The following is a 72089-nucleotide window of genomic DNA, read 5'->3' as shown; positions in this document are numbered from 1 at the left end:
CAAAAAGAAACTGATACATTTCAGTAATCAGTGAGTACATTTAAGTTTTAAGGCTAGCCGATGCTCTCAGTAAATAGATTTAGTGTTCAGGCTAGCAGTTTCTTTTTCACCATCCAGCTATCACTTGATATAGATCGTTTACTTGAGTGACCTTCTTGGCTGTTTCTCTGAGTGCAATACGGGCAACTGTGGGTTATATGTATAGCCTCGAGATGACCAAAACAGAGTGGGGTTAAAGCAGCCTTGAAGTTGTACGCTATAGTTTTGTTTTGCACATTTAAAAAGCTGTTATAACAGAAATGATTTGGCAATATATATATATATATATATATATATATATATATATATATATATATATATATATATATATATATATATATATATATATATTTTAAAGTGAACATGAAGAAACAGTTTTAACAAAATATGGAGTTAATGCATCTGGTCTTTGGACACCAGAGTTTCTGTCAGTCAACCAGAAAAAGAAAATGAACACGAATCCATACCATCCATATTTTCAAAGCCAAATCAGATAAAAAATGAGAGTATGCGAATGTGCATGAGATTACATGGAGAAAGTCAGTCACTGGGCATAATACAGGGGAGAAAGTCCAGCAGCACTTGTGTCCCAGGGAGTTAATCACCTTGGTTAGGTGCAGAGAGGCCGGATTGGATTACAAAAAAGCAGCATATCTGTGGAAGTAAGCCATGCGTGACATGCCTGCACTCTCTTTAAACATGCAATGCCAGCAGGGGCCTCTGCATTTTAAAATCATTGAAAAGAATCAATTACTGTAAATGCAACAGGGGCAGCCAAGCATGTAACCCATGACATATCTACACATTGCAGTTTGGGGAGCCTAAAGCTGCATTTGGACTATCTATTGTGAGATTCTGTAGGGTAGCCAACATTATTATAAACTAATACCCATAATACATAGCACATACATCCCCTTCAACGATGCTGGACACATTTCTAATGCATCTTTTGTGAAAGGCTAATATCAGCGAAAAAAGAGTGCCAGATTTGATATATCAGATGGGCCACATGGTGATGTATTCAGCATGATGTTGTTCAATCATAGCAAGTAAAATGTTTTCCAATTTTAATGAAAAAAATATAGATAATGCCATTGCAGTTTGTAACACTTACACAGCTTACTTTGAAGGCAGTATTTATTTTATACTCAATTGATGGCACTGTGTAGCATGTCTTCAAACAACCTCGTGGGAAAGCAAAGGTTTTGGGATTGCTGTCCTCAACTAAGCCTTTCAAAATAACCCCAATATTGCCCAAATATTCTCATTATGTACACAACATAACCTGCTTTGCTTCCAATCAGCCCAGAAGCCTTACTTCAGCTTTATATCAGCAGAAACACGCCTAATCCCATGTTAAACGGAATAACACGTAATAAAAGGAAAAAAATAAACATCATCTCGTGGTCAAGGCCTAAATCTCTTTTCCATGTCCGTCCTGAGTGGACAAGCAATGTTATTCATTGTGAAACAAGGCGGGGACAAGGATCAGAGCTCCTCTCTGGGCACCATCTGAGGACTGAACCACTGTTTTCACATCATATCCCAGTGTATACAAGCTGTAAACCCGCGTTGGTATGGCCTAGGCCCTTTGTTAACACTTGTATATTGGTCTTCCTCTTGATCAGACATACTCACAAATATTGATCGCTACAAATTAGTTGACATCGTCCCCATTGCCAGAAGAACAACCATGACAAAATAAGGGGTAATGCAGAAGAGGATTGACTGTCTACTGTAGCCTTTGTCTGTGCTGTGGAATGACACCCTCCATACCTACCTTAGTGCCTATGTATGCTTATGCTGGCTATTCTTGTTTGAGGGACATTGCTTGATCATTCATTATTAGCTCACGTCTGTCAAACCAAACAATGAATAGACTGCTCAAAATTGATGACTATATAGAAGTGCATATGAGCAAAAAGGCTTTCATTTAGTGCCCTACTCTCCATGTAGGAGGTGACAGCCATGATGGATATGACACTATACACCAGATTTATCTTGGAAATGGAATAATTATGCACTTAATGCATGACTGGTGGTCTGCATTTATACTGATAACTAACAGGGTAGGCAGCAGGATAAGCAGAGGGGGTTGGAAAGTAAAATCCCTACGGCTTCATAGCCTTGGGCCCCATTGGAAATCTTTAACTACAGGAAAACACATTTTCTTTGGTCAAGGTTAAGATACAAGTCTACATACGCCAAGTGACACTCTGACAGTGTCACCTCCACAGGGACGGTCCGCTCATTGCAAGGTGACCTTAGAACAGCTAATGGTGACTAATACCCCTGTAGAGGGAAGCTAAGGGTCATAACACGCCACACCACTTACAGGAGAACGATACAGAGACACCAGCTAACACCGATCAATATGCTGCATTACAAATTCCACCATCTTTCTTTGTTCCTCTCTACAAGATCAGACATGGAGACACATAATGTGGAAATAATGTAGATTTCCATCCAATCTCCTGTGTGAAGGCAGAACACAAACACCTGGCATGTAAATGCTCACTGTTTCAAGAGACCGACTTTCCATTACAAGTTCTCAGTTTGGCTGTTGCTCAGGGAACTGAACAAACAGCTTTACATGCAGCGCTGCCTTTATAATTGAATGTGTATTTCCCAGACATCAAAATGATCTGAATGTTGCAGCGAAGGCCTCTCTCCTCATTTTACCTCAGCCCAACTTCAAACAGGGTTTCTTCTTATACCATGGGGGGGGGGGGGGGGGGGGGGGAATCCCCCAGTAGTGTCGCTGAGTGTTTTGTGTAACACTAGACAAATAATCCTTCCCTTCTCAGAGGGGTGAATGTATTTTACAGGTATCCGTCATCCAAGTGTCAATCCTGCCGACAGATTTCACACGCCACTGGCACCACTGCACACCTGCCTGCTCGCTTCCTGATTGCATAAATACTCCCAGTGACACAGTGGACTGCATCCAATTCCACACCCGCTCAGACATCTCAGGCAAGTACATGCACAAGTCATGAGGCCGAGGGGGAAAAAAAAAAACATTAACTAATAAATACAGAGCGCCAGTTAAGGACAGGGCGAGGCTTTTATCTGCAAGACTGGCTTCTTAACCCCTGAACTCGAGTAGGTCTTGTGTGATGCTGTATATCATCAGCATAAAAATGACTAAAGCTGAGAAATTTGTCAATTGGGAAAAGGGTCATCAGAGGGCCTAATAGCTCATATTAGCTAAATACTTTGTGTCTCCACACCTCAAAGACAGCTACTCTATAATTAAAATAATTGTGGTCATTAGCCTTGCATTATTTTAATAATAAATTCCCAGAGGCTTAGTATGATTACACTGTTGTACTTAGACCCTTTGAAAAGCCACAAATCCACCCTGGCGCTAAGCTGTGTACGACAAATGTTACAATGCCAAATTTCAGGTACAGGATGATGAACAGCGGCTGAATGGGAAAAGAGTTCAAATCCATCTGGCGGGTTCCTTTTAATTTCTATGTATTGGTTTGAGAAGTGTGCGGTGGCGGTGCGCTGCCGTGCCTTTGATCAGCAGATGCAGACAATGCTGCTCTCCTCAGCCCTGTGGCACGGGGGTTTACCTGCTGCTAAGTCAGGTATCACAGCCAGGGACCGAGCACCTTAAAGAGGCTTTAACCCTCCTCTGGATCAGGCTGACATGATTCATGTGGGCTGGGTGTGGATTTGAGTCCCTGCTGTGGCACAGCGTCTTTCATGTCAGGCTGTTTATGAGAATATGGAGATGGGTTTTGCGTGCTTGCGGGTGTTCCTTAAAGCAGCGATACGACCTCAGGCTGGGCTTGATCCCTGACGAGTCAGAATCTACCTCTCGATGAATCTCTTGTAGCACACTTAATACCCATAAGAACATGGTGCACGAGGGCCCTCATCTTGGTAACAGAAAGGAATTTGAGAGCAGATTAATATTATGAACAGTAATATTCCCCCGGCGGCATCTGCATGCGCCAGGGATTACAGGGCTCTGGGGTGATTACCGGCAGGGGAAGAGGGGTTACAAGTCCAAAAAACTTTTCATCTTCACCAAGGACACAAGAGCACACACATAGAAAGACATAGAAACACATAATAATAGAGCATGTGTATGTGTATGCATGTCTGTTGAAATCTGTGCCTTGTTATGTTCATCACACAATGTCATGAAGCATGGATCACATTTTATATATATATATATATATATATATATATATATATATATATATATATATATATATATATATAAATAAATAAACTTACCTTTTGACCCATATCTTTTATGTATCAATTCAAGATGAAAGCCAAAATTCTGCATTCCTGCAAGTAGACACATATTAATGAAAATGTCAGAGGGACTGTATTATTTGGGGCCTATTTACCTGTACAGCTATACATAATATATTTTAACAGTATCTTACAGTATATTAAATTAAAGTGAGTAGAATAACAGGGTTTTACAGTACAAAATCTGCTACTTTTGCATTTGATACCCCCAAAACAACAAAAAAGTTGAAAACACAATAATTCATATAGAATACAATATTGCTGGAGTTTATTACTTGTCCTCAATCATTTATACAGCTCACTTTGTGAGACAAATAATATGTTGACGTTTGTATTCCAAAACTGAAGAGGTACTGTATATTTAGAATAAATAAATAAATAATTACACACATTTTATGTAAATGTGAACTGCATGAACTACATGACAGTGTCAAGTAGAAAGAGAAGAGACGGAGGAAGAGAGCACAGACAGTTAGAGAACTGCCTCCCTTCATTATCTTAGAGACATACTCCAGTTCTCGAGTCCTAAACACAATTGGTATCTAACGTTACATCGTCACACTGTAATTGGCAAATAACTTTGCTGAATATGCAGTTAGCTGGCTAACGTTACTACAGCGCTTGCTTCGCCAATTTTAGCAACTGGATGTAATGAAATCAAATCAAACATTATCTGAGATTTACAATAATCATAAAGCCAATATAATTCTGGACACTGTAAATTTCTGGTGGTAAATGTAACTTTACTGTACAATGTGGATGGATAGTGAAAGTTCAACCACTTAACAGAAAATACTGTATTATGCAGTTATCTGCCGCTACGGTTAAATGATGGCATTAAGTGTTAATTTACATGTGAAGGATAATTATTTACCTTTATGTTACAGTTATGTTGAACTACTGTAAGATACTGTTGTAAATACACGGTAAATTCACAGCAATTCATTACAGTGTATGTTTAATTCTATCACCAGGCCTGTGATGGGTTTTTTGTACACATTATCAATCAAATGAATTACCCCACTCCATCCAATTTTACAAGAAGCCACTTTCTTTGATTATTTAATCTTTTTTTCTCTCCTTGATGTGTGTGAGTACACTATTAGTTTAGTGAATTAAGAAAGGAAGCATACAAGGCGAAGAGTAGCAAAGCTAATCTCCCATAGGGCGGCATCAGAGATCCCTCAGGGCACCATGTCCGGTCCACTCTAGATATCAGTTTTCTGTGAGGCATGAGGAGCTGCCAGGTTTAGGGCCCCGCTCACTCTAAGCCTCATTATTCCCCTTGCCACCGGGCTGACGCCAGGCCACGCGTGCAAAGCACGCCAAGGAAATCGCCTTCAGGACTTGTCTTATGACAGAAGACTCAGCAATTTCCTCAGCACCTTTCGCGTGAGGATAACACACAGTCCACTTTGACCATGTGCAACCAATAAGTCGGCCTAATTAAGGCCAGGCCGTGCGGGCAAAGGGGGGCTAAAGAAGGCTGAAACGGGCCTCTTATGTCTGAAATTATCCAGAGGAAAGTGGTCTGACACGCTGTTCTGCTGCGAGGTGGTGGCGTGAAAGAAAAGAAACAACACTGTTTCCATTTAGAGTTAAGTCGGAATCACAGTGCGCCAAAGATTGCACACACTTGTGAGGGAAAAACAGCAGGATATTTCCCTTCTTCAGACTCTTATGTTGACTTTGTAAATTCCACAAGGTCTCAGGGATCGAGTAGAGGAAGGAAGGCAAGGGGCACTGCAGTACGCCGCCATGCAGAGTCTGAGTTTGTCAGCAGCTCATAAGCTTGAAGTTCAAAGAGCAATCTGACAGATAAGCTGTCTTGGCAGTGGTTTCCTCCCGTGTGTTTGCCAGCAGACTGCTTCCGTCGGACAGCACCCAGTAGTCATCAATTAGAAAACTGAAGGGTGCCATCCACACACAAGCACAGCCACTATTTGCGTGTGAGTTGAGCAGACAGCATTGCTGAGAAGGCCAATAATCATACGGGACCAATAAACAGCAATGTCACATGATATGTGCTTTTAGTCAGCAACATTCTTTGCTGTTTTTGTTTTAACCGACTCTACAAGTAGAATATGATCAACCTGCAGCTAAAATAGGTTAAACAAAAATATTTTGATAGTTTGCAAATATAATACAATAAATCAGCACATTACTGCATTTCACAGATACTCTGTTGTTGAAATGAAGATTGCTGGTATAAAAGGGACATCTACCATGTTAGAATAGTACTTTACGTTTGTATCCATGTATTCTTTGGAGATGATGCATTATCAAAGTGATAACAGTCAAAACGTAAGACATTTTAGTGCATACCTCTATTTAAGTGTGATGAAAAGGATGAACAACTGGATCAATGTATGCTGCATTCTCTTTCTTACCTTACTTTGCTGCATACAAAAATAATCTATTGATTAGCTTTTTCTGTATCAGTAGAAATGTGCTAAAGGCAAGATTCAGTCTGACACATTTTCTATGATAATATTTTTCCAAGGTTATAGCTATAGTAATGCTTTTGAAAATGCCAAGCTTTTATGTTGCTATAGTAAGTGTAACATATGACTTTTGACTTAGTTTGAAGACTTGGATGATGTCAAATTAAAGCAGCTAAAATCAATACTTTTGGAGGACCTCCTCAAAGTGAAGAAACCACAGATAATCATTACTCAACTCTGCATAATATTCAGCTGCATGACAGTTTGCTTTAAGCAATAAACCTCTAAAAGCCTACTATACGCTACCTGTCCAGCACAGTAGACAGACAAATGTATCCACTAGCTGGTGAACATAGTGGAGCATACATTTAGCAGCTAAAGAACACTATATCAATTGGTTGAAACCAAACAAAAAACTCTTAAAAAGAGCGAACATTTGAATAACTTTGGCCAACTTGACGAAAACAAGAGATCCAAAAGAATCTGCTCGATGTGTAAATAAGCAACTCTTTGCCGTATCAATTTAAAAGGTGATTTTAATATGTCAAGGTGTTCACAGTTACATTCTGCTGCCCCCGAGTGGCCCAAAAAGAGAAAAAAACAAAACTGTTATAGCAGGCTGAAAGAGTTCAGCATTACTATACATTTGTATTGTCATTTTAACTATATACAAATAAAGAAATACATGAAAATGGTAAAAGAAAATAAATTGAAAGTGATATTAAGATGTTTGGGTGTTCACAGCTAGAGTCTGCTGCCCCCGAGTGGCACACAAATTAAAACATCTGTTATAGCAAGCGGAAGGAGTGCATGAAGCACGACTATTCATTTTTAATGTAATTTAAACTATCGTTAAAAATAGAAAGAAATGAAAAATGGTTAAAGAAAACAAATATGGTAACTGTTTAAATTATGCATAATTTATAAGAAAAAAGGTCTTCCAATATTTCACTCAGTCTATGTCACAAATTGCTTTTGGAGATTAAACAGAATCCCAAGTCTGCAACAGCAGCATGTGAGGAATATAACAAAAGGCTAATGATACTTGGACCTTTTACCTAAATATCATTTAAAGTCTTGTGTGAGGAAACATCCCAATTGATAATGCTTGAAATTTATCATTATTGGGATAATGCATTGGATGAATTACTTTGCAAGAGCCAGACGCCTGAAGGGTGACCTGTGACAATTCCATACAACACCTCTTCAGAGCTGAGGGAATTCATTTTCATCTCCCACTGGCTGTCTTAATCACCATGTTTCATTGTGACAGAGAGTTCACTGTGGCTGCTCACATTTCAAGAATGGGACGTTAAATTGGTTTCACCGCTGTCCAGTCACATTCCTCATGAGCAGCAACAAGAGTTTAACCAAATTCGGACAGACTTCTTGATCAAAACAGCATCAATTACTGTTCACTCTCTATAATGTCCTGTTTTTTTGGGGACAGCCGATCATTTGTAAGGACATGGTTTCAGAGAGTACGGAGATGACACTCAACATCACGCAGAATATAACTTTCACAATATGTCATAGTGTAAAAGGTTGACAGGATTAGCATTTAGGACACATCATAGAGAACCATCTGTTTCAGCTGTATCCTCTTTAATCCCCTGATCTTCAATTGACATGTTTCATATTTGCAATGGGATATACGGATTTAAATACTTGATTTTGCAAAGCATACTAAAGACATTCTTAGCTGAAGGTATACTTACAGAATAACATAACATAATATACCATTACTTACATTTTACAAAAACACCATGGAAAAACATCTTTCAACGTGAACTAAAACATTTAAAAAAACCAGCTTGGTTGTTCCAGGTTGTTCAAGTGACAGTAGTTATAGGGTTAGATAGGTGGATGGAAAATGTGGGTAGCTGTACTTTAAGTGCAAGAGCGGAGATGCTGTAGAAATCAATACCCCACAGCATTTGCATTGCTTTGATCATGTACAGCAGGACCGGGAGATTAAGTATTACAGATTCAGCCTGACAGGTCGATCATTAACACTAGTTTGTAATCTGCCTGTGCATCCACATGTCCTGTCTAACGCCTTGGGAAACACAAGTGTTGTACATAAGTGAATTTAGGAGGGCACATGTAAGACAGTGGTTGTAACAGGCCGAACAGCGTGCTCGGTGAGTGTTGTCTTTGTAAATCATCGTCTGACTTCAATCACACCTCACCCAGGGCCACTTAAGTAAAAAAAGGAGGTGTAGGTGAGATCAAATGCTGCAATTCCCTGGAAAAATAACCAACGGATCTTTGTAGCTGAGGATAGATAGAATATGGGTCAACAGTGACCATGTCGGAGGGCAACCTTTGCCCTGTGTCTCTCCCCCCGGTTCACCCTCCTCTCTCTAATCCAGTCAAGGGTCATTCTGCTTAAATGATTTAAAACACTGATCCAAGGACACAAAGTCATATTTCATATGTCAATGATATTCACGGTGCTCCACATATGGCTTCTCTGGCTGCGTACTGTCCCTATTTGCGTAGTCTTAACACACACACACACACACACACACACACACACACAAATGAAATAATAATACAGAATAAATCAGGTCTCAATATGGCCCAGTTGTGGAAATCACTGTCCCTGATACATTACAAAGATCTAAAATATGATGGGGTGGATTATCCTTTGATATCAGCTCCTACTTACTACTGTGTGTGAGGGGGAAATACCTGCCCTCTTTCCCAATAGGATCAGCGGATTAATCTTGGTAAGACGTAACACACACAGATGGTCGGACAGGAAAAATTAGAAAAATATGCAGTATGAATACATTTGTCTTGCACAATATAAAATATGATTCATCTATCATAGAGATAATGGCTTGATGCATTGGTGTACTTAGCAAAGAGACAAAGTTAATTTCTTTATAGGCCAAATATTCCTACCAAGATCCCCCGTAATAAAAATGATTCTACGGGGAATATTATATAAATTAAATGTAAGCCATCTATCTTGCTTGCATAGCAATAGCAACAGCGCAACCTTGTGCATTGATTCATTTCTCGTCACATTGCAATGCTGCAAACACAATGCACTCGGGAAGATATGTAAATAAGACAATAAATAAATAAATACACTCCTTTTTTAACGCGTTAAATCAAAAGAGGCCGTTGCATGAGTGTGACCCATCAGACGTCTGACTTTGTTTACCAGGATGAATAGAGAAAGGTGATATGGTAATTTGGAGCAGCACGATCACAGCTCCCCAATGACCAGTGGGCCTCAGCTTCCTGAAAAAGGTCTTTTTCAATTTCCTGCAAACATGCACCATGGAGACGTGCATGCTATCCGGCACTTAAAACACAGGAGGCCTATGGGCTGCAGACACGGCCCGACAAGACTCAGATCACAGGTAGCAGCAATAGGAGGAGGCACAGCTTCCAGGGCCAGAACACTGGCTCATTACACAACAAAGCTGTTTTCATGCATATGGTCTAGACACTGGACTCATGGTTAGATAAGCCATACGGAAGCATACAAATGTTTGAAAATCAACAGCAGCACATTTGTTACGGTTATTGTGTGCTATGTGGAAGTAAGATCTGCATTTATTGGCCTTTTTAAGAGGTGCGTGAATCTAAAATATATCTTTCAACAGTGGAAAAAGCTCCATCCTTGGTTGAGCTGTGTTATCAGAGGTTGATACAAGATAGTCTGGTGTGTTCTAGAAAAGCCTGTAGGGCACTGCAACTCAACTCTCTCTTACTAACAAGGTGACCAGGGGTCAAAGGGAGAAAAAAAAGAGAACACTTTATTGAATCATGCTCCCTCACCTTCAGAGGTGACATCGAGCTTGTTATTGACAGGGAATAGGAAATTCACTTTTGTCTGGAATTTGTGACGGTTGGCCCAAACCATAATAATGAATGGCCTATTGAGCTTTCAAGGCATTACTGTATTATCTTCCAGGAAGCAGGTTCGGGAAGGTGACTGTGGGGATTTGTTTGAGCCACTTCACATGTGACTGATGTTTGAATTTAGGAGGAAAAAAGTCAAAGCAAGTCATAATTAAATCCAGCCGTTGAAATGTGCTGTTGTTATGTAGGAATGCAGAAAGATACACATCAAATCAAGTTAGTCTGTTTGCACGCTCACATCAGATTAAAGCTGTTTACCTGGGTGTGTTTCCCGTTCCCTGAATGAAAGCCTGCTCACCCCGAGGGACAAGTTGCTCTAGACCTCGCCAGACTGTGCACCATCTTCCCCAAAAACTAGGCTTGGCAGTTCTAAAGCTGAAGGAAATGGAAAGGAGTTGCCAGGCCTGGTCGTCTTCTTCTTCTTTTAATGAGTGAAAGGAAATGATCGTGAATCTGATTTCCCGCAGGGTCTCAACACTATTCTCATTCTCTTTTAATAGACGATTATTTATCTTCTGATTGTTTTCTCATTCCTAATTACACTCCAAGGGAGAGAAATCAGCATTAGCATAAAAAGCTGGTGTAAATGTATGAACTCTGGCTGAGGTGGGACCCTCAGATTATGAAACAAATTCATATCAGATACATTTTCCCAGTGAATCATGAACCTTGGGGTGAAGTAATAATTATTGTCGAGATTTCTAATTAATATGCTAAAAGTGACTAGTCAGACAGGAGCTTCTGAAGCCGACATGTGCAAACAACATAATAGCTCATCGGGGGCAGAGCTCTCTGAACTGTCAAGCGCATCATACAAACGGCAGCATTTCAACACTCCTTTCACTCACTTGCATCATGCAGTATTTCATTTTCATCCAACAATCCAGGTACCAATGTCCCCGACTTATCAAAGCTATCCATTTACTGTGACGGCCAAATCAAATCCCTTCTGAAAAATGTATCTCACAAGTGTCACCATGCGAAAACCAAGCAAGAGCCTCTGCACTCCAAAATTACCTCTTTGAATATTTCAGAATTACTAAAAGCAATCCATGGTAGACATTCATATTTCATCTGTGTGTCCTCGTACCTCAAGATATCTTTGAGAGTAATTTGTTTTTGATGTGAGAAAGGCATCAATATTTCAATTTCTTGAAAAAAAAGATCACACTAACAGGCTGGTGATGCCTCTGTCGGGAAACATAGCAAACAAGCCGTTTAGTTGTCCTGAGTTTTGACATCAGAGCTCACAGTAGACCTGAGAGTTATGGGGATGTTTGAGAAATATGAAAATGTTATGCACAAGTCGTGAAACTACCACATTAGCATGTTTCATGGGCGAAGGATCTCTGATATTGTGACAGATACCTTCTTCAAACTCCCTGTAATACGTAAACATACTGTAAGTGGACTTGTCAACATACACCAGACAAGGCAGGGAAATTAAGAAATTAACAGTCAAAAAAAGAATCAAACAATGATCTAAAAATGAAACCGAGATATACTGTGAGAGGAAAAAGAAACAGGGTACAAACTGTGAAGAGCTGTAGCGGGGTCAGCCCTCCCCTCTCTTGCTTATTTCCATCTGCTGTTGCCAGCCTCTGCCACAGAGTGGTGCCGACACCGCTGTCTTGGAGTGAGGCAGGGCCAGCCCCGTGTCCTATAAACACACACAAATCATTTACATGCTGTACTCATCAAAGGCAACTCTTCCTCATCTCCGACGAGATTTGCTGCTGATCCGAGCTTCCAATATTGCATCTCAGAGCGCCGCGACTAACCTTTGCAACTGCCAAGAATGTGATGAATTTTTTAAATACAGCTGTTGACCTATTATTGAGATGGAGAGGAGCCACGAGAGACACTCATCTCCTCTCCTCTGTATAATGGTATGCATTATTGCATCAGTGTTTACAAGGCGTGCTAAAAGAGAAACAGAATGTGGGAAAAAGCATTAAATAAAGCAATTGGGCTAATGTCGCTTTGGGCCTTGTGCACACACAAAATGTCAATCAAAACTTGCAATTCTTTGATTCATTGCAGTTTGCTCTGGCAGTTGCATCTGAGGGAAGAGTGGTGACACAATGTGGAACAATAATTACCCTGCAGTGTTAAAGTCCTCCAGTGTCTTGGTGCATTCATAAATAAAATATGTTCAAGATAATGGATTTACGTTCAATAATTCATCATCAGAATGTTTCCTGCCGAGTGATATAATATGTGTCACAGTGTTCTGTAACACAGTGCTTAGCCAAATTAAGTTATCTTGAAACAGATTTATTGACAGGGCTGTTGCTGCATTCATTTACTCAGCAACCATTGCTTAATTACTCCTGCAAAGCACATAAAACAAACAATGCCAATAGACTGATTCTAAACCACTCAGTGTCAGTATTAACTACACACCCAGGCTAACTATGTATTCAAGCCAGGACTGAACAGCACTGAACATTACATACTTTCTGAGTTGGAGTGAGAGGAGAGAAGCGGGTGGGGTTGCAGTGGGACTGTGATATTTGTCATTCATGACCTTGATGCTCGCCAACCAACCATACAGGCAGTTTGGTTTGATGACCCATCAGAGAATCTGTCTGGGTCCTTGCAGGAGCCAGTGGACCGGGGTGAGGGAAGAGGGTGACATCCAGGGCTACGGTCTGTTCAGCTGGACTGGGGTCAATCAGTAGGCCTGAAGATCCACAGCCAGCTGGAAAGCCATGATACGCCTGGCCTTCATGTCCAGAATGTCCCATTCCCAGTCGCAAGTCGAGGCCATGCTGGCATGCTGGAGGAAGCCACTCATCCTCATAATTAATGACATGAGTTTGTGTGGTGTCGGACCGGAGCAGGCACATGTCAGCGTTGCATTAAGTTGCATGCGTATCACATGTAGACATCCCAGAAAAGGCATTCAAACTCAAAATAAATTGTTTGTAATCAAGGTGACATGTGTGATTTATATGCTGTGGTGTAAACGTTGAAGTACAAATCAGCTCTACTGATGTAAAGCATCGCATACAACCATGATTGCGTTTAAATCAGCCATCTCAGCAACACACAAATACAAATGGGAGAGATGCACTTGCAATCAACGGCAACAAGACACTTTCTTTCAAAAGCCAACAGTATTTCATCAACACACACACACACACACACACACACTGTGTGGTACTTCAATCTAGACGAAGTTTAAGCATTCAACGGCGGGGGGGGGGGCAAAAGAAACAAAAAAACAATTTACATGCAAATCAAACCTTATCATCTCAATCTCTTTATGCCACTTTCGCATGCAAAAAATGCATTCATATGCACAAAGGCATTCAATTACTGTAGCTGTGGCTCAACTTTTCACATCTCAGCGTTTTCTATTTGGAGAGGCAGGCCCATGTACATTTAATAGGTAGCCATTCTGTTCCCCGGCTCTGCCAGAGATCACTGGGAGTGTGTCCGTTAGAGGAGATGGCAGCATGTATCAGTGCATGAAATAAAGCTCCTGCTCCAAAGTGACAGGCCCTGGATATTGTTGGAAAATGGATGTTAAATTCACTCTGCAACCACCAACAGCAGCCCCGGCTATGAAAAATTAACTGTACTCTGGCTAAAGGGAAGGGAAATTGCTTTGCTAGATATACCACAAAATCCTGTTTGTGAGCTATCCATCTGTCAGATCTCTTTGCAAAAAAAAAAAAGAGAGAAGAAAAGTCTTTCAGCTTTCTGTAGCCCATTAAAGAGTCCGCTCTCTTATGATGTTCAGCATAATCCAGTAGGAGAACGGAAACAAAGAGATGTCAAAGAGAGTTAAAGTAATTCCTTAATCTATAGCAAAGACTACAAATCAGTAAAGAAGACTGGCTCCGAGGGCTTCAGGCTGAGAGATGCTCGACGTATGTCGGCCACCAGAGGGCAGCGATACTGATGGCTCTTTGCTGAAAACCTCAACCGACCTCCTTTGTGACCACCTGCTTTTTCATCTGAATTCCTGCCAGTGATTGAGATCTTATTTCACGGAACATTCAGACTGTGATGAGTCTGTGATCTGCAACATGGTTTCATGCAGCACATGATAATGACCCCCCCGCACACCCAGTCAGGTAAGAAGTACAGTGGAAAAAACCATTAAAGAAAATGATACAAATAAACAAAACATAAACAATAAATTATTATAAGTGGTTGAAACCGGATTTACATTTAGCTCCTTGCATCTTCAAACGTATCACAGCATAGACAACCTACTACAGAGATACTACAGCTAATGAAATACATGTCAACAAATATATAAAACAAAAAGTTAAGCAAGTCCTATGGGAGCTAATGAGCAAAGATGACAATGCATTCTTGGAAACTATCCAGGGCACTGGACTTTGGTACCATCTGTAAATATTTCCCATCCACATATTTATGCCACGACACTTTTTTTCTCATCTGCAGTGTGGCCTTTAATTTCCCATGCTTATGGGTTAAATGTGCAGCATACGTGATTCAGAGCATTAATATAGCACCGAAACACTACTTTCATATAATATCTACGTGTGCAGAGCATGAAGCCGCTCACCTTCTTTCTGTGTGTGTTCATGAGTTCCTCCTCGAATTTGTTGGCCCAGGCCTGCCGCCATGTTGAGACTCGTTGTTAGGCAACATAAATGCTTCCCAGTCTCGTGTATTGCACCTTTAGGTGTAATAAATTAGTCTAGAAATTACTATATCATAAAACTATATGGTGCAAAATCCCCCCAAAAAATGTAAAAGGACAAATCAGCGCCAGCGGGTTTGTGGTTTTAGTAACTGATACCGAGGTGAACTTTCTCATCCCACCACCAGATGTCAGTGTAACACTTTAAATGATGTTTGGCCTGCCGACAGCTGGCTGTCTGTTTCCCTACAGACCAAGTGAGTGAGCTCATATTTAATTGACATGATGTTGAAAATGCAATCCCAGTGAAAGAAACGAGATGATGGGTCCAGTTCGAAGAGGAGTTCATCTCTTACTTTGCATACGTGTCTGTTGGACCATAGAGTAACTGATGGGGGGGGGGGGGAGGGGGGGGGGGGGGGGGGGGGGGGGGGGGGGAGCACTAAAGAGTGACGCAGCCTCATTAAAATACAGAGATGTGCAGCACATAAGGCAACACCCACTTCTAGACGGTCACGATCCATTAGTTTGCGTGAGACAACATCTTGTGAAGCCATGCGTTGGCCTATTATTATTAATGAATTCATATGAAGTCAATCACAGTGCAACAAAAACAGCCCCCCTCCAGCTGCACATAATCCCATTATTTGACTAACTAACCTGGGTTCTGAAAGCGCATAAACCTAAATGCTCTACCTTCAGCGGTGTGTATGTTGATATTGACACACGTGGCCTACGGGGTGCTGATTGTAGTTCAGCATACAGCATGATGGGGGACATGTAGTCTTCATCTACAGCCCGTTGTGTACGGGCTCTGATTATGGAAATAGATGATTGGCATTAAAAAGGACCGAATCATCACCTCTTAATCCCGAGCTAAGAGAAGTCCCTATGAGTAATCCATAAACTATCCCTGCGTTAGACTGCTCCCATTTCTCAACCTGGAGACTGCGCAGAAAGCCGTCGGGGTAAAAAGTGCGGGTGCAAGCAGAAGTGAGAAAGTTCCTAGAGCCGAGGTGCAGGATGTCCCGTTGAGGAGAACAAAAAAAAAAAAAATCCTGTCGAGGAGGAGAAGCAAAAAAAAAAAAAAAGAAAAAAAAAAAAAAAACCTGACGGGGAAAAAGAAGTGCGCAGCTCCGAGCGAACGGCATTTACCATCCCATAGATATTGGCAAACTTGGGGGAAAATGGCCTTTCCGACGTTATTTAGCTGTAATCGGATTGTTCTCAAAGTGTTTATGATTCAGTTCATCGCCTTTCAAGCAACGTATGCTGCCCCTTCGCCTATTATCAGGTTTCCTGGAGACGATACCAGTCCAACAACAGACAAAGAAGTTGCTCTGGTAAGTTTTTCTTCACACTAAGTGGGTCAGTCTATGTGCAGTAACAGTGTTTACTCCTGAAGTATGCAACTAAACTGTTGGGGAATCGTTATGTACGTTGTTCAATTTGTTTATTTATTTATTGCAATCACTTCGTATACGTACTTAATGCCGGAGAGTTCAACTATTTGCATGTCTGTTTTTCTCCTTAAGCACTATCTGAATAAGTTCTATGGATGCCCACAAGACAGATGTAACCTTATGGTGCTCAAGGACACCCTGAAGAAAATGCAAAAGTTCTTCAATCTGCAAGAAACCGGAGAGATTGATGCCAAAACTGTGGATATCATGAAAAAGCCCCGCTGTGGCGTCCCAGATGTGGCCAATTACAACTTCTTCCACAGGAAACCCTTGTGGCAGAAGAAAGACATCACTTACAGGTCAGGGAATCAACTTTACCTACATATTTACTGGCCATTATCCTGCACATTATATATATATTATATTTTATTCTACCAATTCGTTCTAAACCTGAATAATAGAAAAACTCAAGCCATGACATCATGGAAGTTTTTAAGCAGTTTGGTCCAATAAGAAAAGGTAAAAACATTACAACTGAGCCGAAAGCTTAAGTTATTTGAGATGCTTTGCATGCATTACACCAGGACGTCATATATGACGTTTGCCAAGCAGAGAAAGGTCAAATGACTTGACCCCACCCAGCCGCTGCCCAATAATACAACGAGACATACTTATTGGACTATATCGAAGTCACTCCACAACACTAAGGTTGAAATGTAATTCCCAAAGCAGTTTTTTAACGAGTGCACAAAAGTGTAAATACAAAGCCAGAGTCGGTTTGCTTTGCGAGATGGACCACAGCTTGGCCCCGCCTGACCCCCCCCCTTCCCCTCAACCTCCAGTCCACCCCACCCCCCATCCCACAAAGTGGCTGTGCGCTTGCATCTTGCGTCTCGCTTACACCAGCATTCCTTCACAGTATGTGTCAGGTCTTTTGTTTTCGTTGTGTTTGAGGTTTACAACAATGTGGAATCGGTTTATTTATATCAGCGGTTTGTGCGTGCCCTGATCATTCCAGCCCGTCTGTTCACGAGGGACACTGCGAGCCAAAGACAACGGCAACTCAGAGATCTTAGACTGTGTTTAAGAGGGACTGTGTGGACAGGCATGTGACAGGGTTTGTAGCTGAACCATCATCATCAGATCATTCATTAGTTAGTCCATGATCAGAATGATGATCTTATGATATTTCTGCACATTTTTCTTCTTTCCCAAACATGACACTCACAAAGCCACAGACGTCTTTTGTTTTTATGATATATTTTGTCTTGTTTAAGAATGAAACTGACTCTCTGCTGACTCTGTAGAATCCTCGGATACACTCCCGACCTGGATGAAGAAGTGATAAATGATGCTTTCTTCAGAGCCTTCAAAGTGTGGAGCGACGTCACCCCACTCACAATCACCCGCATCATGGACGGAGAGGCTGACATCATGATTAACTTTGGCCGCAATGGTATGGCATGTATTTAGACAACAGACAGTATATAGACACTGTATTTATAACATGCTGCACTTAAAAGACAACTTTAGTCAGTTGAACTATCATCGGGTCATTTGTACATTGTAGGGCAGTACAGTCAGCGTCTGTGAGCAAGTGAAACTCTGTTGTTTCAGAACCCTGCAACTCAAATTCATTAAATATTCAATACAAAATAGGTTTATTTTATAGTACATGTGCTTGTGTGACCTCAAAAAACCCTGCTGACTGCAACTGTCCCACTCACCGTCTTTGTCTTCATCTCTTGTCTGGGGATATGGGAAACTTGAGTGCATGCTTACAATCTTACTTGCCTTAATTAATGTGGCAAAGAAATGGTATCGCAGGTTACAATTCAAAGATTTAAGCACTCTAGTAACTACGTTGTGATTACGTGAAGTTGCCTTCCACCTCCCAAGAGGATAAATTCAGCTCATGTTAGGTCATAACCCAAGTTAGGAACTGCCTCGTTGACATGTTATTACAGTAACTCTGCGCACCGCCAACCTATATTTTAGGAACACACAGGTCATTCCAACTAAAACAGCCATTTGATACTCACGCACAGGGTCATGATCTCTTCTGTCTAGCCATGGCTGACCCCATCAGGAAGAAATCTAATGATAATAATGGAACAAAAAAAACAAAAACATGGCCACTTCAAAAGGATGGGAAACTCTGGAATATTTTGAGCTTTTAGAAAACAAACAAATGCCACATGTTACTTGTAGTATTTCCTCTTCAAACTAACTTCTCTTGTTGCTTACTGGCTAGCTAATAGCTGCACATTCGTACCAGTTGTTTAAAAAGAAGAACATTGCTTGTGATATTTGTCTGGAAGTGTTCATGTTGAAAGATGCCATCGACAGAGCACGGAGACGGTTACCCCTTCGACGGCAAAGATGGCCTCTTGGCTCATGCCTTTGCTCCAGGGCCAGGAATTGGGGGAGATTCCCACTTTGATGATGATGAGCAGTGGACGCTGGGAGACGGCCAAGGTAATGGGGAGACCCTGTTGATACAGAAAACAAACTGAAGCTTTCTGCAATAGCTCCACTCCAACCGTTTTAGGATTTGTGCTGTAATCTTACACAATTTGTATCAATTTGTCCAAACAATTGGTGCATTTTGCATACCCACATCCAGTCTCTTATTCAAAACAATGTACAGGTACCATATTGAGATGACTGGGAAGAGCGACACAAAAAATCACACCGTTAATATGTTTGACTTTCAACTACTTTGTTCGGATTTTCTTAACTTTGTCTGAACTTTCTGGCACTGGTTATCAGCCATCTGGAAGCTCAATAGAAGAAAAATAAATCTCTGTTGCAGGCATTTGCATTTGGACGCATTGACCCAGATAGTTTAATGTATTTCCCATTATTCAGAATTGTCTTGTCTGAATTCATCATTTGCGCAGAAGTAATCTATAAACCTATTTTCCTTATCTCATGACACAAAGAAGTCACTTAGAATGAGCTGTTTTTGTGTTATATCAGTGCCTTTGAAAGTTTCATCCCATTTACTACAATGCACGTGTAATAGTTTTCTGAGCTCCTTGCTGTTTTTAAGAGTCTACTTTTAAGTAGCCTCTTGTTTCTATTTAGGCCACCACCATTTTTTAGTAAAAGACAAGTATCAATATTCTCCTTTTTTTAACAGTGGTGAAGGTGAAGTACGGCAATGCTGATGGGGAGTTCTGTAAGTTCCCCTTCCTGTTCATGGGCACTGAGTACAACAGCTGTACACCTCAGGGCCGTGACGACGGCTTCCTGTGGTGCTCCACCAGCTACAACTTCGACGATGACGGCAAATATGGCTTCTGCCCCCATGAATGTAAGTTCGACCTGTGGTGACAACACTATTCCGTCATTTTGTGGCCCTGCATGACCTCCGCTGCATTGGTGGCATGCCCTACTTGCATCTGGAATTGAAGCAATGTCTCCTATACTGGCAAAGTAATACTTCATAGCAGCTGCTCTGCTGATTTTTGACAGAAAGAAAGTAGGTTAAACAGTATGCCAGGAAAGTGTTGTTTTCTGTTTGGAGTGGATTATGGAATATTTCTTTTCCAAGTGACTGCCCCACTTTAGAACACTGGGCTTTGTTAAACATTTTGTTTATCTGTGGTGTATTGCTGTCCATGGTACTAACATGATCACATGCCTATTACATCTGAGTGCCAAAGTACACATGTACTAAGTTGTTTTATATAAGAACATGAGAGAGGCCTGTTTGTACTGTGTTGTTAAGCTTTTGTATTGATGGGGGGAAAAATTTCCATTCCACCTTTTTTTTTAGATTCAGATTTCTCCTCTTCTCTGAACTTACATCATCACTCAGCGGTCAAAAGGATCTTTGTTGTTTGCAATGATCATGTAGGAATTGTAGATTGCTCTTTATAAGCATTGGAACAAATGAACTGTGCGCAATGTTATGTTATTATAACGTTCCCTATAACACCTCTTTGTATTTGTTGATTTTTTTCTTCTTCCACAGTACTATTTACCATTGGTGGAAATGCAGAAGGCGCTCCATGTAAATTCCCCTTCACCTTTCAGGGAGAGAAGTATGACGCATGCACCACTCAAGGCAGGGATGATGGTTACCGCTGGTGTGCCACCACTGAGGACTACGACCAGGACAAAACCTTTGCGTTCTGCCCTGAAACTGGTAGGTGGTGTTATTATGTAAAAACACATCCCTTTTCTGTTGCCCAGACATGAAATGTGTGCAAACACTATCTTCTGTCTGTGCATCTTGTTTAGGGTTGCAAAGAAGTTCCGCTTGTGAATTTCAGTATAAAAGTTGTACCCTTTAATTGTGTAATTATTTACCATACCAAGTCTTATGGCATATTTTGTTATGCCCATTTAATTAAATTGTGACATGCACTACATTCAGCAAAAACAAACTCTTCTATCGTAATTTGCAGTATCCATTTTTTTTTAAATGTATTTATTGATGGAAATTGGTGGTATACAGAAAGTAAATTGGGAGGCATTAATGGTGCAATCTCTTTTTTCCAAACAAATAACATCATCCAACAGTACTTTGAACTATAAATATAAAATAAATAAAACACACAAAATAATACTAATAATAAAAAATAAAAATGATAAACCCCCACAGTAATAAGAATCATGAGAAGAAAAGCACACACACTTATATCTTAAGCCCTATCCATTTAAATAGGCATCAACCATCTGCATGCACCGCGCATTCTCCGATCATATGCGTAGGCAACACTACATGCCCATCTCAGCCAAAGGACTAGTGTTACATGCGTTCACGTAACCTTTCATTATATTATATTTTATGATATTTCAGATCTTAGCCTCACGCTAAAGCAAAGTACAGCGTTCATAACTTGTTAACAACGTCTGCTAGTTTATGCTAGCTAGCTGTTACCATGTAGCTCGATTGTGCCTGAATTGGGGAGTTTTATTGAATATATTTCCATTCCTTCTTTATTGTAGTTGTTCACTTTACAAGACTTTACATTTTTTTAAAGTAGGCTACCTTTCCCCATTAGTTAATCCACCACTTGGCACATTTCACATAGTATGTAGCCTATATGAAAAGTGAATTCCTTTATTTAGCAAATTAATGGATTATGTCTGCCTATGATATATTACAATGTTTGTTTCAATCTGCATGGTAAAAACAGCCTCCTTTTAATTCCTATGGAAAATGACCACCCTGAATATTTTCTGAATCTTTCGCAACATTTGTCTTGTTTTAGGGTTATGAGCTTGCGTTTTACTGGCTGTGTCTATTTTGATGTGCAGTGGTGGGTGCTACAGGAATACCAGCTGGGGTTTTCGGTCTTGCTCGTGGTCTGCCGAATGGCTGTGAAAGTATTTTAATGTGCAGTAGCAAGAGTTATTTTCCATTCTGTCAGTGGGACTGGTTATGGTTGCGGTAGTGTAGTAGGGAGGGAGATATACGCCACTGGAGCTTTCATCTGGTTCTAATTGATTAGGAAAGTAGCTTTGTTGTAAGGTTTTTTGCGATAGCTTGTGCTAAATAAGAAATTATATATTTTTTAAAACAAAAACAGAGCTAAACCTGTCTGCCAGATAGAAAATGATCTCTCTTTGAAAGAAAATCAATTTGGGCGGGTGCTTTTTGGTTTTGTGCCCCGTGGATTAGTTATTGATGTCATGCGTGTTGTGCCAGTGCTTTCATGATGCTGTTTTCAATATCATCTGTGCTTGCTTCACAATACAACACAATCTGTTCTGAAGAATAATTCTGGCACATGAATGAACAAAGTTCATTACACATTTCACTACATTACACTTGTGTTACTCCCACTAGCCATGTCGACAGTGGGAGGGAACTCAGAGGGAAGCCCCTGTGTCTTCCCCTTCACCTTCCTGGGTGACACCTACGAGTCCTGCACCTCATCTGGACGCAGCGATGGCAAGATGTGGTGCGCTAGCACCAAGAGCTATGATGATGACCGCAAATGGGGTTTCTGTCCAGACCAAGGTATGAACAGTAGTTGTGGACAGTTCTTGCGTATGCATTGGTCATTTTGTTACTGGCACACAGACAATAAAGGTTAGTTTGGTTGTTATTTAATCATTATGTCTCGTTCATGTGTCATCATACTCCATGATACCTAACCCTAACACCATACAGTAGCTACCAATTCCCATTCCTCCTTTTTGAAGGAGTATTCAGGAGTTTACAGTAGTTTACAAGTTTCTTCATTGTGCTGCATGTTTCCAGGTTACAGTTTGTTCCTGGTGGCAGCCCATGAGTTTGGTCATGCCCTTGGCTTGGAGCACTCTCAGGACCCCGGAGCATTGATGGCCCCCATTTACACTTACACTAAAGACTTCAGACTTCCTGAGGATGACATCAAAGGCATCCAGGAGCTCTACGGTGAGATGAATTGTCATGTGAGGCTAGTTTCCTAACAGGGATCAAGCCTAATACGAGAACAAGCATATTTTCCTATTAGAAGCCAGGAATGACTAATGTACTGTGAGTGTGTAATCACTTTCTCAAAGATGAAATATTCTGGTGAATCTCTTATAAACAGGTGTGCCAACCGACAAACCTTTGCCTCCAACCCAGGGTCCAGTTACTCCAATGGACATCTGTAAAGAGCCAGTTGTGTTTGATGCTGTATCCCAGATCAGAGGAGAGACCTTCTTCTTCAAGGACAGGTAATTAAATCAAAACAAACAAGAAGTCACAATCAGCAAGGGTGTGTGTGCTATATTACCACCAAATGAGGTAAGAACACTGACGATCCCGCCCTCAAATGCAGACTAGCCAATTTTAGCCTAGCTTCGACCTGGTCTGACCAGAGTATGACAGCTCTGCTCCAAAGACTCTCGTGCAATGGTTTTCTTCATTTCCAGGCTAGTTTTGTTAATTTCAAGCTAGTCACGGGTAAACAAAGAGTCAATTTATCATCCAAAATCACAAATGGAAAATAAGGCCCGAATTGGATTTAATAATCATTTCCCCACAAACAAAGAGCAATTTCAGATGAGGTTTCTTGTTATTAAGTATTGCCCTCTAGTTGCAAAACACTTTGTGGTTAAGATGCTTGTTTCATGATGGGACAATTAGCTAGAGGGACAAATACACTATTCCTCTACCCATACAGTGACAACCAAAATACTCAATCCTAAACACAGTTCCCTCTCCACTGGCGCCAGTGACTGCAAAGTCTCGTAAGCTGACTGTCTACTGGCCATGTGGAGAAGTGAGTTTCATGAAGTGTTGTGGTTTTGTCAACAGTCTTTATGAGTCAGAGTATATTCCGATGGGAAGGTGAACATTTTCATTACAACAGCTGAAGTTTGTTAGAGACAAAATTCTCCTGGACGTCACTTAGAACAAAAGTAATAATGTGGTGGAAAAAGACCCGATGAAAAACACAAACAGCGTCCTTGTAAGTTATAATATCTTAATGCCTCTAGCTGTGCTATGACATTGACTCCTTGCAATTTTATAGGTAACAGAGCTGAGTAGCTGTCATGGCCGTAAACGTGTCCAAAGCAAACAGGCCAGCATACCTCCGTACCAAAGGCTCTTTCAGTTAGCCTGGTTTTCCTCTCTGAGAAGCTTGAGTTAAAAATGTTATAAACAAGCCACAATCCTGCTCACAAGTTGCATACACAATTACTTTCCACCTTGCTGTGCCTCCCTACCACACATATGCTTAGACTGTCAGAGCAGAACAGACACACTTAACTATATAAATATAAACATAATATATATTTTTGGTCTTTTTATTTTTCCCTGACCCACTGTTCGTTTACATTAATTCTCTCTGAACCATGAATCGAGGCAAAGTCTGGTGAATCCACTGCAGCCTGATTCAAGTATGTCACATGGTCTCTCGGGGGGAATAAGGAAAATAAATGTATTTCCCCTGATCATAAATTGTAAAACACAAATGTCGAAATGCCATTCGGGTGCATGAAGGGTATTGAAAGCTATGGTATTCTTTATTGTAATCTAATTCAGTCAAGGTACAACACCAATCTTTGGGTATGTGCAGCTGGGACAATTTCAAGACATTTATAAACTATCATAATCCAAAGCAATGGTGTTTAGACAGTAAAGAAAGGCCCATTGGTATGTCATGTATATAGTACCTGGAATATGTCAATAATTACAATGTTACATACAGATGTTTTGCATTTAGCTTCATGGTTGGCCATGTTCAGCAGCTCACAGTGTTTGGTAGCTCTCTTGGAGTAACCACACAAGTCTTTGTGTGATATTTTCAAGCAATTCTTGATTTGATATTTTAATTTCAGTTGCAAGTCCCAACAGACTGAGAACTGAGAGGAAGCGGAGAATTTGAGAACAGAGTGATCTCAAGGCGCGGAAGTGAACGTCGGTAGGATTTATCTTCCTGAAGTCTGAGATAAGTGAAGTTTCAGTAAGGCCTGTTGTTCTGACCTTCACAGAGACTGAGTAAGTTGGCTGAAGGCCATGTCAGGTTTGTGAGCCGCAGAGCTCTGGTACAAGCCACGTTTTATAGCTTCAGAGAAGAAGCGTTGCCTTCTGGGTTCCGGGGGTTAATGCTCATTAGACTCTTCCATTGTAAAAGTATGATCCCCCTTTTTCTCCTGGCTCAGCATATTTCTGATGTAGGACACATCTTAACATGATGCAGTGAGTAATACTTATAGCGCTCACTGAGCTCAGCATAGTGTCTGTCTGGAGGCTTAAGGAGAGGGCAATTATAAAGTCTGTCTCATAGAAACAGTTTCGCCAGCCCACTGACTCTGTTGCAAGGAACTCATGCGCATGTGCTCGTAGCCTAGCATGTAGCCAACAGAAGCTATTTGCAATGTGCAGTATTTACTTTCAATAGTAATCCTTAAGATTTCAGTTGATTTGGTGACACACGTGTGTGGTTTAAGACTCTTTTTAGCAGCGACTTTGTCAGAAACACAACTGATGCATCGCTTTACAGTGCAGCCAAACAAACTAAAATTGTTTTGATAAAGAAGTTAGTCAATAATAATTATGACCGCAGTCTGAAATGATATTGCAGACATACTTTTCTACCCAACAGCAGGGTACAATACTGTAGTTGGTTACCTTGCTGATGAGTTGATGCTGTGAATGATTGTCAGCACTAATCAATTGCGTTTCCTGTGGCTGCTTTATTATAAAAGACCGTGTTTTGCCAGATGAATTATTTTAATGGTAAGCAACAGCAGATTGCAAATTGCACACGCAATATTTCTCGTGAATCCCTCGTGCTTGGTTGGCGATATGAATCCAGCGCGGTAGTGGCCGCCACTACCACTAAAAAATAAACATTGAATGGCTATTGCAGAATGGCCATAATTAGGATCAAAATTGGGCTTGACTTCATGGCAATCTTTTCTTTTTTTAATTTTTTTTTACCATTTTATTTTTATTCAACAATAAGTACTCCAATACAAGTCATCAACAACATCGACAGCCAGAAATAAAAATGAAAAATGGAAAACCTGCTGTCATATCAAGTCTGTGTTAACTGCCATAGAGTCCACTTCCTCCATTTACTGTCCATCCGTGATCCGTACCCCATTTTCTTGTAATGGCCTTTTTACCTGCAACCATGAGTATCTTGAATAGATACAAGTCCCCATCATGTACATCATTCTCTGTGTGCATACACAGATACATCAGTTTATGATTCATTTGAAATTTGTATCCCAGAATATCTTGTGTTATCCTATGGACCATTCCCCAAAACCCTATTATTTTGTGACAATTCCAGAATATATGTGCATGGTTGGCTTCAGATGATGAAATTTCTCCAACATGACTTTCTTGTTTCAGAATAATTATTTGATATTTTAGGTGTGATAAAGAACCGTATTCGATTTTTCCAGGAAAACTCTCTCCAGGCTCGCGAACAGGTTGTTGTCTTGTGTTTTTCCCACATGTTATCCCATTCATCTTCAGATATTTCCATATCAAATTCTCTTTCCCATTTTTCTTTTATATACCCTGTTGCGTTTTTGTCATTCACCAATGCCTTATATAGTGTAGTTATAGTCCTAACCCGGTTCCCTTTATATGCATCAATCATTACTTGTACCACCTTGTTCACTTCTAGAGAGAGCTCCTGTTCAATCCGTTTCCCATAATAATCCCGTACCTGTAAATATTTGTAAAATTCCCGCCAATCCAGGTCATATTTTGTTTTCAAGTCTTGAAAACTCCTTATCCTCCCTTTTTCCACCAGTGTGCACCATGCCGTAATGCCCTTCTCCGCCCACCTTCCGAATCCCCCACCGTGCCCAGCTGGTTTAAAACTGCTATCAAAAGCCACCCATTTCAATAAATTTGCGTTCTTCTCCGCCTTATTATGTCTAAGTAATTTGAACCATAATAATCCATTTGATTTCTAGCCTTCTTAAATGTTTCCCTATCTCCTATTATACTCTGTATCGGACACATTCCAAATGATTTTTCCATTTCTTTCCATTTTGCTTCATAGTCCAGTTCACACCAACTATGCACATATCTCAGCTGGGCCGCGTGGAAGTATTGTTTCAGGTTCGGCAGGCTCAGGCCCCCCTTCTCCCTCTTTAGCTGGAGAGTTCTGAATCTCAAGTCTGGGTAACACATTCATTCTTATTAATTCAATCCTTGAGCTAAAATCCAATGTTAGGGTGGTCGACTTCCTGGCAATCTTAACTTTGAAGTAGAACATTCATAGAGTACTGAGAACGCTCCATTAACTGCCAGTTGGCCTTTCCACTGATTAATTACCCAAACAGGTTTCCACTCGACAGCAGCACAAGGGATATACACACAGGATCTGTCATCAGAGCTTTTAGTCTAATATAGTGTTTTTTGCATTTTTTATACTATTTACGGGAAATGGCTCAAAACTTTATTAACTTAAAACATGTGTGACACACAAAATCCATTAAAGTGAACATCGTGGCTGCTGATATTTCCGTTAGAGTTATATTATTGTTTCATTGAAGTGAAAGTAATCATTCTTCATTACCACAGAGTTATAACAGGGCTTTGAAAACTTCAAATGCAAGACAAATGGATAAACTGCTTGAAGGTTTGAAGTCTGAGCAATGGTTTGGAAAGAGCTCTTGCAGTTATGTGAAGCACAGCACTATATATGCTATATGACTATATCCTGTTAATCTGTCCCGTCAAACAGCCACCAGGCAGATCTCTTTTTTTTTTTATTAAATAGAGACAGGAAGAAAAGACAGAAAAGCCCTCTGGATATTGCTGGTACACTGCATGAACTTGATAAATTGATCCACAAGAACACTGCTAAAATAATGCAATTAGATGGTTAGTTCAGATTGAATATGTTTCCTCTTTCCTCCTGACAATTGTATACAACTTCAGATACGTCTGTCGGTTTGTTAGGTTTTATTCTCTCCACATTTTATCATTATTGCAACTCATTTGAGAGATGTTTTTCTTTTTGAAAAATAGGTCAGTGGAAAAGAGTTTGGGAAGCTGCCGTTGTTGTGCAGCCGTGTATTGGAAATCCGGGCAAGATAGGTCTTGTTCCGCTGGCGTCTGCAGCCTCAGTTCTAACGCGAACCAGATGCTCATGAATCAGGCCATTGTGGCTGGCTCGGCCAGTGAAGCACTTGCACTTAAACCTCCTCTTACACGCACACACACACACACACACTTCCCCCACCTCCTCTTTACCCCTCTCTGCCCTTCGTTCACTCTCATTTCGTCTGACAGCTCATCTACCTTGCAGCCACTCACCCACTCGTTCTCTTCCTGCCAGGTTCCTGTTCAGGTCAGTCAATTTCAGAAGCAAGCCCAGCGGCCCTCTGCTGGTCGCCACCTACTGGCCAGACCTCCCTACCAAGATAGACGCTGCCTATGAAAACCCAGTGGAGGAAAAAACCGTCTTCTTCTCAGGTATGCTGGAGAAAACAAACTGTGGCGAAATGGTTGATTTAGACCTTTCTGAATATTGATGTAATATTGCATGAACTGGTCACCCTGTCCCTCTACGGTGATCAGAGAAACAGACAGCTCCACTTCCACGAGTAATGAAGAGGTGTCTTCATTCATTTACCATTTGGATTCACTTAAGGGTGGCGTTTCTACGAACTGAAAGATTAGGAAAAGAAGGAATGTCGGCTGGGCACTCTTGTGTGTGGTGTGCACTCTTGGTACACTTCAGATATTCCACCATACTTATTAGTGGTTTATTATACGTTCTTTGCATTTTAGCAATATGACAACCTTCCTGAATACTAATGAAAGTTACATAATGTATCCGTCAGCTTCGAGAACCTGAGAAGCAGGACTGGTTTGGCTACGGGGGAGACTTACCCTGATCAGTTAACTGATGATCTCATTCTGCCGATATGATATATTTGATTAATAGATGTGTAGGAATACAAGATAATACCGTGAACAATTTTTTTTTTTTACCCTCATTCTACTTTCCAGGCAACGAGATGTGGGTCTACAAAGCAGATGAGTTGGAGAAAGGCTATCCCAAGAGGCTCTCAAGCCTTGAACTCCCCACTGATCTGCAACAAATCGACGCTGCCTTCAACTTTAGGAAGAACAAGAAGACTTACTTTTTTGCTGGGGACAAATTCTGGAGGTGAGGGGGAGCAACGCTTAAGCAACCATTTGTGAGCCTAAAGCCTTTGGTACACACCGTAGCGAGTGCTGTTGGTGTCATCTCATCTAAGTCTGGATCTAGTTAGTGTTCGTTGTGACCTAAACTGCACCGTAAATTCTGGAAGACTATGAGTGGTTTCTGTTTGTGTGATGGAGTTGCGAAGCACTCATTAAAGAATTATACTGTTTACATGCGCCTTTTATTATGTGTACAGATACAATGAAGATACGAAGAAAATGGACCCTGGCTTCCCCAAACTTATTGCAGATTCCTGGAATGGCATCCCAGATGGCATCGACTCTTCCTTCAATCTCAATGGCATTGGTAAAAAAACATCTCTTTTCACATAATTTGTACATTTAGAGGCCCTGTGTGATTTCAAGAAGGGACATTTGACCAGGCTCCATAGGAGTGCTACATGCTAACATGCTCACATGTACAATGCTAAAATGCTGATATATAGCAGTTAGTAACCATTGGTACCGTCTTAGTGTTCTTAGTCTTAGCATGCATTCATCATTTTCAATTTTAGTTCATTAAAGATATTCTAATAAATGTATGAGGAACATCAAAGTCATTAGTTTAATGCAGTTCATCCCGAGCAGGACATGGAGGGCCATCTAAAACTGTTGAGACATTTTACTCAAACCACAAATTTCAACCTCATGGTGACACTAGAAGAAAAGCAGCAGGGTAACTAAAGTCATTAGGATTTATTACGCGGGCACAATGAATGTCTGTGCTGCGTTTCCTGGCAACCCATCCAATAGTGGATGAGGCATTTCACTAAAAGACCAAAAATGGTACCCCTATAATAGTGCTCGAGGAAAGTCGGTTGATGATGAAAGTCTCAATCTTCTGGGGACCATGGTTTGTTCAACATATCATGGAAATTCATCCAATAGTTAGTAGTAGTGAGATATTTCAGTCAGGACCAAATGGTGGAGCGACAGATATAAAGACATTACCATCCCTAGACCCATCGCTAGCGTTGCTAAAAACTAACCAGTGACCACATCATTTTGTGGCTATATGAATACTACAAACATAAGTTATTTTTTTACAACATTGAATAAATGCCATACTATTGTACCAATCTTTCTTGGGATGGCTATGAACTCAGTGGGTAGAGCTACTTAAAGGCCTTTAACTACAAGGTTGCTTTACAGCAGACCACAAGTCCAATTTCACATATGTACCTGAATGTGTATGCCAATTCTAATAAAGTGTATGCGTTAGTTAACAATCAAAGAATAGAAACAAAATAGCCAAAAGTATCCGAGACCTACAACTTTCTTTGAGTCTTTAAAAAGACATAAGGGGGGAAAAAGGGATTTTATGGTGGTTGTGGCGCTTCGATTATAACTGGATGAGAGCTGGTGCTTTGTGGGCTAGTTTGCAGTGTTCAGGCCGGCATTCCTTGTGGTTAGATTGCAGGAATATCCATATCAGCGAGTCTTGCACGGTGCCTCTGTCAATAAAACCCCTCATATACGACAACCGAGCAAGAAACGACGTCATCGAGCCAGAAATGAACCGTTTCGAGGAACTGACTGAAAATGAGGAAGTACAAAACGGTCAAAGGGAGTAGCTCTGAAGTAAGGGAGTCATCTGTGGCCTGATGTTGATAGAAAACAGCCAGAGGAGGAGCAGTTGCTTTATGTCTCTCATGCTTTTATTTGCTGCGAGTAAATACCTCAGAATGAGTTATGTAAGCTTGCAACTAGAGTGCAAGAAAAGTATGGTGCAGATTTTTTTTGTCTTGACACCGCCGGTAAACTTTGTCTGTCACTGTCAGCCATGTATCCTTGAGGGAGAGAGGTGGTGTGCAGACCAGGGATGTTTCCATCACTGCTCTCCTCACATACACACATTACTGTAAGCATCACCTAGCCCCTTCCCCACACAGTGGACACACATATTATATAAAGAGCGTCTGTGCCGCGCTACAGAGGTGCCTGTATGCTTCCTGATTAGCATGATTCAGAGCGAGAGAGGCTTAACATTGGCTTTAGCAAAGCCCAATTTCATGTTCCCATACTTGTCACTTTGATTGAAACTGATTAGTCTATTTGCTTTTATTGATTTAAAGTACAGTTTTTTCATGGTAGTTTTCCCTTATCTTACACAAGGAATTTATAGTGGACATTGTAACTTCTGTAATTAACTAAGTGTGCATTGTGCCCGTCTTTAACAGATTACAGCTACTTCTTCAAAGGCAACCACTATTTCAAACTGGAAGACAGCAGCTTGAAGATTGTCAAGTTGGGTGAAATCACGAAGGACTGGCTCGGTTGTTGAGCATTTTCCAAAACGTCGCGCAACTGGCTAATTCCCGTAATGATATCTGACCTCACGAGGACTTTGCCATAACACCGCACAGGACTTGAGGTCGCCGCAGTGCACACTGTTGTAACTTTTTATCCTGGCAACTCCTACACAGGCTGAACATATAGGCAACTGGATATTTGCTATATTACGGTGTGATGTTCACTTTTTTGTTGTTGTTGTGCTGATGCAGATATATTTCAACGTGTATTCCCCCCCCCCCCCCCCCCCCCCGGTTTATTGTTTTTATGTATTGTTTTTTGGTTTATTTTATTTTTTAACTCAGACATCAGGTATGTCAACACTGCATTGAACGCAGTGCTATACTGTGCTGTGAGATATTGCCGTTTTATACAAATTAAATTCTGAACGGCTGTTTTACACTATATGAGGTATTCATGTTGGCTTGGAAATACTTATATGTCCAGTGTACAAGTGCAGTTTTATAAATATATCACTTTTAATGTTCATTGTTGTGCAATAGATTTGACAACATTTTAACCGAAAATGGTGCTTTAGAGATTGCTTTTTGCTTATAGTCCTGTTTACATACAGTATATATATATATATACATACACCCACACACATTTACATTATATAGTCTGTGTATCTATGTCTGACTACTTAGTATACTCTGGATGTTGGAAAGTAGATTTTTGGAGGCACACATTATTCTTCATTTGATTAGCACTTTGTATAGGACTATATTAGGGGACTGCTTAATATGGAGACCAAATTGGTGTTATGTGAACTTCGTGTTGCATTCTCTTCACTAATGGTACAGTGAGATTAAAGGCACAGGTTGCCTCCAGAGGCTTTATTGATTTGCTGCATGATGGAATCATGTCAAGAGTACCGCAGTAGTATTGTTTGATTATCTTTTTTATATATTCTCTTTTCTCTCTTTGGTTTTAACAATACAGTCATTTTGTTTTGTGTTGTTTTTAATGCTTGTGCACTTTGTGACTGTCATCAATAAAGATGGTTAATATAATGTGGATCAGTGATACGCAAACAAATGACTGTGCGCTTGCAAAAAGAACTGAAGTGGGTGATTGATGCAATTATGGGCCTTCCCCATTAAGCTTGTGAATTCAGAAACAAATCATCAATTAATTCTGATAATTTATTTGAGCGGAAGTAGCAGTACCACTGTGTAAAACATGATTCAAATATATATATATAAGAAGATAATATAAGACTGATGCTATACATCCCTTTAAGTTGTACTGGTGTGGCTCCAAACAATGCATGGAATTTGAATATATCATTATGATATCATATGTTGAGGTTGAATATTTAAATCTGAGGTGACTAATAAACCGTAAAAATAAATGTAACGTTTGTGGAGTAAAATGTTGGCAACAATATTCCGAGGTAAAATATAGTGAAGTACAAGTATGAAACAGCAGCATGAAACAAAAGTACTCAGTAAAGTAAAGTACACGTAAAGTACCTTCAAATGGCACTTAGCAGGACTACGCGAGTAAATAACCTTCTTCCTCTCCACCACTGCTCAGTGATATCTCTTCCGAGAGAGGTTATGGCTTTCTTTTATGAGCAGCACCGAATGAGAATTGTTTATGAAACTGCGCCATCACGTGGACATGCATGAAAGCTTGTAAACAAATATATGTTTACGTCGCATTTCTCCCTCAAATTCGCTGCTTCTTCGCCTCCTGTGCACTACTTCCCGAGTGTCGTTATGCACAGATTGAAAACAATATCGTTTTTATTCTAATCAGTAATTTGCACAAAGCAACCGCACGCACGACCGCTGACTGCACTCCGCCGTGGCCTCTCGCTTATACATTATGATATGCATTAGAAACACGGAATAATATCATCATCCTGCGAACACGTATGTATGGAGAGGGTTCACCCATTGTAGAAATGGAGAAATAAAATAAAAAATAAATAAATCACACACACAACCGAGGACTCGGACCCCGCTGCGACCACGTTGGAGGCGGAGCTTGAAGACGCTCGCCTTGTTCCGCACTCCCTGCACAGTGGCCGCACGTATGATCGTCTGGTACAGCGGGAGGGGGGGTTGGTAGAGGAGGAGGAGGAGGAGGAGGAGAGGGGGGTGGTGGGGGGGTGAAGAAATGAGAAAGCAGGCTCCCATTTGAGGAAGTGAAACGATAACACAACGGCGTCTCTCGACTCAAACACTTGCCCGTAGTCTCCGCTCACCGGACACCGCGATGCCTCCGCAGCGAGTATTCGCCCTGCCGAGGCAACGGTCTCTGCTGCTGCCTGCGGTCATCAACCCGTTCGTTCAAGACACCACAATGACCAAAGCGACTATAATAAAAGTGAGTATGGTCGTGAGTATGGTCGATCTGTGGTCATCTAAAAAGGCAAGCTTTTAGTCGAATATTGTCATCGCTATTGGCAAGCACGGCTCACACACACACACACACGCGCGCGCGCACACCTACACGCACACACACACCTCAGATGTGTGAGATTACAAACACACGGGCTGCTTTATAACCAGGGCCTATAATCTTCTCCACCGAGGCTCTGACCAATCTGCTTGTAAAGCACAAACAATGAGAGCCGTTGTGTGTGCTTTCTAGAAAGCTGCCTAGTGAGGAGGATTTCCAGACTCGTGCATGTTTGCTCTGAAAACAGCCGGCCTGCAGTTAACCCTGACAGCAGTCTTCCCTTATGGTATATAGGCCTGCAGTTGATGATGTGTGTGTGTGTGTGTGTGTGTGCCCCCCCCTCTCCATGCAGTGTGTCCTCCTGGGAATCTTCCTGGTCCCTATTCGCGCCGTCCTTTTGTCCCTGGTTCTGATGGTGACATGGCCAGTGGCTGTGATAATAACCCTCAACCATCCGCTGAAAGGCACCGTGGAACCAATGACAGGCTGGAGACGGTAACTAGGATGCATAAAAGTGTACATTATTATTAGTAGTTGTATTACACCCCCCCCCCCCCCCCCCCCCCCACCCCCCCCACCACCACCACCACCACACACACACACACACACACACACACACACTGCAGCACAGCGTCCCATGGAGCCACCACACACCTCCCACCCACCATATCCTCCAGTCTCAACAGACTGACATCATATTTCATGTCCTTGTGAATACCAGAATTTCTTACAACACAACCTCAAAACGTTTGCACAGTACAGCTACTTTACTTACACCCCTTTTGTTTACGAACATGCATACTATTACATTTTTTTCCACTCAGGGGCTCAAGTAAATTGAGCTTTGCCAAATGCATGCACAGTTACCCGGGCTATGGTGTTAGTAACACACCGAGGCACTGTTTTGCGCTTCCTCTTCTACCAGTGCAGCGGCATGCATATGCAAAGCAACTGCATCTACAAACACTGTGACTATATCTATATATACATATTACCATTCATTACACTCTAACTTCACTTTATTACCTACAAATAGGGGGGTTGGCCTCTAATACTATTCTTTTTTTTTGCAAGTGAGCCAAGCCATTCGATGCATGTAGACATAGCTATTGTTCAAGGCATACATTGAGATTTTGAAAAAAGAAACTGCACTAAAATAATACATGAAGTATCCTGAAGTAGCAGAAGCAATGTATTTCCTGGGTTCGTAAACTGGACAGGAAATCACAGGGACAGCAGCATATTCTCAAAATAATAGTTTCTGACGGGGCTTGAAGAATGTGCAGCAGCTTGCTCAAGATCATATCTGCACAACCACAAGATTGCTTAAGCTCAGCTCCCCTCAGTTCTCATAGAGGAAAGAATCAGTGGTATTGGAGGGATAATCTAATAGACAGTGTGTAACCACACAGTATGAATACAGAATGTGACTTTGTTTTAATGTACTTATAGATTGACAAACATGTTGTGGTTCTATTATAGTATTTTTCCTCTGAGTGCCAAACAGGGTGCAGCCTTTTACACTGTTGGTTGGTGCAGATAGCGGCTGTTATATACACAGTGAGCAGTGCTACAGTTAACAGGGACATTCTTGTGACCTTAGGCAACACCTTTTTCAACGATTATGACCAAACATGGTAAAGGCGACCATAACAAGGGAGAAGCTTATCTCGCTCACCTACTTATTGCTTAGCTGTGAACAGACTCAGATATTCAGATATTCGCTGAGTCGCAAACTAAAAACACATCTTTTTCGACTATACCTTGAATAGGGAAGGTAGAGCCGGAGTAGCACTCTAGTAGCACTTAAATGTCCCTTACCGATAGCACTTTGTTGTTTAGCACTCTAGTAGCACTTAAATGTCCCTTACCGATAGCACTTTGTTGTTTAGCACTTTAGTAGCACTTAAATGGCACGTACGGATCGTACTCTGTAGTTTAACGTTATTGAAGAAAATGTACTTGCTTGATTCTTGTTGTTCTGAGTTTGGACTCTTGGTTTAATGCACTTATTGTAAGTCGCTTTGGATAAAAGCGTCAGCTAAATGACATGTAATGTAATGTAATGTAATATTCAACAGGGTGGGTGGGGTTAAATAACTGAAGCTTTGGTTTTACAATAAAAACACAAGATTATGAAATAATCAAGTTTCACAATTTTAAGTAATATTTATTAAATTGACAACCTAGAGCTTTGATTAATAGTGTTTTTGATGTTACCAAGCGTGCATTGCATATTTAAGTAGTCAATATCTGAGCCATAATAACGCCATCAGCTGTCTGTTTATGAAGGTGTTGATGATTTGTGTTTGCGTGGAAAGCTCTCTACTCTCAACACTTTGTGACACGATGAATGCAGCTTTAAATAGTCAGAGGTTTGCACACTCCGGACAAATGAAGTTCCTCGTAATTATTCGTAATTTTGTCTCAATCTATACGACGGCTTCTTACTCTTTCTCTAGATTATGAGGAAGTAAGTGGTGATTGTAAAACTCAAGAAGAGGACAAAATGGTGTCATTCTTCCTGTTACTGAAACACTTCTGCTCTGTCTAGAAAAACCCTGACATTTTGCCCTGTCCCTTATGACCCTGATGATGAACAAAGATACATTTTAACACGGGCGATCCCAGTGTGAATCAAATGAGTGCAATTTTGTGTTTCACATTTTTCATAATCTCTTAAACCCGGTCTTCTACATGGTTGTGGTCATTTCCAGGTTCATGTGTCGGAGCGTGATGGCAGCTTTGGGGAGGACGTACTACTTCTGCATGGGCTTCAGAGTGGTGGTCAAGGGCAAGCAGGTCAACAGCAGTGAGGCCCCCATCCTGGCCGTGGCCCCGCACTCCACCTTTTTTGATGGGATCGTGTGCATTGTTGCGGGCCTGCCCTCCACCGTCTCGCGTGTTGAGAACCTGGCGACACCCATCTTTGGCAGTGAGATACTCATCATTTGTGTGTGTGCACGTGTGACAATATACAAAAGTATTTTTTGTGTGTTTTTGTATTGACTGCAAACACCTTTTAAGTACATTGATCTTAATTGCATGTGGCCTATGAAATGCATGGTTCTTATCTTCTAGCATTCAATCTTAAAATCCCATTGACACATTTATCATAAATAACATGAACAAATGTGCTTTTTGAAGTTAGAGTGTGCTGTGGACTTGATGAATAAGACCTTTTGCCATCCATTTTCATCCTATTTTGACAATAGTGACACCACAGAGCTTGTTTAATTGAATCAACTGTCACATAACAGTGATATCATTAGAAAGTTACCATTTACTGAATTGGCATGAACCGAGACCTGCCCATTAAAGTGAAAGTAAACAATATGACAAAACATTCGTATTTTCCTCTTCTAAGAGTGTGCGTAGTTAACGTCTGTGTGTTGCCCCTTCCGTAGGGTTTGTGCGCTGTCTTCAGCCAGTGCTGGTGTCCAGAAAGGACCCGGACTCCAGAAAGAATACAATCCAGGAGATTGATAGCAGAGCCAAGTCAGGAGGCCGCTGGCCACAGGTCTGTCCCAACGCACAAAACAAATCTCCCCCAGCAACAGTTCCCCTAATATCTGCTTTGTATTTGCACTGATTATAACTGCAGAGAGAATTTTCATCAACCTTGTCAATTTAGAAAACGTCAGAGCCGTAACTTTGCATGTTTTTTGTTTTTTGTTTTTTTAATCACTATTACGCACACACAATGTTGACTCGAATCCAAGAACCATTTTTTTCAAAAGCAGACTTTGCATGTTGCAGCACAACATTGCATACTTGATAAGTATGCTTTGTTTCCTCAGGTTCTGATATTTCCAGAGGGAACATGTACAAATCGCTCCTGTCTCATCACTTTCAAACAAGGTAAACAATAAAAAAAATAAAAAAACATGTACCAGTAAATGTGCAAAGAGAACATTTTTGACAGAAAAAAATATTCTATCTGCTTATACTACATGAAGTATTTCAGTTAATATACTTACTTTTCGTCCAGTTAAGAAGAAACAAGTGAATAGTTCATAATATGTCCCCTTTAACTTAAATGGAATCAACTGAGTGGAATGGTTAAACAATAGGAAGAACACCTGACTCTACACTGCTCCATTCATTCATCACATGGTGTGCTTGTGCATTGGCACGTTGTTAACTGATGAGACGACACACTGTGCTCCCCACCTCTAGGAGCTTTTATTCCCGGGGTCCCTGTGCAGCCTGTGGTTATGAGATATCCCAACAAACTGGTGAGCGATTATGATTTTAATACGCCGTTCATGTATTTCTCCTCACGCGCTGAGAGCCACATTCATGACATTCAAGATAATTGTATTGTAGGCCAATATGAAATGCATCTAGTTGGGTTACTGTACAAACAGTGTATTACAGTATTGATAATTAGTTTATCCATCCAAGAAAAAGCACATGGATGTATCAGTGAGCTAAATCTGCACATCTTTTCGGTGACATTGCTGGTATCCTCTCAAGTTGTTTGCCATTTCACTTTTTATGAATTTGACGGGGCTGATCTGTCCATCTTCAAAGTCCCATTGTTGCTCAGTGTTAATGTTCTCTGCATGTCTTCCAGGATACAGTGTCTTGGACTTGGCAGGGTTTCAGCTCGTAAGTAGGCTTTCTACATGCACTTCGGTTTCACTCATAGTACAGTAAACGTCATCATAGTACAATAAATGTTATCAGAACTTGATAACGGCAACATTACTGCCTTGTACTATTGGTACTTTGAAATCAACACATGACTGTCGTTCTGGTTCTGTGTGCAGGAGGACGCTGCTGCTTCTCACTCTGAGCCAGCTGTACACCACAGTAGAGATAGAGGTAACGGGCATTCCCAATATGTGCATCTTGCATATTTCACTTGGTCTCAAGGATGAACTGATTAGATCTTGGAAGTCATTGTCACTGTGACCTCACGTCTGTCCCGTTCTTGTGAACGTCGTATCTCAGGGACGCCTGGAGGGAATTATTTAGCACAAGCATCCACTTGAACTCGAAGGGTGACCTTGATTGGAACCTGGTGCTCAAAGGTCACAGTTTTTGGCAATAACTCAAGAATAAATTATTATGTTAGTTATGACATTTTTACACAAGTGTCTACTACGATAACGTGATGAAGCGATGACATTTTGGGACGAAATGGATGTAAACTGCATTTTGATTGGATGGTGGAGGCATTCAACCGCAAGGCGGTCATTTTTTAGTAACGCTATGTTTTATTTAATTTTATTCGTGAATTTTCGCCAAAGTGCAACTTAAGCATTCAGCTCTACCATCACACCGGTGGCATCCTCTGCCAACGGGTTAAAGTAAAGAGAGCTCAGTATGTCGCTTTAATTTGCTTCAAAATTCAGAGCATTCTCCAAGATATTGAATTCTGGAAATTTGGTTTCCATGCAAAGATATTATGAGTCCACTTTCTGCTTGACCGTCCATGTGACCTGTTTTGTCTGTTTTTGCAGTTCCTGCCAACGCATATCCCCACAGAGGAGGAGAAGAAAAGCCCTCCTCTGTTTGCTTGCAGAGTGCGAGAAACTATGGCCCGGTGAGTGTTAATTGGTCTGAAATGTACATCCCACTGTGTATTGCTCACCCACACAATACAACAAAGTGCAATAGAAAAGCAACAAAAATATACCGTATGCTTATACATATGGAGTACATGTAAGCTGATGAGAAAATTAAATGGGTGGTTAGTGGTGGAGAGTATGCCGTTTGATACGATGGCCATGATTTATATTGAACCAACCGTTCTGCTTCCTTACTGGTGTTAGAACTACTATAGTGTACAATGAGTTTGGTTATTGCATTCTTCTGATCTGTCTGACTGCTGCATGTCTTCCTGGCCGGTTGCATCCAGCTCCTTAAAAGCATCACAGGTATTTGAGGTGACCACTGTGTGTGCAAACTGCCTGCTTTCAGGACTTTGGGAGTTCCAGTGACAGACCACACATACGAAGACTGCCGCCTGATGATCTCAGCTGGTGAGCTAACGCTGCCCATGGAGGCCGGCCTGGTTGAGTTCACCAAAATTAGCCGTAAACTCAAGTAAGAACATCTCAATTAAGTACACTGTAGGCTTCGCCAGGCAGGGACATCAACAATGTTTTTTGTTTACGGGTTAATGTTGTCTATCACACACACACCTGGCAACCTGTGTCGCTCCAAAGACGTGATGTAAAATGAAAAGTATGACAGAGTATGTCGTACACCACAACCTCCTCATTTTTGCACTGCTCCCTCAGTCTGAAATGGGACAATGTGAAAAAGGAGCTGGAGGGCTACGCCGCCATGGCCAGCTCTTGTAAAGGGGGACGGATCACCATCGAGGAGTTTGCCAGATTCCTGAAGCTGCCCGTCAACCCGGCCCTCGAGGAGCTGTTTGCATTGTTTGACAGGGTGAGACACTTGCATGTCAAATAGGTCCGTTAGCTGCTCGCCAAAAACACCACACAATTTGATGCAGTTTGCTGCAGCAGGATACACACAGACACAAACGGACACACACACACACACACACACACACACACGCATAACCTCTCGTCAGGTTTACGCCTGGCTGAGACAATGACACTTAAACATAAAATTTCCTTTTGTCAGCACACAATAAATCATTCTTAGTACAGTCAAATTGGCCCTGACGCATACTGCACGAAGTTATCCTGCCCCGGAAATATAATAATGGTTGACAACATAATGTGCAATGATCCTAATACTGCATATTGCATTACTGCATATCATGTGTCCGATGAAAGTAAGAGGTGGAGGACGTCATGATTTACACAGCCCGACAGAGGAAACTATGATCAGTAGTTTGGCCTCCAGTAACGGAGGCCAAACTACTTTGATCATAGTTTCCTCATTCAGTTCAAAGAGTATTCTTTTTCCTCAGAAATACGATGACTCATCATTTTCCAGGAACAGAGAGTAGCAATTTATGGATATCCCTTATGCTATTAAATGTATATTACCCTTTAAATTACCCATCCTCCCTTTAACACTCAAAACTGTTGATCTCAGATAGAACTTTGTATTTCTACACCATAAAGTACCCACCATCATAATCCTTTGTACATTTACAGACTCAAGTATTTTGTATTGCTGTCTCTTTGTCCCTGTCTAGAATGGAGATGGCACTATAGACTTCAGAGAGTATGTTATCGGTGTGACCATCCTGTGTCGACCAGCTAACACAGAAGATGTGCTTCGATTGGCTTTCCAGGTACACGGAATTCTGACCTTGGGCCTGAAGAATATGCACCGTTGTATTTTAATGCACGCTGAATACAAATATACAGAAACGTGTATGGTAGTATCCATCTTTATCAGATCACCCAAGCCAGTACTCCATAAGACTGCTTTTTCATGTGAAAACAGACATAATTTATCAAAGCAAATAATTGCCACTGAATCAGAATCGTTCTATATTGATCATCCTGATTGGAATTCCTGGTGATAGTTCTTTGGATTTGGTGACACTATCCTTGGTAAACTTATAACGTTTGCCAAGCAGACATTTCTGAACTGTCTGCTGTAACTACAACCTATGACACAGTATGTGTGTATACTATATCTTAAGTATACATGATTGTAACAAGCTCCTGTCACATTCCTATGAGTTTCCCCCCTCCAGCACCAAAGGATGAGCACACTCAGGGTATATTTCTTAATATCCTTTATTATGCAGCAGACTGTGCCTCTGCTCTCCTGCCTCGTGCCTCCATCCCTATCGCACCTCATATAGGGAAGAGACACATCACCTGATCCCCTGCCAATTAGGCCTCTTCCCGGCACCTGTTCCCTGAGCCACTCTGCAGCTGAGCCTAACCACGCCCCAGCCACCACAATGATGTTTACATTTTATACTAAATATAAAAAGAAAAAATGAAGATAACAATAAAATAGAAGAATGCAAAAAGTACTACATTTAAGCTCGAGCAGCCCAGCCTTTAGTTGACATTGGAGTCCTGGAGGAAGAACAGCATCAGCATGCAGAGAGGCTCGGATAATGTGGAGAGCGTGGAGTCAGTTTGCTGGCCATAAGGTCAAATGTGGCTTTGGACAAATGGCGCTGGTGTTTATGTAATTAGATGTAATTATTTTTTCGGACCAATTTAGTTTTAGATTTCGTAATTATGGTGTTTTTTTTACCAGCCTATTTTCACACTTTTAATAACCAGTATTTGTCTTGAACTTGCCACAATTTGAAAGTGAAATATGTTGTTCTTTGTCATGCAGCTGTTTGATACAGATAAGGATGAGAAAATCACCCGGGAGGAGTTCACTGCTCTGCTGCGCTCGGCTCTGGGCGTGTCCAATCTTAACATGGCCAAACTCTTCAAGGAGATTGATGCTGACGGCTCTGGTTTCATCACCTTCAGTGAGTAGATTCAGACACTACATTTTGTTCCAAAAATATGGAATGGGAATATAAATACAATACATATAAACAGTATTTTAGCATTATTGTTTGTACTTCCCTTATCCTGAGCTCCACTGTGTCCTGAGGTTTTTCCTCTGTGCCGTTGTTTCCTCAGCTGAATTTCACGACTTTGCCATGATCCACCCGGAGTACGCCAAGCTCTTCTCCACCTACCTGGAGCTTCAGAGATACCAAGCTATCCAGGAGGCGAATCCAGGTGATCTGGAATTAACCGGTCAGACCAGTTCAGCTGAAAAACTGGAAGACAGCACCTCTGACAAAAAAGATGACTGAGACTGAGAATGACTGAACTCTGAGAGAGACAACACTGTAGCCACTGCACAGAAAAGGAAAAAAGCATAAGTGTCGTCTGCCTTCTGACTTTAGGCAGATTCAAGTCATTTGCCACAGCAGATCCACATTTTAAGGCATGTGCTTGCCTTAAAATGTGCCTTGTTATGTCTGGGTGTGTTTTGGTTATGTGTAAAAAAAAAAAATAATAAGGATGGAATAGGATGGAAATACGTTACATGGGCCGTCAGTGTTTTTTAGAAGGGGCTGAATTCTAAATTCATAGCATAAGCAGAGCAGCACACAACCGTTCGTTATGTAACATACAACATGTATGTTGGTGCATGTCAGTCCCAGTACGCTCACACGGCGGTTACAGCTGACGATGGCCCCCCAGGTTATCACTAGCTCTCACTAGCTCACAATTAGCTGCTGCTGTTGTTTGCACGGTTAGCAACATAGGTTGCCATGTTGAGAGCCATGTGGAGGCAATCCGTCGTCACAGTTATGCTCTGGATTTTGAATTAAGCGCCTTTTAACTTTAGAAGCCCTGCCATCTTTAGAGGTTTAAAGTTAGTGACCGGGTTTTTATCATAAACTTAAGCTGCCATGCCATGTTTCTGACTTGGATACATCGTTCTCTGTATCCTGAGCTTACCCTGGCTTTGACTTAGAAGAACGTAGCTCTGGGTACCTACTCCTTTTGTCTTTGTGGTCTTCTGTAAATGAGAAAAAGAAAAATTGCCAAATCAACACCTTTTTAAATATAAGCAAAGAGTCCACATGCTTCTGTGTTGCAGTATAATGAGTGTACAGTAAGCTTTGTTAAGATCTCTCCAATCCGGCAAACCCACAGATGTTCTTTATTAAAACTATGTCTACGAAGAGCATACATGCTTTGCATTCCACTTTTTTTCAGTGCTCAGGGACACAGACCGGCTGTATAATTAGCCAGAGGTTTGCTTTGCATGTGTATCTATTTGCATTTCCACTGAAGACGGTTGTTGCTGAGACAGCAGCACGTCTATGTAGCTTTAAGTTTACTAAAGCAAATCAACCACTGAAAATAGGGCAATTTGTGAGCAAAAAGGCAACAGTGCTTTTTCACAACATCATATCCCAGCGGGGTATATGCTTTCAGATTAACTAGCGGCACTGTTATTTATTTGGCAAGGCCCATTGCAATTCTGTGCTTTTTTTTCTTCTTCTCTTTTTTTGTTAACACTGCAACGTTTGCTTTTTAAAATAAAAGTACAATTTTAATCTTGCCTGAATTTTTATATTCACCACTGAGGGAACTAATGACTTATGCATATTTGGTCTTTAATGAAGCATAAGTGTCTCTGGTTCTATAATCCACCACCAGGTGCCAGTAGTTACCTACAATAATTCCATTATGTGTGTGCTCGCTGTTCTTATACTTAGATTTTTACCCTATGTGTCATTTTAAATTAATGATAGAGCTATTCAACAATGAGGTTTTAAATAACAATTATATGTATGTATTGGTAAGGAAAAGTGTACACGATATGAAGGAGTTATGTCATCATACTTTAACACCAGCAGACAATTTAAGTTCATTTTAAGTAAATTTAAGTAAATCTTGAAAATAAACATTTTCTCACAAAAACCAGAGCAATTTCTTAATTGTGTTACTACGACTTATGTGCTATAATTGCTCAATTTATCTGCATTGCATTTCTTCATTTGGCTTTGACCCAACCAGTTTTCATTGTGAGGGTGCAAGAAGACTAGACACACTATAACTATGTGAGACTTGGAAAGCAATGTAATGTCAAGGATTCTTTACTATGTAAAAGTTTCCATATATGTGAATTTTCCTTCCATCCATTGGTGTTCTAGTTATTTCTTAAACGTGTGCGATGGTTTCTGATTGTTTTATATCTGATCTGGGGTTCCAAATGTTGTGAACATCTTTTCTTTTATCTACGTTTCACCCTGGAAACTGTGAACTCATCAATAGCAATGTCTGGAGTTTTTTTAAATTTTTTTTTATTGTTCCAGATTAAAGACCAAGTATAAATAATAATGATGAAAATAATCTGTTTCCAAGGGGTTGCATCAATATTGATCGGTTAAATCTTTTTCCCAGTCAATGGTGGAGGCTTTGGTTATTTAGATAACCTGGTCTCATTTTAACAATTGTTTCATAAATGTTATATTAAAAGATACAAATGTATTTTTTGTGTGTTGATTATGCAAAGATGTAATGATATTTTTTCACTTTACTTAAAGCAAATAACTAGAAGTAGCTTAAAATCACAGTTTAATGTGTTATAAAAGTGATTATAATGTATTACAACAATGTAAATGTATGTAAACTATGATCTTTGCAAAAAACTGTGACCAGCAATTATCAAATCAAGTATTACAATGCTTGCCTTTATAATGTCAATCATTGTGATTATGTATGAGTGCTTATAACTAAAATCATATAGTGAAATGTGCAGATCATTTAGCATTTTATGTTTATAATGCATCACAGACTTGGTAGACATAATTAAGAGTGTTACCACATTTATTAATCGATTAAATAAATGACTCTCCAAAGCCAAACCTATTTAATGTTGCCAATAAAAGGGTTTACAGTACACAGTCGAATGCTTTATCTGCGTCTTATGATGAGATGGATGTGTTGGTCTTTTGATTTGTGGGTATATTTACTAGGTTGAATTGGCGGCGCATATTATTTCAACAGTGTCTTCCTTTGATGAAACCAGTTTGGTCCGGGTGAATTAAGTCATGGATAACTTGTTCTAATCTCATATCCAGTGCTGTCCTAATAAATCTGTCTGTGTTGATGAGTGATGAAGGGCGGTAGCTCAAGCACAGACTAGGATCCTTGTTAGGTTTGAGGAGAAGTGCTGAATTCCTGTGGTGGGATGCTGGGCTTTGTAAATGTCTGTTATCGTCTTAATGTATAATGGCGTGGTCCAAAAGTTCTTGTAAAATTCAGTGTTATTTGATCTGGTTTGAAGTGCTTTCTCTCAGTAGTTGAGCCGAATGGGTCTGTCTAAGATATCTTTATGAGGTTCTGTTATCTTGGGGAGATCTATATTGTCAAAGAATGTTTATTGTAGGTTGGCAATCTGGTTGAAAGTTTGAAATGTGGATTTGCCACATATTCTCCTGTTTGTGTTATCATAGTGTTCAAAGTAGTTTAAAAACGGTCTTCTTATTCATGATGTAATACATGTTGTCCCTGGGAGTTCTTTAAAACAAATACATCATTAGATTTATTTGAGCAAATGTGACATTTCTCCTACTCTCTGCTTTTTCTCCCATTGGTGGAGTACAGGATGGTTTCCCCTCTCATCGCTGCCTTGTCTGTTTCCCAGAGTAGTTAGTCAGTTAGTTGGACGTCCACTCTATTTAAGTTTATATTGAAGTCAGAATATACAAGTGATGTTGCAACGCCATCCTGTGCAGAATGGGATGGATTTATACTTCTCGTGTCCTTGAAATAAGTCACGCAACGTCAATCATATATAAATGTAACTGTTTCAGATGAATGCCACAGTCTGGGAAATTTACTGATGTCTGATCATAGTTTTGGGATAAATGTCTACTTTGTCAATATAATTCATTGAAACAGAGAATTCAAGTATATAAGTGAATACAAAATAAACATTTTCATCAGATGGGCCCTTTTTTTTGGTAACAATTGTGGTATCCAATTGCTTATTGGTCAAGCATTACTTTTTTTTTTTAAGACCGTGGCTCCATTTTGGCACAACTGCACAGAGCAGTTCATCTGTGATGAGGCCATGATGCTGATACAATCCCAACACATGCTGTTCTAAATGCAACAAACGTGAATGTGCTCACACACACACACACACACGCACACACAACGAGACTGAAATGAATGATGGAGAGCGTGTCGCTTCATTAAGAGCCCGCTGTTCGACAAACTGTGATTACCAGCTGTGATTTCCAACTACAATTTGTTTTAACCTTTTCAAACGTACAGAGGCTCATTTCATTTTAATCAAAATTGATGAGATGGCATGGAATCAATTAAGTGAAATTGTTGCCTCACTTACAACAGTGCGACTCCTTCCCTACCGACAGCTCCCGCTCTCTCCTACGTCCCCCCCCCCCACCCCACCCCCACAGCCTCCCTCTCTCATGGCTGTTGTATATTGCTGTATCCACTTCAGCCGTGCCTGGGGGGGGTGATCCTGTCGCAGTAGATTGTGAGAGATATGTGTTGGTAATGCGATTTGGTCTCCTCAGGACCAGAGTGAGAGAGCCGCCTCCGTTTGTGGACACAAGCTGGACACCGGCCTCATATGGATGGGGGTGGGGGGGGGGCGGACTCACTCGTCCAGGCTGGAAGGAAAGGTCAGAACCGACAGGCCTCGCAGTTTAACAGATGTGACAGTACTGTGTGCCTCAATTTAACCAGGTAGCCCGGCTTCCTATTGAGTCTCAGTGGCTACTCCACAAGTTCAGACCAAGTCAGCTATTTACTTTGAATTTTCCTTTTCGGGTATTTCCCAAATTGTACGGAGGATTATAATGGCTTTGAGTCAGAGGGTAAATACTGTATGTATTCCAACAGGTTAATACGTTAACGTAAACTAATGCTCCCATCCTTTGAGAGTATGAACACATCTCTGTTATACAGACTTTGCTTAAGATGCAAGTTTTACCGGCGTGACTTGGATGCTACAGACTCATTGGCTGTGTAATAGTTCAAGAGACAATTTATTTCTTAAAGTGAAAGCTGTTGGGGCTCGTTTGCGCAACGATATTTTAGGAGCGTTACAAAAACGAAAGACATTATCTTTTGCATTATGTTCCTATGTAATAGACCTTCCTGCTTGTAACAACAGGATACCTGGGCGCGTATCTACAATCCCGTGACCCCTCCTTTGTCCTGCATGACGAACATGGATGTATGGCTTCAAACATTCAGCACAGTGTGCATCAACATCACAGGATGGAGGTTAGTTGCCGACGAGATGAAATAACATACGATAGGGAGAGGAAATGTCAAGTACAGTTAAAGGTATTTTTTCCTATTCCTCACACGACTGAAAAATTGCCTTCGACAGGTAATATATCCAATGCTAATATTCTAACCCAATATGTCTTGTCCGTTATGGCAGTATCAATCCAGTATCAGTCCGGTACATCACTTTATAAACCGTTCTCTTTAATCTAACATTACACACTGGGTATTTTGGCAAACTTTCAAACTATGGGATGTCTAGTATAATAGATTTCTCTGAATATGAACAATGCTTGGCAACATGAGATGCCTTTGTAAAGATGGTCCCACTGCTTTGTCCTCTCGTGCACAGCTTCTGGCCAGCCAAAGAGTTCATTGAACTCTGATAAGTGTTTGCTTCTATAGACACTGCCACACACACGCACACACACACACACACACACACACACACACACACACACACACACACACACACACACACACACACACACACACACTCAAACACACACACACACACATGCACACGCAAGCTGTCTCCTTCAGGCCTTCGGGGAGTTCCTCTAAATCTCATTGTTACGTTTCCTTATCACACCATATGACACCTTGTTGACTTTCTCTCTCCCATTATTCTCTCAGGAAAGGGATTGTTTCCTCATTTCCTTTGTGATGGTCTATAGAAACAGTGAAGGTCCCGGTGAGGGCAAGGTTAGGGGAATCGTATGAAACATCGGCTGTTCAATGCCACTATCTGTAGACCGGGGTTTTTGTTCTTGATCAATGTTTGGGGTGTTTCACATCTCCGTGTTTGATGCTTTCCCAGATGTTTTATTTTTCGATGATGGGAAAAAACTTTTCCCGTGTAATATTTGAGGATGGGTCAGAGCAAGGTTGTGGAAAAGGCATTGGTCTTTTACTCGTCGGTGAGACTTACCAAATAAGGTGTGTAAGTGTTTATGAGTTCCAAACAAACTCAAACTCATCCCTCCATACTCTGGTATAGTGATTGAATGTGCTTTTTCGTCGTCTCTCAATGTTTCTCCTTTTATTTCGCCGAGCGAAGTGACAGTAATGCGTTACAGTGTTTCTGACACCAATATGTCTTCCACAGCAATTAGATAAGAGGACGTTAGAAATGTCTTCATGGCATTTTAATACATTTTATGCGAGATGCAAGTAAAGTCTGAATCAATCACACCATTTCTTTTTTTTTTTTTCAAGCACTCACAGTTCACTCTTGTTGTCAAGCGTCCCTTTTTGTGCCCCCTAATTACTACCCAGTATTCAAACTCAACCTGTGTGTGCCCCCTATTGAGTTCTTCATTCACCAGATGCTTGAAGATTGAAGGGGTGGGGCTTCGTGGAAGATTCTTTTGATGTATACAGTAGATGAAGGAGTCTGGTTATTGCCTTAAGTGTTTTGAGGACAATGACACCACATTGTTATATAGATATATTTTGGCGTGTAGGTGTTGGCTGAAGCACAAGATGAGGCTGCTGCTGAGGAACACTCTTTACTGGCCTGAACCTTTTATATACACCACATTTCCCAGATGTGTGCTTTGTGCTGCTCTCTGGACATCTGACTCACACTGTCATTTCTTCTACCTGAATATATACAGCATGTAGGGAATGAGGCTTAACATTGCTGAGGTGCTTACATCTTTGCAGACACTAGTAAAGCCCAGAGAGAGAGAGAGAGAGAGAAAAGCTTAATGACACTCCTACTTTTGCGAGGCCGGGATATATTTAAACCAGAGTTTCACTCAGAAATCACTTTTTATGAAGAAGATTTTAGAATCCTGTCTCACACAGCACAATGGGCACAACATTTTGACTTGTCATAGTAGGAACAGCACAGTTAAATGGACCTGTACTTGTATAGCGCTTTTCTAGTCTTCTGACCACTCGAAGCGCTTTCACACTACTTGTCATCATTCACCCATTCACACATCCATTCGCTGATGGCAGGGCTACCATGCAAGGTTCCACCTGCCCATCAGGACGAACTAACTTCCATACGACATTCACACACCGTAGGCACAGCAACGGGAGCGATTTTGGGGGTCTTTTCCCAAGGACACATCGACATGGACGAGCAGAACCGGGGATCGATCCGCCGATCCTCTGATTGAAGGACGACCCTGCTTTCCCAGCGATCAGTCGCCCAGTTAGTTTTACCACTTGTCCCAGTAAGTGACAGTCAGAAAGCATGCACGATACCAGGAGCCTGACATTAAATCAGCTAAATGGAATGCAGCCATCAACAGTTTAATTATTTCCACCTGTGCTTTCCCTACTGTATTTGTATCATGCCGTTAAGGCGCTTTTTATGATGAAGGGTTGACACTTATGGCAGAGGTAGGCACAACTGAGATGTAAACTGCGGGGTCATTATAATACTCAGAGGAGGTGGGTGAAAGGTTGTAATGGCGTGCGTGTGTGTGAGTGTGTGAGTGTGTGTGTGTGTCTGTGTAGGTGCGTGAGAACATAGAGGAACAGTAGAGATTGTTGCTGTGACACATATCCAACAGGTTAAAGGTTCATACTGTGACTGCTGAGCGGCTGCGTCTTGTTTCATTAGCTTCCCGTCCTCAGGTCAACATGGAACGGACCTTAAGAACAAGCAGGAAGGTCTCAAGAATTGTACGGAGCCAGAAGGTGGAACCCGGGACGACCGAGGTGAAGGATGACATACTTTTCCCTTCAGCTCTCCTGTACACTTCTACAAGTGCAGCCTGAGGATCACTTGTTATTGTCTGTTCTCAATATGCACCTGCAAGTCCTCTATTAGGGCATTGTACAATATGTGTGCCTTGACATTTCAAGAAACCCAGTGTTTGAATGTTCAGCATCACACTAGTACATATTCAGAAATACACTGCTCATCAAACACGGCCATGATAACACAACGCCTTTGGTAATTCTTTGCTTGAGGTACCTGACAATACAAAAACAAGTGCAAAATAATATAACTATTTCAGGAGAAAACAACAGTAATAACACATTATCCTTCCACGTTACCTGGTCCTTTTCTTTACCATCCTTGCAGTTATTCAATCTTCACAAACAAAACGCCCAAAACCAGCCCTATTAGGGTTTTATAAAACAACCACTAGGGAGCAAAGAGGACATTAATTGACTCTAATGGGATGAACTGATCAACCATATCTAATAAAATCATTGCCCCTGGCTAAAGCTGCCGCAGAATTGAATTACACATGGAACACAATGCTTTCATGGCTTCTTAGAAAACTGTAATTCAATCTGTTTAGTGCAGAGAAAAAACAGATAAGGTCCAAATTAAAACATTTGAAAAAGTTTTTCTGCATGTGAACAGTAAAGGACTTATGTGAAGCTGAAGGTAAAGTACTCGTATGTCTCTTGAACAACATTAAATCCAAGCGCCAATCTGAAAAGAAAAGACATGATCTGACTTTCTATTTCTGCTCTAGACATGGACAAAGTCTCCATCTAAAAAAAAAAATACACAGCCCATAGCTTATAAAGTTCAAACCAAGATTTATAAACAGAATTGTTTACATAATAACATGTAAGGGTTCATCGGCCTAGTGTGTCCTCATCCCAACTGATTGCTGCACTGGCAAGTCAGAAGCAGATGCACAAGTTGATGGGATCTTGAGCTTAAACAAAAAAAAACTATCATGTCCAAGTCCACATCAGACATGGAGAGAAAGCGCTCAATTATAAAATATCACGTGAGAGAGAGAGAGAGACAGGGAGAGAGAGACAGGGAAAGAGAGAGATAGAGAGAGAGAGAGAGAGAGAGAGAGAGAGAGAGAGAGAGAGAGAGAGAGAGGAAACCGATTTAACAGCTCGCCTTTTATATCGTGTCTCCTGGAGGCGAGTCTTTAGTTCCTTCAGGATGGGCAGTCTTCCCTCAGATGCATCTGGGCTGCAGCAGCGCCGGGTCATGGAGGTGTGGACCTAGCTTCACAAAGTACGGAGGGTAAACTTTCAGCTTCACGCATTTCAACTGCTTTAGTAACTGTGACATGTTCAAATAACCACGTGTCTTTCTCGTTTTCTTGATTTCGAATGTTTCTAGGTGATTGTTTGACTGGGTTCACTTCTTAGCGCACACGCTTCGCTTTTTAGGGTCTTTCACCTGCTGTTGTTGGGGGCATCAGCCTCCAGATGCAATGTGTTACCTTAATGTTGGTATTCATTGATAGGTCTGGCTATTATAGAAGGAATAATCTCACCTACCTCACCCCCCCCCCCCCCCCCCCTGGTAGTGCTAATCTGTGTTGTTCACCCTGTGCGCAAACTTTACGCACAGTCGTCAAACGTCTCCAAACTCGGTTTCTCTTCCCTCCTCTCCAGCCCCATGCACGCGGAGGCAGCAGCTGCAGTTTGGGCGGAGAACGCTCGCTTGCAACTGCCGTCCTCAGGAGCACCGACTCGGACCATCAGCTCCGCCAGAACCCGCAGGGGGCCGTGAGAGCACCGGGTCAGCGTGGGCTCCCTACGCACCGCAGAGAAGATGAATATCCAGGTTCTGCCCGAACACAAGCTCTCGTCGGTGGCCCCGCTGAAACAGTGCAATGTGGAGAAAAGGGAGGTAGAACTGATACTGGTGAAGGACCAGAATGGCGTCCAGTACACCAGTTCCTCCATCATTCCCAGTCCAGGCCACCTCGCAGGTCCTCCGGGATGCACCGACGAAGAACGAGAAACTTGGGGAAAGAAAATAGACTTTCTCCTCTCGGTTATTGGCTTCGCAGTAGACCTGGCCAATGTTTGGAGATTCCCTTACTTGTGCTACAAAAATGGAGGAGGTGAGTTGACTTTGATTTCAAAGATGCTTAAACATTTAGAAGAGGTCACAAACTTCTCAGGTTTGGGTACTAAATCCCCATAAAGTAACATTATAATAAAGACTGGGTCGGCTAGGTACACTGTCAATTATAATCATCTTTTTCAGTGTCTTATTTCATTTATGGGTCAGGTGCTAAAGCATCAAGTTCTTAAAAAAAATACTAATATGTTGTCGAAGAAAATACTACAGCCAGATTAAGTTTAGATTACAGTTATTTTACTATCTTGTTCTAAAAGTTTCTTTAATCTCCTTTAATTCACTTTTTAATGGTCCGAGGTGCATTTACTCTACCTTACATGATGAATGAATGACCTCATTTCCTCAAGGCATGCACATTGATAAAGATATTGTGGAAACTGACTGTCCGGGCTCTTGGTCACTCAGCAAGTCTGGATACATAACCGCATAAAACATTGACAACTGAAGATGCACTTTAGTGAGCAGAGAGGGAAGAAGTGTGTTAGTTGAATGCAACAGGTGGTTTTCCACATCTTTATCTTCAATGTTTGTTTTTCCATTTTTTTTAAAGGTATACTCTTTCTTAATAAACTACTAACATTGTAAACTTTGATCATCTCCAGCCCTCCCCCCAACCAGCTGTAACAGATAAAGGATGCATGGATTTTAGAAAAAATTGCTTTAATGCCACTTTCAGTTCTTTAAAGACATGAATTGATCATGAGAAACAGGTTTTATCTTATACAATAAAGAACATGTACATTTAGGGTGATGATAACCGTGATATTCGAAGATGAAACAATTTATAGAATGTTCATAATACACATATGATGATATTGTTAACATTATCCAGCTCCAATTTAATTATTTTATATCTATATACAATACAATTAAAGAGGGGCTGGATAATTGAAACAATATCATCATGGTTATGGTTGCAGACTCCCTCCACCTCTCTCCAGTTGTATTTTGAATGCAATTCATTTGCCAAAAAAGGGACAAAATGCACTCAATTTCACGATAATATTGATATCGTGAATTTCTTTTGTCCATGATAATCATGTAGTGAAAATGTGATATCGGGACAGCTCTGTGTACATGTGGAAAGCCACTTTAGCTCTAAAATCAACTTGTATTGTCAAAGGAGTCATGAAGGGATGTTTTAGAATCTACTTGTAAATTATCTCAATATTAGATTCATCTTGTTTAAAATATATACAATCAGGTTTATTTGCCCGGTCTAATTGAACATTCAAAAACAAGTGTCTGAGCTCGGGTTTACTCAGTATGTCTGAATACAAGAGTAACCGATTACCAACTTCCCCGGTTTTCAACACTGTCGTGAGAGAAAAGAAAGTACAGTGTGTGTAGTTGAATAAACAAAGGATGGTTTTAAACAGGGTTGTTTCTCATCAACAGAGTGCTCACTAGAACGTGTGTCCATTCACATGGCGCTCAGTGCCCCAAAGGGTCAACTCCACCGATGGCCTGTCAATCATATTGGCCTTCAGCAGAATGTTTTCATTACTGTAGATAATGTGTCATTTGTGATGGACAATGTCAAGAACAATTCAATTATGGGAGGTCATTTCCTTGTTGCTGGGTGTGCTACTGAGGCCCAGCATGAAAATAGCTGTGAGCCTTCCTGCTTGCACGTTATGGTGTGTTGTTTGTTCCAACAATGTCACCCCCCACCCCCTTGTTTTGGTATTTCGTTTTGTTTTAGCGCTCATGGTCCACATTGAGCATTTTCAACCTGTTCTTACTGTAAGCTAAAACACAATACGGCATATGTAACGGTAAAGCGTGATATGTAATTATCTCTCTTTCCAGGTGCCTTTTTGATCCCGTACATTCTTTTCTTGGTCATTGCGGGGATGCCATTGTTCTACATGGAGCTCGCCTTGGGCCAGTACAACAGGGAAGGAGCGGCTACAATTTGGAAAATTTGCCCCATCTTTAAAGGTGAGCTTTAACACGGCACGCACATGAACTGGCATGTCTTTTTCACTTCAGCCTTTCTCTAACCTCTTAAACTGGGCTACGTACAGCTCAGTCGAGCTCTCCTTTGCTTCTCCTCAGTGTCCTGCCCTTTCATTTCATCCCTTTGTTCTTGTCCTTTAACCCTTATAGGTTCACAAGTGTCACTTGGAACTAATTTCTCAGTCTCGTCGGCCACGTCTCTGTTTCACCTTTCTGTATTTTTCTATCTTCCTCCGCTTGTGCTTCCAACCTTATAACCTTGTCTATGTTTCTTCAAATGCCAATTTCAAATGAGTGAAGCCAAAACAAACTGTCCTTGGCCTGCTGAGGAACACAGTTGGGGTCAATGCTATTACAAGTCAGTCAATTAAACTAATCAGAGACACAACCAAAAATCCTAAATCCTAAAGCGATCTATCATGCAATGTTGTTATAGAGAAGGTTTTGAGCACATTAAATAAATTGGACTAACATATTTATGTTGTGTGAACTTTAAACTGAAACTTGCATAGATTTAATTAAAGCAACTGGTCATTAACAATAAAGCCAATCCTGCATAACGCTGTTAACCTCATGATTAGCACTCAATTGAGAAAAGGAAATCTGAGATTATGCATCCGGAGAGCCACAGCGACACATGAGCCTGACCTGACCTCTTGTCACTTGTGGTCTTTAAACAACAGATTATTATTTGAAGCAGCATGTTTTAAATTATGTCAGATAAATACCCCGGTCTGCATTATTGAATCAGCTACAGCCGCCGCCTTTGTTGGCTTTAGTGCCGAGAAGGGTTTGGTGTTTTTCTGTCCAAGAATGAGCGGGTGATGGATTTATGGTGATGTTATCTCTGTTTTTGTGCAAGAATTTCACATTCCAGTGGGGACCAAAAAAACTCATCCCAGAATTAACAAAATAAATATACTGTATATACTGACAATCTGTACAGGGTTAACCCTGCCTTCGCCCAATGTCATCTGGAATCGGCTACAGACGATATATATATATATATATATATATATATATATATATATATATATATATATATATATATATATATATATATATATATATATATATATATATAGCAAATTATGGAAAGTGTGCTTTATATAGTTATTGCTTCGGCTTTAAAGTCTGTGTTTTGACGTATCAGCAATATTGAGATGCAGCATGTATCTATACACATTATTTGGAACCAGTTTACATTATGACACCTATGCGTCAGAAAATATATCAAATATGATCGTGTCTAAAGAGAGTATGCATGCGGTGAATTTGCACTGGGCTGCACTGTGTGAACGTAAACCACAATGTTGTTCTTAATAATAATAACTTTGTGTTCCTCAGGTGTGGGCTACACTGTGATCATCATAGCCCTGTATGTCGGCTTCTACTACAACGTCATCATTGCCTGGTCCCTCTACTACCTGTTCTCCTCCATGACCAATGAGCTGCCATGGCTCCACTGTAACAACGCTTGGAACAGTGAAAACTGCACCGACCCCAAAGCCCTCAACGGATCCGTCATCGGCAACGGGACGTCTTACGCCAAGTACAAGATCACCCCGGCAGCAGAGTACTATGAGTGAGTGATTACTGAAATTCAGACTAATTCATTCATCCGATAGTGACCCGACGTAGGCCATTTTACATTGTATGCAACTTAAGAAGAAGAAACACGCGTTACCTTTAAACTTACTTTTTCAAGTTTTAACATCACACATCACAGCTAATCAAGCATCAGACCCATTTTGGCAAATGTCAAAATGCACTTATCTTATTCTCTGTTAAAAAGACAGATGCCACTATTTTGATAACGGGACATTCACGATTGCTCAAAGTTTTGACCCGAATGTAAATACAGCCACTGTCTACAGTTTGAGTGCAGGTTTTATTCCTTCATGTTTTTCATCGTCTGTTCGTGGAAGCTTGTTTCAGTTGGACACGTAATACTGACAGTTTTAGCTGAGTCAGTACATTCAACACAGTCCATCAAACAACAAGCAGTGTCACATGGAAGTGATGCTTTCATGATTATTGGGAGTGCTTTCTGAATAACACATTTCTGAGAATGCATATTTCCACGAAACAAGTGCACCGGTATTCACATGAAGAGAGTGACAGGCACTTAAACTTAAAATGAACCAGACATAAATGTCTAAATTACACTTTCTATAATGGCTTATAATCAACAGCATTATATATTATATAATCAGCTCAGGCACTGTATTATGATACATTATACAGATTATACAACTATATAAATAGTCATAAATATAATTATGCAATCATAATTCAATAACCGCAACACTTTTATTAAGCATTTTTAAATGACATACGGTCAAGTATTGTAATACTATATAATTGTGCTGATCTTGCATATATTTAATGATTCTTGTTTCACTTTACTTAAAGCAAACAAAAATGACCAAACACAATAGAGCAACTCTTAATCACAATATGATGCATTACAATAATATTAATTGTTAATATGACTTTTGTCATTGTACAAAACAAATGAGTGACCATTATCAAGTATTATAATTACTGCTGTCAAGCGTTATGGATTTTAATGAGTGCTTATAACTATAATTACACAGTGCTATAAGCAGATTATAATGAGTTATGAGTATACTTGCATTATAGACATGGGCGTCATAGTGTTACCAATGCTTGTACTATAAAAGGAGTATACATAAAAACTTCAAATGCAACGTTTGCATGAAAAAAACATGAAAAAAGCTCCATCTGTTTATACTTCAAAGACAGACAGTTGTTCCACAGCTTCTATGAAGACTGACTGTGCAGCCCCAGAGGAAGGTTGTGATGTGACTCGGACAGCACGAGCTACACCTGCCAAGCGTGACGCACAGAATACACTGAGCATGCAACCCGGCAAATAATTGAGCTTATTAAAGTCCCACTCCCACTCTATGGGGCTCCACTGTCTTGGACAGTTTGTTTATTCAGGATCCCTGGATATCTTTTAAACTTCCAGGAAGCCCCCCCCCCCCCCCCCCCTCACAACTTAATATGTTTCTGAAATAAGTAAATACTTTTACTTATTATACATGAAGAGGTCAGCATTTGCGTGAAAGCTCCAGACGTGGGAGTTATGGCAGACTTTCCAAAGAGCAGACTTGGTGCATCAAATCAGAAGGAGACTCCATGTTCCATGGTGGACAATAACACTCCACTCATGGGAGGAAAAAAAACAAAAACGTAGATGTGCAACGACAGACAAAAGGATACTTTAAGACAGATCTAGCGTGGGCTGAGGCTCGGTTGGGGACAATAAATCCTCCTGCTTCCGGTTGGCTTTGAGCGCAGGAGCAATTCCAAAGCACAGCATGCGACTGCAAGGCCGACTAAGTCAAGATTCTCTTGATTTGTGGACGTCTAAGCGTCTAAGAGACAAAGGAACTGAAGCCTACTGTTCTCAGCTATCATGAGCGTATAGTTTGAATAGAAATTCTAAAGCAAAACTTATTTAAAACAGAGCATTCTTTCAGACTTGGTGTACACCACAGCTGTTTGGGATCACTGCGACTAGGCTCACATTGTAGCTGATTGATTGCCCAAAATGGACAGTACAGTAGGTTATTCATGATTCACACACACACATCTGTACTGTGCGTGGATCATAAGGTCCATTTCAAAGGACATTCAATTTAATTGATTTGCTGAGACTCCAGATACTGTATGTGCATTGTGCAGGGAACTTGCATTCGAGAAAGATGAGAGCATGTGTCCTTTAACCGGTGCTAATGGATTGTTTGGCCACCCGGAAGCTGAAGGGAGTCGGACAATTATTATCTGTGGATGTTTCACTACATTGAGACCTTTCATATTCATGTTGATATTTGATCCACAAATAATATTGATTGTTTTCTTTTGGAACGAATTACCACATTAACATAACCCTGCAATGGATCATCATATTCCATCTTAGACTGTCCTCCTAAGTGACTAGCCAACGGCTACATGGTTATCAATAACAACATCATGAGAAAACAAAACCTTTGTGGCACTCACTTGTATTTAAAAGTATTTAGTATTAGTATTTAGTATTTAAAAAGATGCCAATTCATCAACAAATATATGAGAAGCCTCCATTTTATACCCCTAAGTTTAAGTTTCCAACATGCTGCTATGTGACGCACTAAAGAATGACTAGAGTCAATCACACGCTGCTGTGATATCATGTGACATGGATTGTTTTTGAGGATGTGGAGTGGAAGTGGCTGTGTGAAGACAGCCAAAAACATGGCTTCCGCCAAAAGACTGACCTGGAAACAAGAGTGCTGGGCATTTGTCTGTGATTAATTTCATTGTGCAGCCACCAGAGATCAAAGAAAACCTGCAGAAACGTAATTCCCAGATCACAGCATCATGTCTATGACCTCTACAGAATGAAGCAACGCAGTCTCGTTGCTTAAAAGGCATACAAGTCATTAAACAGTCGAGATGGGCTCTCTTAAGCTGCCAGGGTGCTTCACTAGAAGTGCTTCTCGGTCGACCAGCTGTGGGAATAAATATAATACATTTGATTGAAATCCCGTCATTGTGTTTTCATACTTCAAGTCTGTAGTCGTTCTTATTCATATACTTTTTGTATGGCCTATTTTCAACATTAAGACCTGTTGCCTGGCGGCGTGCCAGCCTAAAGTATACAGAGACCAACTAATGGCAACATCGAGTGTTAGGATAGCAGCGTAACCAGCGCGCTGAGTGACGATAAGAGTAAATGTGTTTAGAGTAACTGGGCCAAAGGGACCTGGATTGATGTTCTAGCGAGCATTTACTGGCAGTGCACTATCAACGCTATCAGAGGAACAAGGAGGCCTGGAGGCATTACAACAGAACACCAACACGGGGCCTCTAGGTCAGAGCGTAGAGTCTAAATGTCCCTCCCCAAATAAACTGATGTCTTCGCGCCACTATCTGCGTCTCCAAAGACCTCATAGCTTTGGATTTATTATCAGCCAAAGATAAATAAATGCTGAAGAGGATTTTCACAGATCCCTTGGTCCCTTCGTTATTGTACGTCTGAACATCCTTCCGTTTGCGTGTTCCTGAGGGTGTTTTGTCTCGGGCCGTTGCTCAAGCAAGTATCAGATGAAATACAGTTCTGCTTTCAACCCGTAACAGCACATGTCGACTTAATTAAAGTTTTCGGACATATGTGAGGGGAACAAAGGTGCTTTTCAATATTTTACAGACAGTCTGAAGGACACATTTTCCAAACTGTAGCTGCACTCTCCCCAAGACAAGTTCCATGTAGAAATATGTCGTTTTCTTAACTTCTCAATCTTTTATGTTTCTAAAAACCTTTGTGTTATTTCCTCTCCGGCTCTCTGGACTGCCAACAGTTAGGGCACAGTTATGCCAGAAAGGAAGCCGGTTTGTACGCCGAATCGTTTGGCCATATTAGAAGTAAAGTCTTGTTTGTTGTTCTGAAGATTCACGCTCTGAGGCAGCCAGAAAAGCCTGTCGCCAGAGGGGCAATGTAATTGTTGGGATATGGGAATAACGATTAGTGCGTTCTTTCAACGAGGTGTGATTGGGTCGATCCAAAAGTGCACTCTTAGTGATAATGGGCATAGAATGGACAGTGAAATTGATGGTGTACGTTGCCCTCCCGTCAGTCTGTGATGGCAGCAGACACCTTAAACATAGTTCACATCGACGCTTTAATGAGGTTGCCTGTTCTTTTCCTGAAAAACTTGACAGGGAAGTGTGAATACTCGGCACAGACAACCTCTATAAGCAGCGTCTGACCAACGGGGCCCAGCAACTGTTTGTGAATGTATCACATGAACTCCACTATTACCATCTGAAGTTGTGGGCTTCCTTCCACTACTCTGAGAAGACATTCAAAGAATGAGCTTGCAGCTGGAAGGAATAGTTAGATAGGGGTGAAGAGACAGCATTTTTTTTGTATAATATTTACTTACATTTTTAGCTAATCTATATTAATAATTAGTGTTGAAATAAACATTCATCTTCAGACACCTGAGAGACCTACAGTGTGAGCTGTTTTGTTAAGACTCTTCCAGAACCTGGGTGGGTCTGTTCGACAAAAAAAACCTCTCTAACTTTTTAAGATGTGGCCAAAAGAAATAACATACCACAGCGTAGGAAAAAATGACTTCTTATTATTTGTGCTGAGCCGTGTTAAAAGCTGTTTTGCTTGGAAATGCATCGCTGACATAGTTGTGTTTATTACCAGTGCTCATCATAGCACAATTCTGTTATCTATTAATATTACAAAGGGTATTATATCCATATCTCTTTCTGCAGACGGGGTGTGCTGCATCTCCATCAGAGTCGGGGTATCAATGACCTGGGCCTGCCCCGCTGGGAGCTGACCTTGTGTCTGGTCATTGTGGTCTTCATCCTCTACTTCAGCCTGTGGAAAGGTGTCAAGTCCTCAGGGAAGGTACCGACAACATTGTTGCTTTCTCGCTTTCTTTTCTTTTTTCCTTTTGATTAAAAAAATATATATACTTGAACTGTTTTGCCAACTACAATATGTGCACACACACACACACTTGTAGCTGTGGTTCTGTAACAGACCTTTCGCTGACAGCAGCCCAGTATAAACTGTTGCTACTGGGTCCAAAAAGTCAAGAGGCTGTGATAAACACTGGGAGGACTCGAGAGTCTTCTTCCATTTACATTCCTTCCTAGATAATGTACTGCAGTCACTTGCATTCCTGCTACAAACTTACACACACTATGCTTTTTAGTTGCAATCATAGTGTTTAAGTTATCAAATATTTCACTATATATATATATATCATACAGACAGCACATGTATATGTTGTATTAGTGTAGAACATACGACATAACCTTCTAACTATTAGAGTCAGACAGTAAGAGAAAGTTGGTGGTTTATTTTCTATACTATATTTCTTATAACAAATACTGTCATCCATATTCTGTTTCTGTTTATTGACATAATGGTTCAATGAAATAAGGGACTACTTGACATATTCTTCTCTATTTTATCTGTGTGTGTGTGTGTGCATTCAGGTGGTGTACATCACAGCTACCATGCCCTATGTGGTCCTTTTTGTTTTGCTGATCCGAGGCATAACTCTACCGGGGTCCATGGATGGCATCAGGGCCTACCTTCACATTGACTTCAAGCGGCTCAACAATCTAGAGGTTAGACACTGCACTTGCCGCTCAAAAACAATCCATGGGTGTTTGTAACCTTGTAAACTTAAAAAAACAAAACTCTCAAGGTTATTTTATTGTCATTGTACAACAGGCTTGCAAAACGAACACAATGTCTCATTTCGCTGCAGAACAAAACACAAAAAACCCACAACAATAAATTAAATGGGTTGTCATGGGATCACTAAAGAAAAACGAGGAACAATTTCAGTATGAAAATCTGTGTCACTTATGTGTAGATTTAATGTGCATGTTTTACAAACCAGAGCCACGTGTTTTTGACAGCTTAGTCAAAAATAATAGAAAACAATGGCCTAAAAAAAAACATTAACATTCAACTATTTTTTTAGGAATTCACAAGTTTACTTAATTGTCCTTTATTTTTGCCCCAGGTGTGGATTGACGCTGCCACCCAGATATTCTACTCACTGGGAGCAGGATTTGGGGTGCTCATTGCTTTTGCCAGTTATAACAAATTTGACAACAACTGCTACAGGTAAGAGCTGGCACTTTATTTCTGTTTCACAATAGTCCAAAACAAGCCTCCAGCGACATAACATCCTGCTGTCTTTAAGCAGCCAGCCTTTTCCAGCATGTAACGGGATCACGAAGCAGTAGACGTGATGGCCAGGGGTTAGCAGGACAGATAAAGTACAGACCAGGAAGTGTTGTCAGATAATAGCCAAAGACTGTAAGTTGTTGGTTTCTCATATGCTGTACTTCTTCAGAAAAGGTAGGCATGAGGTTGCAAGTTTGCCTTATCTTTTTCCATATTAATATTTTGTAGTGCAGTGTTGGCAGAGAAGCAGTTTCCTGTTTGTATATTTACAAACACCCACCAGACAAAACAAATCTTACTGAAGCTACACAAGCTACTCAAAAACAGTTTGTCCCGGCGGGTGAAATGTAATGCAACGTGTCATTACAGAGGCTTCCAAGCTAGTTAGAAGCATTATGGACCCCTCCTCTCCTGTCATCTCTCATTTCCTCCACCGTCTTCAACCCCAAACAGGGCCTCCTGCCATTCTCCCCTTTCATGTCCTATTTAGTGGAAGGTGTGCGGTCTGCTGGCAGGTGGGATTCGCATTATGAGAAAATCTGAACTCGGTGAAAAGGCAGCAGCCTGGAAGAGCTGGTGCTGTTGGAAAAATAAGCACGGAACAGACTTTTGTTTGAATACTCACGCCGATGGCAGGAATCTGCATACGGTATAGTGCAGTGAGTGTGCAGCAGTGTGTCCTCCATCACACCTCCCTGTGAAATAAAACATAACCCCAGGAACCAAGGAAAACATTTATCTGGTTCAAATGTTTTTTTTTTAATGGTAGAAAACCTGAACGCAATCAGAAGAGTACAAGATGAGGATGCAGCACCGCTGAATAGATCATGTTAAATGATCAAAAAGGTCTTGTGGCCTGATGGACTCAATATGTCTGTTTTTTTTTCAACAATATTTTCAAAATAGAGCTACATTTTGTTTGACTAAAATGTGTTATCTAAAATTAAAGCAAATTGCAATAAAATAAAATCTTGAAATAGTACTAAATTAATTGTTGTTTTATTAACTCTTACTTGGTTAATTTGGACACACATTCCTTCTTACTTTGTCTGAACAATAATTGTCTGTAATTAATGTTTTAGTTTGATATATAGATGGTTTTAAGTGAGGCTCCGGCTCTGATGTGAAGCTGCACCAATGTTTGTGTGTAATGAACCCTGAAGAGTAGGACTGAATCAAAGTTGAAAAAAAAATTAACACAGCTTGCCCACAATACAAAAGAAAAGAAAAGAAAAGAAAGACAAATCTGAGGGACAGTAAGCGGGAAGAAAATGCTTCATTGTATGTGAATACCCAGGAGGTGGCCATGGTCAAGTTGACCTTGGGCACAGAACAGCACACTAATTACTGATCAAATCAGAACAAAAGCTTCCCTTTAACCTCAATATTCCCTCTGTTTTGGCCAACGATCAACCCATTGAAAACTTGAAAGATATCAAGTTTCACATGGCTCCCGGTCAAAAACGGGTCAAATGAATGAATACTGGCTTAATGTCTCTTTTAACAAGAGACAGTTTAAATAATATAGTTGAAGATTGGTAACGTGGACTTTCAAAGTTGGACAGTTGTGGCTGTACAGGTAAAGAAACATGTCTGTCTTTCTCTTGAACTCGTTCTTGCTGCTATGTCTTCTCTCTCTAGGGATGCTCTCTTGACGAGCACCGTGAACTGCGTCACCAGTTTCTTCTCAGGGTTCGCCATCTTCTCTGTGCTCGGATACATGGCTTACAAACACGGGGTCAAAATAGAAGATGTGGCAACAGAGGGTGAGTCCTGGTGTCTGAGACAGAAACGACACATTAGTAACACTCCCGCACTACACCATGACTGTCTGGCTCGATACGGTATGCTGCTGTAATGTTGTGCATCACATGATCATATTTTGTATCTTTTCTCACTTGATATGAAATTTAGTTGTACAATGTTTGGTCATGCAATCACATTTGCATTTTGTAATAACTTTATGAAATCCATAACTTTTGTGTTTCTCTGTGTGTGTGTGTGTGTGTGTGTGTGTGTGTGTGTGTCAACAGGGGCAGGATTGGTGTTCATCATCTACCCTGAGGCAATTTCTACATTGCCCGGTTCAACATTTTGGGCTATTGTGTTCTTCATCATGTTGCTGACTCTGGGCATTGACAGCTCGGTGAGTCCCAAATACCATTCAATAGAATAATTCTTATGAAATATGTTAAACAGGTAGAACATAAGACTTAAATTGAGTGGTGAAATACATTCATACATAGTGTACCTTTTGGTCCATCCAGGTTTAAGGACTATGTGAACTTATATCAAGCAATTTACAAGAAGACATTGAACAAAAAGTTCTTTACCTGAACCGAGGCGCGGTTTTACTTGTGCTCAGAAACACTGTGCTCCCTTTACTGTGCACGTAAAGAACAGAGCACATTAAAACCCCGATAGGATAATAATGATCTCCACTTATCATATTGGAAGACGCTCTTTGCTGACTCGTCCATTAAACCTGACATTTATTGCAACATATGGTCATAGCATACTCACTGTGCAAGTTCATCTCTGAGAAACATTCCCATTGGTTTGGCCCGAGGCACACATAAAGTAAATCAAATTAAGAACATGTTAGTATTACATACTGTAATGTACTAGGTATGTGTATTTTCTTGTGTTCCACTCGATGTGTATTGCCATGCTGTGGGGAGACATGACTGAGTCCCATGTCTCTCTGTGTCCACCAGATGGGCGGCATGGAGGCCGTCATCACAGGCCTGTCGGATGACTTCAAGTTCCTCAAGAGAAACAGGAAGGTCTTTACCTTCGCCACAGCCTTTGGGACATTCCTGGTTGCCCTCTGCTGCATTACTAATGTCAGTATTAAAGTTTCAAAATGCCATACAAAAAAAAAGTACTTGCCAAATCCTCACTTTCAACATAATACCTGCTGATATAATTTGTTCACGTTTTCTCTCAAAATCAAGTTTTGTATTATTTTGCGCAAATACTGTACAAAGAACAACTTTTACAACTACAGAAATTGTCTTGGACACAGAATATATTGTTTTGAAATATTTTCAATTTGGTGGTATAAATACAAAAGTATGGATGGCATAACATGGTAAATGGGAACTTTGAACGGCATATGAGAGGCAGTATTCAAGTCTCAGTTTAAACTGTAGTCACAGGAAAGTATCAGAAACATATCATATCTCTCTCTCAAAGAGATGATCAAAAAAACGCGACGGCATGACACTCCGATGACGAATTAGTATTTCCTTTTAAGTTGTATGCAGAAGGCACATGGTTAATTGACTCTGTAGTCCCTATTCATTCCCATGGCATCGGCTCCGAGGAGAAACACGTACAGATAAACAGACTTTGGGGGCAGAAAGGTTAGAGATTCACATGGTTTCTTCCTTTTATCTAATGAATGGAATTATTGTGAATGATGCCTTGCCCATGCTAGTTATGTGGCACAAATACAAATACCTCTCCGGACACAGATCAAAGATCAATTATATAAAATCTCTAATGCCCACAGAGGCTTGTTGATGCTAACAGGGCAACGATTCAAAGTGCACATACGTCACGTCAAACGGCAAAACAAGCATCCAGTACAGAATTAAGTCCGAGAGGCCATTGCTTGTTGACTGCACACAAGTGTCCACTTCTCTTCAAAAAGGTGAAGATTTATACACCGCACTCAAACTAACCTCCTCCTCCTGTTTTCCTCTCTGTAGGGAGGGATCTATGTGCTGACCCTGTTAGATAAGTATGCAGCTGGGACCTCTATACTATTCGCCGTGTTGATCGAGGCCATTGGCGTGTCATGGTTTTACGGTATGACATTCTATAGCACTTTGGCATTGCATTCATTTATTTATTTTTTCACCCAATTACTCCATTTATATTCCAATTAAAGTATAATTGAATTACACAATTGAATCAGCAGTTATAGTAATTCTAAAAAATAAACTTATTTCACAAAATGAAAATAACAAGATTAAATCTATTCCACTCACTCATTCTCCCCCTCTGGCCATTATCTACAAGGTCAAACAGTGAAACTTGATAAATGACAGAATAATCGGTGATGATATAAATTGAAACACTGTTTTTAGATTCAGCTGGGCAAAATCTATGAATCACAAGATCATAATATGTGATCACAAGGTTATGGATATGAGTAATGCATTATTAGGGTTTCGTCCATCATGTGTTGCGTTCTCTCCTACTGTGCAGTAAGACTGCGTACTACACAACGGACCTGCTGTATCCTACATGGATTGAACGTTGTAACTTTAACCTTTGATCTGTAACTTGTCATACTCACTCCAGGTGTAGACCGCTTCAGCGAAGATATTGAGCGCATGATGGGCTTCAAGCCAGGTCTCTACTGGAGGCTGTGCTGGAAATTTGTCAGCCCAGCTTTTCTTCTGGTGAGAGGAATACAACAAAATTCATATATTGATGTATTTGCATTTGGCTGGTTTTCCTGAACAGGGATAATTATATAAATATGTCTGATCAAAGACAGTTAAAAAAATGTTCACTCACAAACGCCTAGCGGCTGTATGAAGGTGCATTCGAGCAAGTAGAATCAAAGTAATGTATTACCTACATTCAGCATTCTCCCACCCCCACAGGGCGCAGCAGTGGGACTCCTTGTTTGTACACCTAGAGAAGGGGGGGATCATGGAGCGTTCTTTGAGTGGCATTTATGCATATTCACAAATGTTTGTTCCAATTTGCAAATAAATACCAAGCAATTTGAACACCTGCCAAACTACTTTGCTAATGGTAACATCATAACCCTCTATAAAAGAAGGTTATTGAACATTTCAATTCAGTTAAACTTGCATACCTCACATCCCAAAACCACCAACAGGGTTTTGATCTACAGATGTCCATTTAGAACAGCTGTCCCTGTTATACACCAGCACACAGCATGCACTTGTGGATCTGTGTGGAGGTGGATGCAACAGTAAACTAAAAGAGAGAGCGCAGACCTCTGCTGAAGCCAATCAGCTTAAAGATGTAATGTTTCTTTCTTGGCCCATGTTACAACCTTCCACTTAGTTTCATGAAAATTGGGCGAGTATTTTTGATGTCATCCTGCTGACAAAAACAAACCAACAAACCCTCCTGGGGCGGAGGTAATAATCATCATTATTTGCAGATGTAATTTGCTATATGAGATACTACTCCAATGGACACGCTTCATGTAAAAAATGGCCAACTTCATAGCGTGCAACAATTACATGTGTCCTCTATGTTGAGTGTTTTCATCATGTACCATTGTGCTAGAAACATAGGAGATGAGTAATGCGAGTGAGAGCACAATGACACAACACCACACCCTTCCAATTCTATTCCACTTCATGCAATCCTTCTCTTGTAGCATCCATGGATGTGCACTGCAATTATATTATTGAAGCGATTTGCAACATTACAAGCTGCACTCGTACAAATAGATGTAACACTCCTCGTATGTCTCTGTTTTCCCTTCTCTCCCTTCTCTCTATCACAGTTTATCGTGATAGCCAGTGCTGTGAAATCATCAGGCCTGAAGTATGATGACTATGTCTTCCCTAACTGGGCTAACATTGTTGGCTGGAGTGTGGCCATGTCCTCCATGATGTTTGTCCCCGGCTATGCCATATATAAATTCTGCAGCGTAAAAGGAACATTCAAACAGGTCAGTGAGGATGTATGTATTGTATGTACAGTATGTACGTATGTATGTATTGACAATTATATCCTTGCTGGTCTTACTCGTCTCCATAAACTTCAATTGGTCCAGAATTTAGCTGCCCGAGTTATTGCCAGAACTACCTGCTTCTTTTGACTATGCCTATGACGACACTATATAGAATATCAAACACAGTGCACTGGTAAAGGCATCCAGTATGTTTTTTCAAGCAAAAACAACAATTTGATTTAGGAGAGAACCTTCTTCTCTCAACTTGATGACACCGTGAGAACACTTTCAGATGAAATGAGTCAACGAGTGTCAGTTTCACTCTACTGTAACAATTATCCCATCCCAATGGCATTTCCTGTTATACCTCACTGTTTAAGGTTCTTCTCAAGCTCTCAAGACACACACGTTCTTTCCGATAACTCCTGTCATTGCCTATCAGGTTTTGTCTGTCTCCTCCTCACAGTAACCACAATCCCAGACGTTTTTAATAAGGGTCCCACAGGTTCCAAAAAGAATTGGCATATTTAGTCAGAGATAAATTCCATATTGACTGTTATGCATGTTGGATGTTGGATTCCCACATTCTAGTACGCAGATGCTGTGGCTCTGTAAGAATATGCAGATGGTAAAAGTAATTTGGTCACTTGGCTGGAGGCTACACCTTCACATTTGCTGTTACCAGTAGTAAATAAGGAGTCAGCAGGCAGTAAATGGCAGTTTTTTTGACAAAGGGTGAGTCACTACAACCACAAAAGGACCTTGAACATGCAGCTGTAACTTGTCACCCAGAATATTATGCCGTTTGCTGCGGCAGAAAGCAAAATTAGGTATAAAATAGACGCAGACACGCACTCTCTCTCACGGACGCATGCGACCATGGCAATATTCTTCTGGCAGAAATAATAATAATACATATTAAAGGGTAAGTGTATTTTATGAATGCCTATGAAAACTGTTTTCTGGTTCCTTTTTTCTTTTACCAGAGGATAGCCTATTGCATCACTCCAGAGCACGAACATCATCTGGTTGCTGAGGGAAACATCCGGCAGTTCACAGTAAGGACACTTTTTTGTGCACATTGAATTGTTTGTGAATTTACTTTTGCACATGTGTTGCATTAAATTAGATTTAGCTGATGCTTTTATCCAAAGCGACTTACATTCATACACCGTAGACACAGCTACGGGGAGCAATTCAGGGTTAAGTGTCTTGCTCAAGGACACATCGACTAGGGCTAGCACTAGGGATCAAACCGCTGATCCTTTGGGGCTTATGCCTTGAAAAGGAGTGGCCTTTTAAATGAGGATATAACAACTATTATAAATTACATTATTAGCAAGGAGAAAAGCAGGCATCAATGAGTCCGAAAGAATATAATTGCAACCAGTTTAAATCGATAAAATGGAATAAAATACATTGGACATTAAGCTACAAAATACTCTTGTTTTACAGCTCAAGCATTGGTTGGCCATTTGATGACATCACCCAGAATTCCCTCATCCATCCTCACATCTGGTGTTTGGAGTTCCTGTGTGGTCAAACAGCCAAGTAGGACAACAGGCTCCAACCTCGTTCAGCAGTCTCTTCCAGTCCATTTACTACCCCAAGGCCTTTGTTGACCACAGTAGCTTTAAGCACTTTGATTTGAAAATAATAAACAAGCATTACTCTGAATCATTCAACAGCTTCAGATCATAATGGAGGGGCACCTCTAGGGGACAATGTATGTATTTTTTGATATACTATTTTAATTCATCTGAACTGTATTTGTGATGTTGTATAGTTTGTGGTGTGACTATTACCTTGTGGAAGGAACAGAAACTAAAACGAACACCAAAACAATCCGATTATCCCGTGTACTATTTTACAGGGAACCCAAATAATCAAACATTATTTTAAAGCTTATTATTATTTATTTATTATTATATAAATATTGGAAGAAAGTCTCTGTTTTTGCCGTTCTGTTATCAGTGCCTTATCAAGCGAGACACTCCATGTTTATTACATAAACATACATAAATTAAATTAACTGTGTTGACTCAGGAACCCACCAAAACAAGTTTATGGATGGCAATCTGTCGACTTGACCCAATCCTTTGATGCTCAAGTCAAACAGCTGGAGGTCAACAGTGCATCAAGGTCAAGCTCCTTAGCTAAGATTATATTATACTTAGGTCTTATATAATGCGTTCATGTCAGATTATGTTACAAAAAAAGGAATAATGCATGCATCACTCCAAAACTTAAAAAAAAAAAACTTCATTCACCTCCAAACTCCAAACCATGCCTTAATCCCAAAGAAAGACTGAGGCTGAACCTGGTCAGTGCCTGGCTGCTTACTGAAGGTGAAAAAAAACAAAAATGGCGTAACTGCTAGTTTTTTTGTATTGTTGTGTTCCTTTTACTTTACAAATGTATGTCTGTTAAATGCTTCTGAGGAGTATAAGAGGCTTTTCCTCCAAAGAGACCGAAAGAGAGAGAGAGAGAGAGAGAGAGAGAGAGAGGTGTGTGTGTGTGTGTGTGTGTGTTGAAATTTTGTTTCCAACCATGCAGTATGCTGTTAGTGTACGGGTGACCACCGTTGAATGCCTCTTTCACTGCACTGTATATATTATCTTAAGTGCGTGATAACTGCCCATATATATATATATATATATTTTTATTTATTTGATGGACTACTTTTTCCCTCACCTTTAGAAGTGCCAATATGTTCCTTTTAGGATTGTTTTTGATTACCTTATTCGGTTTATTTTCTGAGCTGAGGAGGTTATGCTTCGTTGGGTTTGTTACATTTGTCAGCAGGATTATGGAAAACTACTGGCCCATAAAACTGGTGGAAATGTGAAGCATGGGCCACGGAAGAAACCTGTTAATGTTGGCGCAGAGTGGCCTGGGCAGAGGTCTGTGCTCTTCAAGTGCACTTCTAGTTTATTTACTGGAGTTCAGTTACATTTTAAACATCAATTATAACAGACCCTTATTGCAGGGAATAAAGCCACAAAGAAAAAACATCAAACGTGTGTGGAATATATTAGACAATATAAAAATATATTCTTTTGTTATATATAATCTTGTATTCATCAAATTGTTTATAACAAAAAGTGAATGTAAAGTCTTTTAAGCGTAACTGTCCACTGTAATAAAATGGTGTTTGATGTATAGCTAAGATGAACTATGTAGAACAAATATTCTTCAGTGTAACCCGGGGCTACTTTGTCACATGAATGTGAACGAATACACCCTGGCTTTCCTGGACTATGTTTACAAAAATATTGTGTCCAATACCAATGTCCTGTTGAACGTGAGTGACAACTATCTATGAATAAGTCTGAAGTATTCACACTATGATAATAAAGAATTTCATCGACCCCCACACACACTTGAAGTCCTCTAATTTAATGTTCAGAAACGTTCAGTTATTGGTCCCTCTTGTCTAATTCTAGTTTTACTGCTGACCGAAGCTTCTCATAGTGGCTGACTGCGCTTTTACAATGTCTCTCTCTGTTAGCCTGCTGTACCACTGGCATGTGGGCCATTCTTTACACCTTTGTTGGCTAAGCTACGATGGTTCATGATCCTTTGACACACACACACACACACACACACACACACACACACACACACACACACACACACACACACACACACACACACACACACACACACACACACACACACACACACACACACACACACACACACACACAGGTTTCCATGCTATAATGTTGAAGAAATAACTTCCTAAAAGCTATACTGTAGATAATATATATTATTCTATTAATCTGCAACACGTGTTTTAAACACTTGTTCTGGGTCTTAAGGCAAGGCAGGTTTATTTGTATAGCACATTTAAACAAGGCAATTCAAAGTGATTCACATAAAACCATTACAGTAAAAACATCAAAACATATTTTAAAAGAAGGCAAGATTTAAAAACAATTAAGAACATTCATTAAAACATTAAAAAAGTCAAGAAATAGAATACAAGTTGCAGTGCAGTTAAAGAAATAAAATGCAGTAGTGAGACTCAGAAATTGATTGATATAATTGAATCTGATTCAATTAAACAGAAAAGTCCTCAATCTGGATTTAAAGGAGCTGAGGGTCTCAGCGGACCTGCAGCTTTCAGGGACTTTGTTCCAGATACTGTATGTGGAGCAGAAGAACTGAACG

At 40.6% G+C, this 72089-nt stretch overlaps 3 protein-coding genes across 4 annotated transcripts; all 3 read left to right on the top strand.

Moving 5' to 3' along the window:
* The first annotated feature begins 16370 nt into the window (after positions 1-16370).
* On the top strand, positions 16371-32919 carry mmp2 (matrix metallopeptidase 2). The gene is made up of 13 exons (XM_034529628.1): positions 16371-16619; positions 16812-17038; positions 17987-18135; positions 19029-19157; positions 19825-19998; positions 20662-20835; positions 22486-22659; positions 22903-23058; positions 23219-23345; positions 28430-28566; positions 29107-29266; positions 29502-29611; positions 31485-32919. Exons 1-13 carry the CDS (start codon positions 16464-16466, stop codon positions 31586-31588), a joined length of 1977 nt encoding a protein of 658 aa, XP_034385519.1. The 5' UTR covers positions 16371-16463; the 3' UTR covers positions 31589-32919.
* A 684-nt stretch (positions 32920-33603) lies between these two features.
* On the top strand, positions 33604-45301 carry lpcat2 (lysophosphatidylcholine acyltransferase 2). The gene is made up of 14 exons (XM_034525237.1): positions 33604-33933; positions 34361-34503; positions 36726-36943; positions 37416-37528; positions 37809-37869; positions 38188-38246; positions 38588-38622; positions 38784-38838; positions 39480-39562; positions 39940-40065; positions 40263-40416; positions 41141-41239; positions 42256-42397; positions 42555-45301. Exons 1-14 carry the CDS (start codon positions 33823-33825, stop codon positions 42731-42733), a joined length of 1578 nt encoding a protein of 525 aa, XP_034381128.1. The 5' UTR covers positions 33604-33822; the 3' UTR covers positions 42734-45301.
* Positions 45302-51588: 6287 nt separating this feature from the next.
* Positions 51589-71272, top strand: slc6a2 (solute carrier family 6 member 2). Of its 2 annotated transcripts, none has more exons than XM_034529450.1 (15): positions 51589-51669; positions 52056-52510; positions 54343-54474; positions 55840-56077; positions 60796-60934; positions 61531-61665; positions 62070-62173; positions 63878-64002; positions 64270-64382; positions 64954-65082; positions 65953-66052; positions 66551-66651; positions 67743-67910; positions 68900-68971; positions 69369-71272. In XM_034529450.1, the coding sequence occupies exons 2-15, from the start codon at positions 52216-52218 to the stop codon at positions 69390-69392; spliced, it is 1875 nt and encodes a 624-aa protein (XP_034385341.1). In that variant the 5' UTR covers positions 51589-51669; positions 52056-52215; the 3' UTR covers positions 69393-71272. The 2 variants fall into 2 exon arrangements, with proteins under 2 accessions (XP_034385341.1, XP_034385342.1); XM_034529451.1 differs by having other exon boundaries at positions 51589-51678.
* The last annotated feature ends 817 nt before the right edge of the window (positions 71273-72089 follow it).

This window comes from Cyclopterus lumpus, chromosome 3 (genome assembly GCF_009769545.1).
Source record: "Cyclopterus lumpus isolate fCycLum1 chromosome 3, fCycLum1.pri, whole genome shotgun sequence".
Lineage (NCBI taxonomy): Eukaryota > Metazoa > Chordata > Actinopteri > Perciformes > Cyclopteridae > Cyclopterus > Cyclopterus lumpus.
Note: the sequence above shows the minus strand (reverse complement) of the source record. Positions and strands in the feature narration are given on the sequence as shown.

What these genes read in the sequence shown, in the direction of transcription:
- mmp2 (XM_034529628.1), top strand. Translation starts at nt 16,464, where the DNA reads ATGGCCTTTCCGACGTTATTTAGCTGTAATCGGATTGTTCTCAAAGTG. An exon ending in CAGACAAAGAAGTTGCTCTG is followed by an intron (nt 16,620 to 16,811) that starts GTAAGTTTTTCT and finishes TTTCTCCTTAAG; the next exon opens with CACTATCTGAATAAGTTCTA. An exon ending in CTTCAATCTCAATGGCATTG is followed by an intron (nt 29,612 to 31,484) that starts GTAAAAAAACAT and finishes CGTCTTTAACAG; the next exon opens with ATTACAGCTACTTCTTCAAA.
- lpcat2 (XM_034525237.1), top strand. Translation starts at nt 33,823, where the DNA reads ATGCCTCCGCAGCGAGTATTCGCCCTGCCGAGGCAACGGTCTCTGCTG. An exon ending in CCAAAGCGACTATAATAAAA is followed by an intron (nt 33,934 to 34,360) that starts GTGAGTATGGTC and finishes CTCTCCATGCAG; the next exon opens with TGTGTCCTCCTGGGAATCTT. An exon ending in ACTTGGCAGGGTTTCAGCTC is followed by an intron (nt 38,623 to 38,783) that starts GTAAGTAGGCTT and finishes TTCTGTGTGCAG; the next exon opens with GAGGACGCTGCTGCTTCTCA.
- slc6a2 (XM_034529450.1), top strand. Translation starts at nt 52,216, where the DNA reads ATGAATATCCAGGTTCTGCCCGAACACAAGCTCTCGTCGGTGGCCCCG. An exon ending in GTGCTACAAAAATGGAGGAG is followed by an intron (nt 52,511 to 54,342) that starts GTGAGTTGACTT and finishes CTCTCTTTCCAG; the next exon opens with GTGCCTTTTTGATCCCGTAC. An exon ending in CCCTCTGCTGCATTACTAAT is followed by an intron (nt 65,083 to 65,952) that starts GTCAGTATTAAA and finishes TCCTCTCTGTAG; the next exon opens with GGAGGGATCTATGTGCTGAC.